General features: G+C 39.4%; 1 protein-coding gene across 1 annotated transcript; it reads left to right on the top strand.

Moving 5' to 3' along the window:
- Nucleotides 1–28,119: 28,119 nt before the first annotated feature.
- Nucleotides 28,120–46,407, top strand: sall3a (spalt-like transcription factor 3a). The gene is made up of 4 exons (XM_041792818.1): nt 28,120–28,438; nt 38,487–41,636; nt 41,956–42,290; nt 44,879–46,407. Exons 1-4 carry the CDS (start codon nt 28,357–28,359, stop codon nt 45,308–45,310), a joined length of 3,999 nt encoding a protein of 1,332 aa, XP_041648752.1. The 5' UTR covers nt 28,120–28,356; the 3' UTR covers nt 45,311–46,407.
- The last annotated feature ends 25,682 nt before the right edge of the window (nt 46,408–72,089 follow it).

The raw sequence follows: 72,089 nt of genomic DNA, 5'->3' as shown, positions 1-72,089 counted from the left end.
CCAATTAAAAATAAAGAATAAAAGTAACAGATTATATTTATTAATGTGTTTTTTTAATGTGGTTTACTTTAAAGTTGCTGGAGAAGACGTCAAGGACTTTTCACAAGGCAAAAGTGATATGCACCTTATGATATTTTTAAAATACATTTAATTTCTCATATTCTCCACACTATGACAGTTAGACACTATAACACCCAGATTTGAACATCCTGTGTGATATAGGGCTCAGTAGCTGATGAGCTCAGCCTCATGTTATGCACCCGTCACCACATTAAAGCCCCTGTAGTACAGGCAGTGTGTGGTCTGCCTCTCAGGGACGGCAGGGGGATGCAGGAAACAAATTAGCTTTCTTGACCTTGGCCCAAGTTTCCTTTCCACCCTTCGACCCCTCCTCCTCCTCCCCCTCCCGGTCCTTCATCTGGCCACTTCAAGGGTCAGCGGGATGACAACACGCCTCTGTTGTCCTCCACAGCGGGGATATATTCAGATGAGAGGCTCATATGGGGATGACGTGCATTGTGGGAAATAATGTTAGTAGGTTATGTTTATATGTGAGGTCAACTGGATGTGGTTAAAATGATAAAAGACCATCATGTTTAAGGAGTTTTTAAGTGAAGAAAGGGGATTGAAACCAAGGTTTATTGTCTCTTTTTTGTTCCTGCAGGTTTGACAAAATGAGACAAATGCTCTCAAGGGTTAACATAAGGTGCTAAATGAAGACAGCCAAATTTCAGCATGAGATTAAACGGTGGAATCACTATAAGAGAAAACACTTCCTGATCACATGAAGCAGCCACACAGGGTTTTCCTCCTTTAGTTGTAAGGTCAAAATTGCTGTTTCACACAGCATAAATAAAAAGTAGGCTTTTCCAACATGTTGAGTTTAAAATCTTAACAGAGATACAGTTTCCCCCGCCATAGAGGCCTCTGCACGAGCCTTAAATGAGAGACCTTTGCCTATAGGAGTGAGAAGAATCCTTTAAATGATAGATATTGGATTTTAACACCAACAGGCAAATCTAATTCCCCCGGTTGTCGCGAAAGCACGTCTATGAGCATCAGTGTTCAGCCTGAGAGCTAAAGTAACCTGGGGTGTCCAGGGGAGGGAGGCAGCAGCACTATATTAATGCTCATGTTCTTCATTGATCTATGAGGACTCCTTAATCTTGTGGGCAGCTTCCTCCTACGTATATTTCATAATGTGATACATCATGCATCGATAACTCTGGTAAGGGCCTATGCTTTCTCATGCTGGCTCACAGCATTTATTGATCCCACAGTGAAGTAAACATGTCTTTAGCACATGAGCTTGTCACTCCTCGCAGATATAACTAAACTGTCAAGCCAAGGCCTTCATTATTATACAGCCTAATGATGACAGGAATCGATATTTAACATGACAAGATATCATCTGCAAAGTTAATACCGCTCTGCGAGGTTTAAAAACGCGCCTCTGTGTGGTTCAAAGGAAAGCAAACACATGCTTGACACACATTTATTGCTCACCACCTAAAACTCTCTGTGCTGCGGATTATTTATTTGCTGTATGATTCAACTGGTGTTCTGGGAACAGACGACAGAAAATACATACAGTAAAATGACTCAGGGGCATGGCTTTGGCAGCGGGCCAAATTGACCATATCCTTATGACTAAACGGTAGCTTAAGTCAGAGCAATTTCCTCTCTGCTTTCTGCAGGCAGCCATGAAAAAATGATTATAGGTGTGAGCTTTGGGTATAAAGTACAGGCTACATGGGGGTTTTGAAAGCTAAAGCTACTGGGAATGAAAATGCTCAGCTGTTTCTTTTACTTTTTACACTTTTGAGCTCATGCTCACTGTTGTTTCATGATAGACTTTAGGATACAGTGAAGACTGAGCAATCTAGATGTTCATTCATAGACTAAAGACACATTCACCAAGCATTCACTGGATGAAATTTGATCTTTTTACTCGTTCTCTGACTACATTTTCTGGTCTTTTTATGTTGGTACCATAGGTTCCATCTTCTGGCTGTTTGGGAGAAACCGGACCGCTGCTCTCATCCAAAGCAGAGGTGCTGGGGCTCAACTGAATTCTCATCCTGTCTTGGCAACACTAAAAGTCTGATCCTGACCAGTCATTTTATACTGTCGCCATGACTTTATCTGCTGTCTTCACAACTTAGGGTGAGTTCAAAGGTCATCTGGGAGTCGGGCCAAGGTGTGTCAATCACAGCTACACTGTGTGTGATGCTAACTGTCTTGTGCTATAAAAAAAAAAAAACACTGAAGAAGTGATTGTTCACCCTATACATCAAGAAGTGGATAATACACGACTGGCTATCCTTCAAAGAGAACGTGAGGTACAAATGTGATGACATATCAAGGAAATTAGCACGCTAAGCTTCAGTGAATGGTGAAAACAGGTGCGCTGGTAGTCGAGTGGTTAAGGCGCGCGCCATATACGCAGGCGACCGGGTTCGAATTTGGCCCGTGGCACTATTTCCTGCATGTCTCTCCCTGTTTCCGACTCTATCCACCGTCCTATCCAATAAAGGCAAAAAGGCAGAAAAAAAAAAAAAAATGGTGAAAACAAGGAAGTTATGGAGCAGTTCACCTATTTTGGCAGCATGATCCCCTGATTTGCTAACTGAAAGGCTGAGACCAACAACAGTTGATTTTTAGTCAACACCAATTGGATTTTCATTTGCATATTGCAACTTTTCATGTTAAGATGTTGCTGTTTCATTATTAATGGAATACCCAAACAAGATACTGAGCAACAAGGCCATCCTTAAGGGGGATAAAGGGGAGAGCTTTCTAAGGCTCTGCTAAATGGGGGGCCCTTGGAGGTGAGGAAAATCATGGTCCATTGTGGAGATAATCTGTGATAACCATGTTTAATTTTTAACCTTAATTATAACCACTCTTATCAAAGAAACAAAAATTCATTGTATTTATTCCTGTTGTAGTACAATATAGCCTTTGTAAAAGGAAAAAAAAAATGTTTTTAAGACAGAATTACCTTTTTGGGGGGTTAAGTTTACAGTGTGAATGGGCACACTGACTAAACCATTTGGAAAGTAATGTCAGACTATATAGTTAAACAATGATGTGCACAAACTTCAGGATGCCAGAGAAAGGCATAGAAAAACTGAAGTAACTTTATTGGAAAAATAAAATATTGCAAAAGAGACAAAAAAGTATGAAAATCGGTGAAAAATGGGTCAAAAGTGGTAAAAAATAGCAGAAAAAGTGGTTTCAAAATGGGGAAAATGGATAGAGGAAGGAAACAAAAGGTCAAAAATTGAAGAAAAGTGGTATAAAAGCAGTATAAATAGTGGCAGCAATGGGTTACAGAGGAAAAAATGGGGAAAATGGGCAAAAAAATGGTAGATAAACTCATGAAAATGGGCTATAAAGTTGCAAAGATCAGTTCCAAGTGGCAAAAATGGGTCAAATGTGAAGAAAATGTGTAAAATGGTGATAAATAAGACTTAGACTTGGACAGACTTGTCATTCAGATTTACACCAATCAGTGCACTTTAGAACGAAATAAGAAGTAAAGAAATAAAAATATGGCAAAATATATTAAATACTGTATAAAAATATGTGGGGCTGCACAGAAGCGCAGGTGTTAGTGCTGTTGCCTCACAGCAAGAAGGTCCCTGGTTCGCCTCCCGGTCAGGGCCTTTCTGTGCAGAGTTTACATGTTCTCCCCATGTATGTGTGGGCTCCCTCCAGGTAATCCTCCCACCACCAAAACATGCTGCTTGGGTTAATTGATCACTCTAAATTGGCCGTAGGTCTGAATGCAAGTGTGCCTGGTTGTCTGTCTCTACATGTCAACCCTGCAATTGACTGGCGACCAGTCCAGGGTGTACCCAATGACAGCTGGGATAGGCTCCAGCCCCCCCATGACCCCCAACAGGACAAGCATTATAGAAAATGGATGGATGGATAAAAATATGTGTGAAGTATATTGAAAGATTTATTTACATATATTGCACACGTTTTATATTGCACAGTCTTGTCTGGGCTCCTAATGAAGCAACCTAATAAGGCAGATTAAGTAGATATGTGAGGGTTATTTTGAATTTAAGAGTCTTATAGCTTGTGGGAAGAAGCTGTTTCTTAGTCTGGCTGTTCTGCTTTGAAGGCTGTGAAACCTGTTTCCAGAGGGCAGCAGCGAGAACAGTCCATGGTGGGGGTAAGGGTTAATGATAATTGAAACATCAGAACCCAATAAAGGTTGACACACTCTTCAGCTTTAAAATACAGTAACTGTTAGCCAGGATGTTCACACTAATGCAACTGATCCAACACACATGCACTGATATCATCAATAAACCACGACTGGGGAGGGCTCATTCTCTGGGTTTTCAAGAGGCCCAGACCAGCCTGCTGAGTAAAGTCAATGTGCAGAAATTACTCAGTTTCTTGCTTTGATGCAGTTTTCAGCATTACAACCTAAAGAAAATGAAACACAAACTAAAACTTTAAGCTCTAAAATGGTCACATGAAACTAGTTGTAAGAAACTAAACTGTCATATGAAAAACTTGCAAAAATACAACTGCCTGAAGTCTGGCTAATATGTGGTTAAAAGGACCAAAACATGCTGCTCACACTTTTATGCAAACCAAGTGTGCAAGTCCTATCAGAGCTGAGCTGATTCATGCAAACTGGTGAGTAAAACATGGACCACCAGTTGCGGATGACATTGACAACAGTGTGTGTAAGCTTGTGTGAGTGTGGATTCCTCTAAAGTGAGATCACATGGCCGGCAGTCTCGGTCCAGACAGTAGGAAGTGAAAGTGCCACTGCAGCCACAACACAGGTCAGATCTCAAACACGGTTTTCCGCTGTACAGTGCAATCGCTCTTCTCGTTTTACTCTCTGAAGTGCGGGAGATATTTGAAGACCAAGGACAGAGGATGAGCTGTTTAGTTTGTATGATGTAACACGAAGAACGGCGGGAGGATTTAGAAACTGTCAGCCTGCACTTTTAGTTTGAATCTTGGCCTTTTGAAGAAGTATGAGAAGTTTCTAAGAATAGTGTTGCACTGTTGAACAAATTGACCCAGCTTGTTAAAGCAGGCATGAAAGTATTGGCACATTTATGCCACAGAAAGTTTCTCCGTGAGTATAAAAGCATTTCTTCTTAGTTTGTCTTAAAGTCTTGAGTATGTTTGTGTTATAAAAATACAAGTGCTCTGTGCTGTGCTCACTGGTGCATTTGAAGCTCTTCTTTTTTTCAGCCGTTTAATGAGCTAAACCTTGGAAGTGGTTTGGAGGAAAAAAAGGAACTCAAATAGGTGTTACTCAGTTTGATTTTATTTTGTCATTGTGTTTGACATCAAGGGGGGAGAGAAGAGCGAACTTGAGGTTTGACAATGATGGTGGCAGATGTGGAAGTGTGAAAAATAAAACGAATGGGGGTTAGCTATTTGTGTGCAATGAAGAAAGACATAAAAAACGGGCTCGCGCTGAGATAGTTGCTCTAAATGAAATACCTGGAGATTGCATGTTGCTTTGCATTTGCAGGGGTATTCAATTTTAATTAGGGTTTTGGAGACATCTTTTATCAGACTGTCACTAATCTCTCCTTCTCTTTAAAGCCCCCCACTCCTCAACCATTCTCACCCTCTCCCTCCTCAAACGCACCCCCTCCTCCTCTTATCCCAACATTAGGAAATGCAAATACACAGCCACAAGAAAAAGGCCAAAAACAGAGGGAAAAAAAAGATTTTATGGAATAGTAGTAAATTTGTCTGATACACACATTATGAAAAAGCAATGAACTGGGGACAAAAAACATCGTCCCATTTCATTTTGGAGGGAAAACCATTACCTCGACTTTTTAATTGCGTTTCTTTGGGGCAAAGGTGATAATTAATTTTGCTCAGGGAAGCACACATAAACCAGTAACAATAACATAAAAAATGTTAAATAGTATTCCTGCCTTCAGTCCCAGAATAACTATTGAAATTCAAACATGGTAACTGATACTGTGGGACGGGGGGAGGAAATAATTCAGGAAACTGACAGATTTTTCACAAAAGAATATCTGAGTCTTTTAGGCTTAAATGACATTATTTGTTACATTTTCAAATTAAATGCTTTACACAAGGGAAAAAATGTAATGTTATACTTCCTGCAAATCCAACTTCAGACTGTCAGACAGGAACTCAGTCATAAATAAGAAAATTTTTGTTAAAAAAAAAAAAAAGTATGCTCATCTTACAAAAATCAGTAAGGAGTACGTGGTAAACGGCTTCAATTCAGCCGAAAAGTAGTAACTTTACTGTTTATTTCATAACAATGTTCACCATGGGCAGGATCGGTCCTCAGCTGATGGGATAGAAATGTTAGAGCTGTTGCTTTATATCAATAAAACCTCCAGACAAAGTCGTACAATTGCATTAGAACAGACTTTGCATGGATCCAGTTAAGAGGTGAAAAGTCTATAATCTAAACTCTACTTAACTTTCAGGTCAGGTGAGCATATGCCGCTTCAGCACTTCTCAGTGTCAACTTGGTCCTGTACTGGACCAGGCCTATGACCCATCTCTTTGGTATCTTCCCAGCTGACTCCTCCTCGATGACGCATGCGGCTGCCCCCAGGCCCAAGTGGGTCCTGAGCACAAAGTATGCAGAGAGATGGATCAGGCCTGGGATGCATGCCAGGTGTCCATGAAAGCTGCCATTCCTGTATCAAGCAGCCGAACCTTCTCACCCCCACTCTCCTGAGCATGTTGACATTATGTTGTGTTCACACCAGGCACAAGAAATATCCTTTGCACAAGTTATTTACGTGTAAAGTCAATGCACAGACACAAGGAGTCCACCTTGGGTGGCGTGAACACCACAAAAGTGCAGCGCAAATTGTGCATATCGTGCAAGTAATTTGTGTGTCTGTGGTGCCATACCCTTCATTTACTTATTCACAAGAGATGAAAAATATCTAAATTCAAGCAAATCACTAGTGCTGCAATGGTCAATCTGCATAGAGATCTACAAGTGACGTATTTCACAGACCCTGGGGTGGTTTATTCAACCGGAAAATGGAGGAGAAACTTTTGGTGTCTGTCTGTGGCTACCCTGAGCTGAGTGACACAACGTGCCTGATCAATCGGAACAAGAATAAAAAGAAGCGCACTTGGAGGAAACTGAGGGAGCAGATTGGATTGCCTGTAAGTCATGAAAACAATTGTCACTTGATTTACACCATCTATTACCAAGTTAGAGAGTAGCAATCCTCTCAATGTAGTCCAGTTCAGCTATGTTTGTTGACAACTGTCTGTAATGCCTGATGTGGGAGAAGGAAGCCCCTCCCATCTTGTGTCTTTTCGGGCACTTGCATATGCACATGTTAAAAAAAAAAATTCTGCATGCAAATCCTTATATTCGTATCATCAGATATGCACAGATAGGCAATCTTTAATGCACAGTTTTGAAAACCATACCCAAAAATTACACCAAAGAGAGGTTGTCACAAAGGAGTCCAGCCGGCATCTTTGGCCATCAGTTGACATCCAGGCCACACAGGGTATAGAAAGACTAGGAGCACCACTACTGAAAGACTCTGACATTCATCAGCATGCTTCAATACCGGGAACGCCACCCTGTCTTGCTCAGCTAACCCATCATTCCAAGTTCAAGACTTCAGTTGCTCTCAGCCTCACTTGAGCAGATCAGTGGTTTACACTGCCAAGGTAGGTGAACTGCTCCTCAACTTCAATGCCCTCACTATTCACAGACACAGATGTGACGGCAGCATCCAAGGCATTCCCAAATGCCTGGATCTTTGTTTTGGTCCAAGAGATGTGCACTCTTCCTTCAAAAACAACATCTGAGATGACAAGGTATCTAAGGACAGTAAAATGTATTTTTAAGCTTGTAGATGAAACCCGACAATGTCTGGTTTAAAAAGCTGTTTTTTACAACAAGACAAAAAATAGTTTAGTCCACAAACATTTACCACAGAATAAATTAAGTAGTCTATATGAACTAATTTGACTTCTATTTTGCCAAATAGGCAACAAAAGTGTATATCTGTCACATTAGAACTAAATAGGAGACAAACTAAGTTTAACTGAGGTTCAAAATAAGCTTGCTAAAGTCTATTCACACAGGACTTGAAGGGCTTGAGATATTTTTAGAGTTGCATTAAAAGTACTGATATGATGATATACCAATCTAGGCAATGAGTCATCATTTATTAGGAGGAAACAGGCAAATCTATGTAAAAGAGAGACAGTAGCACTCTTGTATTTCTGAAATGATCCTTCTTTCATAAGCCGCTGTTTGACAGTCTGATTGGTCATCGTATAAGGCTCTTTTGAGCAAACTGACAAATATTCATCTATTTGGGTTCAGCCCTAAACAACAAGAACAAATTGAAATGCTCAAGTACAAAGAAGTAAACCCCACTCTTAACCCCCACTAAAGCACGTGGACTTTTTCAAAAAGTGTCAACGTAGCTGTAAAAGAAAAGCTATAAAATGCCTCCCCCACCCTTGTTCCTATCTGTGTGTGGTGTGCTGGTTAGTTTGTCTCCCCCTCTTCATTCCCAGCCCTCTTCCATTGTTAGTCACCTTGTTTATTGGCTGGAGCAGCCGTGGCGTACTGGACATCATCTGAAACTACAAACGACAGGATGCAATAAGCTGGAGAATAGCAGCAATCTGAGGAAAGTTCTCCATTCACCAGAGCTCCCTAACTCTCTGTCTTCTTATCCTGGGCAGAAAATAAAAAAATCAATACGAGCTCACAGGGCTTGATAAAAGTGCTGGACAGGGAGAGAAGCAGAGCTGGATATAGTAAATTAAAGTGATCAAAATTTTCCAGTCGACTCAGCCTTCAGCCTACGTAAACTAACAACCCTGTCTCCACAACTGTCCTTCATCCTTCTCCACCCACCGTCTTCATTCCCTCCATCAACCATATCTCAATCTTTCCATTTCACTGTCTTTCCATCCCGTCTTCTCTGGTCTGTGTTTTACAATCATTAAATACCGATACGAACAATTCTATGAAACAATGTTACCATGTTATCTATTTTTAAAGATAAATTGCCTGAGTTAAGTTGGAAAATCTGAAAAAAGGTACCTCTGCTTTAAAGTGGTCTGGGAGCAATCGAGTCAACAACACAACAAACCTCCCAATGCAGTAGTTTAAAAAGCAAAGCTAGCCACAGTGTTAGCCATTTATCCCATTTCACTGAAGACTTCAATGCTTTGTTAACAGACCTTGACGAATGCTGACATTCTCATTTTAACATTAAAATCCAATGGAAATACCACTCCCTGGATTCTGTGACATTTAATCGTGCATTATGAGATTTTTAGGCTTATAACAAGCCTCTTTATGGTGACAAACTTGGAATGGAAAAAAAGGGTCTGAAAGACAAAAACTCTCATCTGTTTTTATAGGCAAACATGGGGAAAAATGGTGGCACACAAGGAGTCTTAGAAAAAAGAAACAATGAAAATTACACTGGCATATGTATCAGCATCGGCTAAACTATGTTGAACCCGAGTATCGGTATTGGCCCTAATATTCACATATTTTTATCCCTCATGGATTGTGTCCTATCAAAGAGTCAATTGTCAGTTGAAATCTTGAAAACAAGAAGTCTAATTATGTGGTTTAATCTCGTATGTTACAAATGAGAATATGAATCCGTGTGCGGATGAAAAGGTATTTGACAAGTGCATTTGAAATAACGTCTGACCATTCTGATTCAACCTCGTAAATCCTTAGTCAGGACACCCCTACCATAGCGATGTTATTTTTCACCACTGTAGTAGGATGTGATGGAGGCTTAGTGAAATGGATCAAACATGTAGTTGATGTTAATTTAAAAACTGAATGTGTTAATTTCATCACTTTACAACAACTACACACTATTAAGCATTAGTAATGCATTAGTGCAACACTTTGCATATCTCAAAAAAACAATGTTTCAGGGAATGGAGAAAAAAAAACATTACTTTTCAAAGAAGTTAAAAATGAACAGTCATAATCAACATCTTTTTGACACTTTTTATTGGTTTAAAAGACTGACAATCACTGAATTTAAAAAGATTACAAACAGGAAAAATGGAGATCAAAGTTTTGGCTAGATGCCAGCTATCTGAAAAAAAAATTGTAATCATCTAAAAGCATTAAGTAATATCTGTGTTATTTGAAATCTGAACTATAGATGTTCAGTCAATTAGTGAAGCATTAATGCAGCCTCAAGAAAGAGGTATGGTCAGGTTAGGTAAAAGCAGGGGACAGAAATGAGAGTTCAACATGCATTGAAATGATATAAAAGTGACTTAAAAGCAAATTAAAATCATAATTTTATAAGGAACAGACAGAAGCCTTTTATATAGGGTTAGGGTTTCTAATGCTTATTTAGTGCTCTACTATTATAGCATTTATAGTTGTGTCTATAAAAGACATTTAAATTCATTACTAATTCTGTGTAGAAAACATCAGAAGCTTTACTCGTTCTCTGCTAAAGCATTAGTAAAACATTCATGGCAGTTTGTAAATGACATCTAAATCAGATAAAAAATGCACTATAGATAAAACGGTTAAGTAGTAATGATGATTGAATCAATATGCTTTATTAATATTAAAAGTAAGTAGTTAGAAATTGCAACTGAATAAAAACCCTAAAATACCAATTAATAAAACAATGAAATATTAAAATATCTGAATAATTTAATGCATGTTAACAAGCTGGATCCTAGTTGTCTGTGATTTACAGTTGTAGGTAGAGTAAAACTGGGTCTATCCATTTTTTTTTTTTTTTAATGAAATGATACCAAATTCTGCTGGGAAAAATAGAATATTTTCACTTAAATATCAAAATTTGTAGCTTTTGCAAAACAAATAAGGCTTTTCTCCAGCTAAAGCTCCAGGGATTCCGTAAAAAGGAGATAATTCTGTTTGTGTGTTTTTAAAGAAAATATTTTATGTTGTCTTATTTTATCACCAATTGAATTTTATTGTTTACATATAAAATATGAGGCATGACATTTGAATGCACACTAAGTAAAATTCTTCCACCAGAGGCTCTCAACCAAAACAATGTAACAACTAGAAAAGCACTCGGAGAGCACAGACCTATTAGCCCTATCTCCCAAAAGTACAGAATCCTTTAAAAAATTCCAGGATCCAGATGGTGATCCAGATCACTCCCAAAATCTAATCAGTTCTTTCTTATGCCATTACTGACATTTCCTGAAAATTTCATCAAAATCTGTCCACAACTTTTTGAGTTATGTTGCTAACAGACTAACTAACAAACGAACAAACCCACCCGATCACATAACCTCCTTGGCGGAGGTAATGATGAGTACAGACCAGCTCTGCACTTGTGCACTTCTGTGTTCATGCTGGAAGCAGTCCAAGGATGTGCATGTGCTCTAACATCACCTCGGCACACATGCACATCCTTGGACCGCTTACAGCCAGAACATGGAAGTGCATTTCTCTCTCATTTTCAGAAATTTGTAAATGAAAACAAAACATCAGTTTTTGGTGTCGTTTTTACTGAACAAAGTCCTCAATTCAAAAGTGGAAGTAGTACTGAGGAGCTCGCGGAGATGAGCAGAGCTGGTTTGAGTTGAACTTGTAACCTATGGCAGCAACATGACAAGACATGTCCCCTTAAAAAATGATAAAAAATAATTTATCTCTTTAAACTTTAAGGACTATTATAGGCCCTGCAAGAGCCACTTTGAAAAAGTATAACTTAGATAAAGTCACTTTTTAAATCATTATAGATATGATTGTGCAGAAATTCTTCGCATTTTGTCTTTAAGATAACTGATAGCCTCTTTCATACATAAGCGTTTCTAATGCTGCATTCCCCAAAATTAAGAAGAATAGACCTGAATTCCTCACTTTAAACACTTGTTGCTTTCTGTCCTATAAAGAAATGTGGATTTTTCACGAGAATCTGCTGCAGAAACCCTCATTTGTTTCTATCAACTTTATCAATAATGCCACAAAATGAAATTGTTCATTCAGTTAGGTAAATTGTGAACGTTAAAATGCTTTTAAATATTGCCAGGAGACCAATTGAAAGATTATCACAGCTAATGCTCAGTACAACATGCCCTCACGTAGACTATAAGGAGCACCTCAGACCACACATACTAATTCAATTACAGTAATGCCTACAGCAGCTAACACAAACCCCATGCCAGCCCCGCACAGGGCCCCTTTGGCACCTTGTCCACCTTACAGTAAGAAGGGATTAATAGGGATTGGCCAATCCAGTCCAGTCTCATGGTGTGTGAGCTTTACCACAGAGCTAAGCTGATATGCCAGGTCAACACTGATAACTGCAATTTGATGGCTGTGCTGTAATGAGAGGGGAAATGTTTGACTCATTCCTCTACCAGTATGTTCTCTTTTCTGAGAGGGGGAGGTTAGCTGAGGACTTCAAGGACTCATTTTACTGCACTTAAAAAATCATTTCTTCTGCATTGGCTTGTATGTTTGGTGACGAGAGCATGGGGTACACGTAGCAATATCAAAAATCCTAAAAAATCTGAATTAACTCTTTGTAAGATCTTTTCACATATGTAGGTCACAAATATGATTCCCTTAAGGTAAGGTGTTTAAAACACCTCGCAAGCACCAACACCAACTGCCACCCAAGTTACCTCAGCCGACCCTCTCGTGTGTTTACGTGTGTGTGTGTGGCTTCCTGTACGAGCCAATTTGACAGTGTGTGTCGGGGATCAGCTCAAAAGACACACTAACCACTCGGGCCAGCACTTGCTTGTGGCCTTATATCCTGTTGACCCCGGTTAGACAGCAGACAGCCTTGGGACACTTAAATCCAGCCGCAACCCTCAACAACACGCACATGTCCTGTTAGCTCACATCACAGCTTGGATTTTGGGAGAGAGCTGGGACCCACCACGGCCTTCAGCCAAAAGTATGCACCAGGCCTTTTATTTGCCAGTCGAACAAAACACGTACGAAAAAGGCACGGGGTGTTTCATTTTAAGAAGCACAGATATTAGAGGAGGGAGAGGGAAGCGTGGCTCCAAGAATGTCACAAAATCCAGCTAAACTGACTGTATTTCGGATATGTAGAAAAGATTATTTTTTTGTTTAAACTGTGAACAGCAAGAAATAAACAATCACTTCCATCTAACATCTCATTTTACATCCGCCAAAAGTAAGACTTATTTAATCCCTAACCATTTATTTCCACTTAAATTTGATCAAAACTACCCAACTGAAATAAAAAATAATTTTTCCTCATCAATTTTTGATACTAGTGTCCTGTAAATAAACAAGAAGTGCCGTTGCATGTTTACTGTACATGTATATTGACTGTAAACTACAGTGTTTTAATCCACATTAATGCTCATCCTCTCAAGAGCCTTTTCTGTATATATATCTTTGTGAGCAAAATAAATTGAAATGAATTAAAATTGAACCAGACATGATTGCTTTACATGTCTAAACTAGTATGGAGGCCAAATTCTGAGTACAAAAATCTAAGACTATTTTGCAAGTCCCTTAAAAATAAACACAAAGCATGACAACCTGCTCAAATTTGCATGAATGCTTTTGTTTATCTAGGCTGCACAAGGACCTCAGATGACAACAGATTACAAGTCAAATGTAGTTCCTAGCAGGATTAGCGCAGAATCCTGTTTATCTATGTGTCTTATTAATCTTGTGTTAGCCATGCAGATCCTGATGGTCAAACTCTGCCTGTCGGTTTCTATATTTATCTATTTTAATCTCTTTATAAAGAAAAAGGATTCCAATTACAAATGCCCAAAGAGTCAATCCAATTGAAAAACAGTTGGCAGTCCAGTGTTTAACACTTAAAACCTTAAGAAAAGCTTACAGAAGAGCCATTGCGTGCATATTAGAGATGCAATGACTTTAATGCATCACTCTAAAAGTATTTGCCTAAGTGTTTCTGTCAGAGTTGCGCAGCAGCCAATTAATTGCAGGTCTTTACTGTACACTGCAGAGCGGTGCAAAGAGTCAGCCAAAAAAACCCTCCGATGGAAAGCGATGAACTTGTAATCCAACACATGATGTGAGGCTGTGATCGTCTGTATGCACGAATCGCAGGAGGTGCTTCTGAGGCTGAGCTCATCCCTGCAAAGCATGATCGATGAGAGCGCTGCCATGTAAACACACATCCATAGCTCCTCTATGCACACAAACACGCACACAAAGCTTGATTCTGAAGGGTCTTTAATCACAACTAAGCAATTGACTGATCAATGACAGATATGAGGAACAACTGTGGAATGCTAACAGAGCTGCATTTGCTTTATCTGTTTCTTTTTTCTTTGGCCCATTTTTATCACGGATTATATTTCTTTCAGAGGTAACAGGGTCCAAGCCCAGCTGAGGTATTAATTAAAATCTAAATACTAAATATTGATTGATACGTTATCAGGGCATAGCAGTTGGTCCGCAGGCTATTGATCCAGCAGGTGATTTATTATCATATTTAAGAAAAATCATTTTGCGTGATTATACGAGGTAATGGATTTTTAGCGAGGGGTGTAATTCTCTCTTTTTTTGTTTGTTATGTGGAAGGTGGAGCAGATTTCTCAATTGCATTCGGAGATCACTGATATCCTTGGTGCTGCACCCCCTCGAGCCCCCACCCCTCCCCTCTGCGTGGCCCACGATGGGGCTAAAGCTTGTGTAAGAGAACGATCCCCGCTCATGTCATTGGGAATAATGGGTATTGGGATTACCTCTTTAATCACAACAAAGATTAACAGATGGTATGAGAACAGTTATTAGCAAACATCTTGCACTCATCAAATCAATAAGATGATTTGTAATCAGGCTGTCGGTGCGAGTGAAAAGGGAGCCGGGGCTGTTCCCGGTGAAAGATCCTGGCAATCAGAGGCTACTGTGTAGCAATTACCTCTCCACAAAATAGGTGCTCTTCCTCCTCTGGCTGGCAGTCCTCCAAAACACACGGCAGACTGATAGCAACATAGGGCATTAACACGGCAAAACACAAAACGCTGCATGGGTAACCTTGTGTTTGATCAGGTGTTAGGTGGCTCCGTGATTTCATTTCACTTTGTGCCTTTTAATTTGGTGGATCTTGCCGTGTACTTGAGGGAAAAAATCTAAATGTTTACACACGTTGTCTCTCACTACAAAACACCGTGTAGCTCATTAGCCGGTTACCATAAATAAGTCAGTGTAGGGACAAAGAGTGGAGAGCATAGAAACTATACAGAGAAGGCTTCACTGTGCAAATATTTCTCCCTGGAGACGGCGACAGAGCGAGGAAGAGAAAGCCTGAAGGACTGTGGGCAGACCGCTGCATTCAGTACTGTAAATCTGTGTGAAGATACAGCCAGCTTTGTTAAACACTGATTAAGAAGTTTGCATCTCTACTGTCATAAGCACTCTCAAAATCCTTGCTTATTCTGCACACTAAAAATCCATTAGAATAGTGTTTAAGAGTTATATAAGGTGCAAATTTTGTCGTGTTATCCGTGCTTACTTGTCAGCTTCAAATATATACAAGAATATATAAAACATGCAATCATTTGTTAATTGCATATTTTTTTTTGCTGTGGAGTAAACATGTAGGCCTTTTGAAGCCTGATCATGCACAAACAATTCACTTTCATTACTGACTCCACAACAGATGTAAGAGTTAGCCTTTTTGGTTTCAGATACCTGACTAAATGACTCCGTATAACTACAACTGAAACCATTAAACCTTGCAGGCCTTTTGCAATCAGCCTCCCCGTGTTTTGCATTGTTGCATCTGTGCAATGGGATCAAACTGATGATAGACAGTGAAGATAGCGTTGGCTGAAAGGAAGCAGTCGTTCTGAGAGCAAATGCCAAAATACGCAATTCTGACCTCAGCGAGATGTTTCATTCAGTTAAGCTTGGCTGCCTTTAAATATCTGAGGAACCTTGTGAATACTCAACACCAGTATCTCAGGGTTTTGTTTCAAGTCTTTTCTCTTGTTTTAGATGGTGTCAAGCACACTCGCATGGTTCTACAGGCATGCACTATGGCACTGCACACAAAGATACACTTAATTCAAAAGGCAGTAAAATTAACACGAAGGACATGAAACCATTACTCTTTATTGTATATTGTCATCAATGGTGCAAACCTCTTAACTCCAAAACTACAACTTTTCAAGACTTTTTTTTCATGCAGTTTTTGAAACACTGCATTGCCAAAATCAGTGTTCAGCCTTTCTGTATAGTCAGCTACCTGTCTGTATCATTAAATTATTAATATTTTATGAGAAGATAGACATGGCAGTTTCAGCATTGTCTAGGTACCCCCATTCTCGGGCACCCATGGCCCAGTGTAGTGAAGGGAGTTGCAGCTCTTTTTAGTGATCCGGATTATTTGACTCAGCTCACAAAGAAGAGCCGGCTCTTTTGGCTGTTCTTTTGTGAACCACTTTGGATTCATTTGACCTGCCAAATTTAGCAATGCCATAACATTTGCTAAATACTCGTGCTCGTATTTTACTTCATTTATGCTTGATGTTTTGAAATGATGAAAATATAATGTAATTGTTTTTTAAAGTATACTGTCTCCCAAAAACACCTTGCAGGAGAGATGAAATCTGCTTACTGGCTGGGCTGTATGACACACCTTATATGAAACATTGATGTTACACCATTGAGTCTTTAATGCATGGTGTAGAGTAGTGTGGAAAAAAAGTCATCCTTGCTAATCAATCACATAATGCATACACACAGGAAATATATAGAAATAATGTTCATGATGATGATATAAAATGGCTCTCACACAGGATCCTGATCTTAACGTTTCTGTTAAAGAGTCAGCTATTTGAACCAGTTCATTCGCAAATGACACATCACAAGCCCCGTGCAGTGGTTCCCAAATGGTGTGCAGTAAGGAAGGTCTAAATTTGATGTGGGATTTTTTTCAACCATACGTTAACATTAAAAGTATGCAACAATAAAGATCCTGCGTGGATCTTTAATTTTTTCTTAACATATTTTTGGGAGGCTTTTTGCATGAATATGAAGATTATGTGCTTTAAGACTTGGGCTAGTTCTCCGGTCTGAAAACCACTGCCCTAGTGATTAGTTCGAGGATCGAGTCTGACATGTCTTTCCTTTTATTTTCCTTGATTTCATGCAGTACACTGTCCTCTCCATAATAAAGGCTGTCCAGAATAAATAAATAAAAAAGATGTACCCCCAGTCAAAAAAAGTTATAAGGCTTAGGCACAAACTTGTTTAAGGGTTGGACAATTTTTAAGCAGACTGTCAGACTAATAAGGTTACCAATAGCACTGATTTATGGGGGGGGGGGCTTACAAGAAATGGAGAAATAACGTGTCTGCCTGACATCAACCACATATCAGTACTACCTTAATATTAAGATACATGGAGATTAGCACAGTTATCTGGTAACAAAGGACTAACTTACTGCTAGTTAACCAGGGAGCAAATGAATAACTACCAGTTAATGATTAAATTTATAGTTTGTAAATTCCATCACCAGGGGGCTCTCAGTCAAAATAGTAACTCAACATGAGGAGCAGAGATCCACCCACCTCTGCTGTTTACCTCTCGTTTTGAATTGAAAACTGTTCAACAAAAACTGCACTTCACACAGTGCATTTACTAAACAGTCACTTGATGTTTAAGCTTTTTCATAATTTTTGCTTGGTAAAGAGAAAAAGCTGTTAAGGGGCCCTCCTGGTTTGCGCTGCCAGCTACTGGTGAAGTATTCTGGGATCGCTTTCAGTGTTAACGAGGATGGGCACTTTTAACAGCTTTTCTCACACATTATGAGAAATTCATCAGTGAAACCAAAAAGTCAGTTTTCTGTTTGGTGGAGCAGCTTTTTTAATGAACAATTTAAAATAAGAAGCAGTGGAGGTGGGTGTGCTGAGCAGCAAGCCTGGTCACTACTGGATCTAGAAAGGCCTGGTAAGGCCTCAACAGTGAGGAGAGTTTCATGTAAAGGGGATGAGCTTCGGTGACCGAACTCAAAACAGGTGAAGAGAGAATAATCATCATCCATCACAAAACATGACTGAGATGCAGCACCAGAAGGAAAAGTTCCAGTAGCAGTCTTTCATGCAACTTTGAACATTTTTGTGGCAAAGATAAACAAGACAAGTGTGTAACGCCGGCTCTGTCATTACACCACCATAACAAGACACATGCCATTACAACAGAATGCAGAAATAACAAATTTCTATAGCTGTGAAAATTGTTGGAAATATTTAAGGTGATGCAAAACTTAGACTAAAACATATATAAATAGGAGTGGTCATGTTTAAATGTTGTAGAGATTTCAAGAGGGTCTGGCTGTAGACAGCAGCTCTCAGACACCCATCTTGCAGACCACTGTGAGACACACCACCACCAGAAGTGACATAATTTGCTGGTACAGTGTATTTCCTCTTTAATTTTTTTTTTTACAGATTTTTTTGTTTAAGATTTATTATTTTTTGAATGCATTTATTAAGGAGGAGGACAGAAGATATGATCAAAAAGGGGAGGGGGGCATGCAGGAAAGGGACTTGAACCTGGACCGCCTGCGTAGGTCGTTTGAGTGCATCTTATTTCCAGTTTTAGAAGTAGTTATTCGAGCAGTGGCTATGTTAGCTTTAGCTATCTACATAGCCAAAGCTAATGTAGCTACACTAGCTACGTAATTAATGTTACTATGGAAGCCAACGTAGCAATGACAGCTTAAACATTACCTGAAGTAAAATAGCTAAAGCAAATGTAGCTATGTAAGCTACGTTGCAATGATAGCTTTAGCTTTGTAAGCTAAAGCTATTTGTTAGCTTCAGGTGCTTGCTGAAACTAACGAAGCAGTGTGACTGTATCATATATGATGAGTTTTTTTCTGTTAGCAGAATATTTAGTCAGCTGTATTATACATTTTATCATTTTGTAAGTATTTCGACTTTTAACTTTTGGTAGCCTAATCAATACCTAACTGGAAGTCTAATCCGATTTTATTTTTAAGTTTTTTTCTTGTATTTTCATCCTGACAGTGGTGGTGTCTGACAGCAGTAGACGTCTAAGAGAGGTGGTCCACTGCTAGATTGCCTCTGGCATTTCGGTTAAAAAAAATGAATCTACATATTGTGCCTTTATGTTCTGAGTAGATTCTCAGTGTGTTGCTCTGTTTTGCAATACAGGGCACAAAGTGAATAACTAATGAACTCGTAATCGTGAAATACAATATTTAATAAATACCCAGTATGATAATCAGCTGATAATAATCAGCTGTGTCGTCAAATTTGATGAGTTCTTCTCTATCTACTGTTTAACATCTGGTTAACAAACAGGTTCTTATTCTGCACAAAATATTGATTACCTGCCTAACAGCAATTATCTATTAAGTGATCAGGAAATTGAATAAGTAGATACTTACAATCTACATGTTAACTAATGGTCATCTAGCAATTTGTTACCTATACCCAAAGTTTGACCCAGTATACTAAAATGTTTAATTTCAAATGCTTTAAACAATGATGCAACAAATACAATCCTTCAGAGCAACCTGCCTTTACACACACACCTCTACACTGTCAGTAGTACAGTGTAGATATGCACTTACCAGGATTAAGCAAGGCAAATGGTGCCAAAACAATGACAGTATGAAGTAACTGATGCTGTTTAAATATTCAAAGGCCTCTATTGAGCAGACAGTGTGGCACACACATCACAGGGCCACAGATCCCTGCAGCACACAGCTCTGACTGCTCTCAGGCACATGTATGCATGTCCACCTTGAGCTCAATCTCCATAGAAATACAGACATAAAAGTTGATTTTATCCATATAATGATAGAAAGAATCAACAGCACTAGAACTGTACAGTTACAATATAAAAGTCCTCGAGAGCACGTTTCATGTTTGCTCGTGAGACACTGCACAAAGAATACACAGATGTCCATGCTTGTAAAGCCATAACAGCAGACAGCGACACACAGGCACCTCTCCCCCCTGCATGCACACATACACCTTCACACAAACATTCACTTGTCGAGTGGCTAATATCTTCCCAAGGTCAAACCTGACAAGGAATTCCAATGAGATTAAGTGTCATCAGAGCGACTTTAGCCCTTTTCTGCTCATCATTGTTCTTGTAAATGGCATTAGGAGCCACAGATGACCAAGGTCTGCAGAGAAGGAAAAGCTCTTTTACTTCCTGTGTGAGCAAAGTAATAAGATATTTAATAAAGGGGGTGCATTTCAAATATTTAAATTTATCATTTTTCATAATCAACTAATCCTTTTTGACTGAAATGTCTTCCTCTAGTTGTTTTTCATTGATACTTATCTTTATTTATCATATACTGTTACTTTTAGATCTACTAACACTTTAACTATTTCATTATTCTTAAGGTTAACTTGAAAATTTAAGATTTCCCAAAAAAATGTACACTGGATGTCAAAAATTATATAAATTCCAAGTTTTACGTGTAATTTCCAACAACTTGTCCTCACATCTCCACATTTCCTCCAAACACGGCGGCGTTTTAGTGCAGCGCATAACCTGAGTGCTGTTTTGTTTCGACTCCTCTGGTGAAGCACCATTCTTGTCAACGTGTCAGCCAGCATTTGGTGCTCTGCCTTTCACACTGAATTTGACACACAGTCCTTCGGTGGCAGCAATGAGCATTTTGTCATCTCCTCTCGAGTGCCAACTCGATGTCCAATTACACCCCGGCTTCTAATTTAATTACAGTAGCAGAAGAAAATGGGTTGATTCAATTCATTTCAATTAGGCCCGATTGGAGCAGTCAGATCACATTTTACTCATCTCAGGTGTACGAAGCTGCCCGCCACATTTTATCTCTGCCGGCTTCATCTGAAGCCTGATAAGCAGGTAGGGATATGATGGCTGGAAATGTTTGGAGGAGTTCACTGATCATGTTCAGATGCTTCCTATTGTGTGATGAATGTGAGAGTAAAACAGCCCTCTGTCAGAGCAGGATCACAGCCAGTTAGCACTTAGTAAGGTCCGGGTTACAATAGTCATTACTAATGCATGATGTCCACAATTATGTATCAAATAGTGCATGCACGTGTGAGTGTTTTACACATCCAGATAACGAGTCTGCAGCACCAATTATTACTATAAGGAGAAAAACTAAATCATGTCACTGCAGCTGCTGTAATGTCAAATTATAGTTATTATCACTCACCATGAGCGACTCATAGATGAGTCTCCAATCAACATAGAATAGAAATACGTCACTATAAATGATAGCCACATGAGTAGAAGATCTGACTGAAAACAAAAAGATGACTTTAACAAAAAGGCAGGGTAACAACCCTGGATTAGAAAAGTATGAATGACTATCACAATAAAACCATTCACTTTGAATCTGATTTCACAGACAACAATAATATCACCAGTTACAGACTGAGCTCATTTAAAGGCCCTGGCCTTATTCTCAGAAACCAACACCAGTCTACTATTTTGCAAAAAAGACAAAATGTCCAAAAAGGAAAAGATATATGACATGAAATATGCAGCGTTTGATGTATGACGACAAGGATATCAGCAGGAAGCACTGCAAGCTACAAGATGTTACAGCCCCATAAAGGAACATTCCGCTTAAACACACCCGCTGGGGAGTCATTTTTCAGCCAAAATATGATGCTTTTTAAAGCCAGTTTTTAACCAACAGCCATTAATCCAACCATACCTGTTAAAAAAAACACACAGCCAGAGCGCATATTACACAGATCAAAATATGAAAAGCACTGCTCAAGCATAATGACTGTAGTTGTTTTGGAAAAGGCCAGGCACGCTGCACAAAACAAGGAAAAATTCTCAGCATGACGGCTCATCTGTTCAAGATCTTCACCACAGAACACCTTCTTAACCAGTTCTTTAACCAGAGTTATCCTGGTGGCCACATTAGTGGCATATTTGAAAAATAATTCATTTCTTCACTTTTCTCCCCTTCAGCCAGAATAGTACTCTTCTTTCTGTCTTATTTTGCCCTATCCCTCACTCTGGTCATTAGCCCCTGTGTTTTCTTAGGGTCAAAAACAGCAATAAAAAAATCTTAAACAACAGCAAAAGCCTTCTAAATCATCTTTTATCATCTTTCAGGGACTCATTAGAAAAAGTGACACATTTTCCTGACTAGACTAGTATTTTGTCGCTGCATTATAAAGTATGAAGTATAAAAAATATGAAGTACAAAGTTGACCTTTCTGCATATTTCTGCTACTATTTCAGGGGACGCCAGTATCTCATGCAAATAAAAAAAAAAAAAAAAAACAGTTACAAACCGGCAGTAGCTCAAAAAAGATAATTACAAACATAATAATAAAAGACCTTCAGCTCTTTAAAGAAAGAATTATAACAGAAGTTGTATGATAAAAACAAGAATTCTTCTGTGATTTAAACAGTCTTGCTGCACTTTGAAGGGTGAAGAAACAAATATTGGTTAAGTCTGTGATAACTATCAGGATGTTTTTTTCTTGCTAAATAAATTTTAGCTTTCAAAATCAGTCGAGATGCTTTCTTTCAGGAGTTCAGCGGGACATTTTAGACCCTTAGGATAAAGAAAGTGAATAGAGTGATAATACAACACCAGGGTTGAGTACGCTGAATCATCTTTTTGCTAAAAAATGACGCTATGTAAACATTTTATTTTGATCGCACCTTTACACTTTAACACTAAACTATGTATTTTATGTACTGTCTTTTCAGATGACCTTGTTTTGTGGGAGTTTTATGTACATCTTGCAGTGTCTTTGTGACTTCAGATGGAAATCAGCATCTTGCTAAATTGGTCAACCATTTTTTTCTTTAACTATGAATTATCAATGCAATAGCACACTGTCCATGGATAACAAAAATAAAACACACACTTGTAGACATCTACACTCCTTGCCAATAGGGGATGATGGGAGAATATTCTTATTAAAACAAGTTGGATCAAAAATGGTTCTGGCTTTGAAAACATCACTGATGAAGTATTATTAGCATTTACATATTTTTTTCATGTGGATAGATGGGTCACTTTGGTTGGTCCGAAGGGCCCATAATGGGGTAGCCCTTCTGGCATGTGGTTAACAAGCAGTTAAGTTTATTATTTATTTAAGATTGATCAGTAATAATGTTATTATTATTTTTTTCTGTTTTGATTAATTCAGAAATGTTACAACAAAATTAGAAATATTAAAAGAGCTAAAACATGAGTGGTGATGTCAAACAACCTTACCAATGACATAATATAACCCACAAAGTAGCTAACTAATATAAATATGTTATAAACTGTGATAAAGCAAAAAAACTACCTTCAATCTTTACTGCAATGTCAGAGGAATTTCAAAATAAAATAGTATTAGATTTACAGTGTGGCTGCTGGAGTTACCCTGGAAGCTACATTGGTGTTATATTTAAAATAAATCTGTTATTTCTAAATTTTTCTCACCCTCAGCCAACAGAGCATTCTTCTCTTTTGTCTTGTCACTGGCCCTCACTTACATCATTTAGCACTCTGGATCATCTTCCTTTTGCCGTGTGTTTCAGCCCTGCCTTTACACTTTTTGACGTCCCCACTCCCTCCACTATCACTGAGAAATGAAGTATCATTGGCATGTTTTAATGTAGAAAGTCATTTTAAATGATGAAGACAGCCACAGCCCTGCATAATAAATGATTTTTATCACATCGTGTGCCTCTGATTTTCAGTTTTGTCTGCCATTTTTACTATGGACTATATTTGCAAATAATCTGGCAAGTCACTCTTTAATTTTCTGTGTTTAAAGATAGCCCACAGTTTGGTGGCTCTTCTGCCCAAATTAGAGGTGGCCAGTCCATCAGTGTCTAACCATTGAGAAACAACTCCAGCAGACTGCATGTTAACCCTATCTTAACCATAATGAATCTTATCATCCAGTCCAAAAGTTTGAGAGTTTGCTCTGCAATATTGTGAAATGTTTTTGAATACAGTTAAAAATGTTACCACAAAATCTGAAATATTATTACAAAAATATGAGTGGCAATGTCAAACCACCGTTCAAGCACCATATGCATGATATAAAACTGCAAAGTAACATCTAAATATTATAAAAATGAGAGAAATTGTGATAAAGACACAATGAAAACTACATTTAATCCTTGTAGAGTCAAGTCAAAATACAACCATGCATAGTATTAGCTTTACTGAGAGCATTATAAGACACAGGAGAGACAGCAATGCCAGTAACAAGTTCATATAAACCCTAAGAGTGTTTCATTCCAGCAGAGATCTTAGAGGGAGGAGGAGAGTTATTACAATCAGCAAATAGCAGAAAAAAAGTTTCATCTGCTCTCTGATTGGTGCAGATAGAAGCTTCAGCAGTATGCCATAGGCTGCCATAGGCTGCTACAGTAGCCCGCGGTGTGTGTGTGGAAATGCGTATTGGCACCAGTTGCAGCGGCGCAAAGACGTCTGATTGGACACTGACGCAGCGGACGCGGTTATTCATACGGCGGTCTCTACTGGTCACATCACATGCATGACAAACTCAACTACATACACAGCACATCATACTCTAAGACAGAAGAGGATGTCAGTGGATAAAGGCTAACACATATCATAACAGCGGCGACAAGGAAGAATAAATCAAAGCTGCGTGCGTAATTTAGCATACCTCTGGGTCTCTTCCTCTCCGTCCGGCCTCCCTGCGCGCTCTCCGCAGTGAGAGACAGAAAAGCTGAGAGCAGACTGCAGAGTGTGAGAGGAGCAGGCAGCAGAGGAGTTCTTACACAAGTCAGCCGGTGCACTTTATGGTGCAGAGAGAGGGCCAGCTTAGAAGCCAAGTAGCCTTTTTCTTACCTTGCGACACACAGATCCAGAGGGGGTGAAACGGGTAAAAATGGTTGTTTGGGTGATTACACGTTTCTCCTCTGCTCTCCCACCCTCCCTCCTTTCCTCCTTCCTCCATCCCTCGCTCCCCCCATCCACCCCCCTCCTTCCCAAACCTTCTCCTCCACCAGCAGCGCTCTCCCCTCTCTTCTCTCGGTGAATAGGGAGAGTGGCCCCGTTGTAATAGCCGCTGTGGGGATCCAGCTATGCAGAAACACAGCCGCTTCTTTAGGGTTAAAAGATCCCTCTGAGGCACATCCGGTGTCAGCTGTATCATAAAACAAACGCGCATTTTTACCTTTTCACTGCAGCCAATTAAGGAGCTCTTCACTCACTGTGATTGACCCCATTTTATAAATATATAATGATTTTAACAGTCCCTAATTGTTTTATGAAACCATGTTTTACCATAAATTAACAATCATATCAGTTATAGGAATATATTTTAGTGTTGTGGAGGAGGAATTTCAGGTTATACGTCACCTAAATCATTTTGCGCAATCCCAAAATTCCCACTAAATTAATTACTTTCCCAGAAGTCCAAGCTGTTCAATCCTGGTCCCACTGGATCATCCTTCCTCCATCCATCCCTTTCTTTCTGTCTGTGTGTCTATACCGGATTAAATGGCACCTCTTCTTAAATGGCACCTTGCTTCGTTTCCCCTCTCCTTTCATCATCAGCAAAATAAAGATTAGGCCTACAGAGGAGATTGTAAAGGCTCGCCTTTAGAGGCGCACGGATCTTCATTCCTCCGCCTTTGTGATGATATTGATGATGATGATGGCCAAGTGGACAGTTTGATTTTTGTGTGGCGAGCTAGTTATAAAGAATCAATATTATATCAAGGGGGTAACTTTGGTGATAAAGGACTTCAGCCACTCTGGCTATTCATCATAAGTCTGTAGCAAGCAGATAGGTCAAAAGAAATTATATTGCTCTAAAGAGTGTGTCTCCTTATCTCTCAGCACCAGGGGAGTGGAGGACACGCCGATCGATACAGTAGCTGCCGTATACTCCTTGCAATTATCAATAGCTGATTTTGTCTTCCTGGGGCTGCATCTATTAATACCAGATAATAACAGCCGTTTGGACATAACTTCCAGGGGGGATGATGGAGGGGGGAAGGAGAAGAAGGGGGAAAAAAGAAAGTTTGCTCGGAGGACGACCTTGTTGTCAACAGATTTGTCTCTCATATGAGGTGGGCACAGGGGAATAGAAGTCAAACAGACGCGAGGGAGATGGAGAGGGAGGGGGAGGCTCTTACTGATCCGCCCCCCACCAACTGAAAAAAAAGAATCCACAGGATGAACAGAAACAGTAAAATAGCTTCCAATTTAGAAAGGAATTTACGCATTGTGTTTGAACATCAAAAATCCTCAATTTGTAGCATTTTTCTGTATATTTGAAAAAATACTGATAGTATTTCAATGCACATTAATCATTTTTTAAAAGACCCATCTGATTGAAAGTTTTGAACCACAAAAGCACCTCGACGTTGTTTGGAAATCGTGCTGTTTAATATTACGCATACGGTTTTTCTCCTGTATTTACTTCCTTCCTTTGGCCTCGCGCATCTTAATCCTTTCAGTGCTCCCCCCATTAATGTGACCCCATGCTTCCGGGGGATTTTAATGCAAATGGAAATTTGCAAAGCAAAGAGCCAGTATGTTAATTCTGGTCTGAAATGAGCTGGAAACGGTGCAAAACGTTTCTTTATCATTTTTTTCCATTTTACGCACGCGTAAAAACAAAGGAAAAGTCGTGCTTACAGAAGAATAGTTCAAGTATGATGCTTTAAAGGCCTAAGAGTGTTAAAGGGAGATATAAAATGTTTTTTTATTTTTACAGTAAGTCACTCATGTCTTGTCTAACACTGTCATCAAACGATAAAGTACGTTTCCAGGGTTTGACATTGTGCGTAAAATGTTCTTAAACTAGACATAAAGTTGAAATAAAGCTGCACGTTTTTGATTGAAAGCCAACAGTTCGAGCACAAATTCTCCCCTCTCATAAAAGAAAAACACTCTGTGAGATTAAAGTGACTGTGTGTCCCGGCAGACGGCTGGGAGATATTGTATGATGGGAGGTCAGATCTGGGTGTTCACATGGAGTCTGATCCATTGAACAGTAACGTGGTGGTACATCCTAGTGGTGGCTGAAAGCAATGGGCTGAACCTCTGCTTGGGGGTTAACTCTCACACACAGCGCAGTCCCCCACACACACAGAGCCATGCCCAACGCCGAGAGACCGACTGCGCTCGTGGGCTGCCAGAAGATAACTACAAAGTTGGCTTCGGTGTAAGCGCGCGAGCCGAGTTGAAGAGAAGACACCGATTGGCTCTTTTTCTTCAGAGACTTAACAGCGAGTGAGCGTTTGGTCAACAGATATCCAGAAAATCCACTTTTGGAGAGCGCATCGAGGCGGACGGCGCAACCGGGAGGTAAAACACGGCGAGGAGGAAGAGGAGGAAGGACGAGAGGGACTTCAGCGCGAGCAGAAACAGGGAAGCGACTTGTCTTGCCCGGGATAAATGACTTTTTGAGCTCAGTGACTTTGTTGTAACTGAGAGGAGGACTTGCTAGCCGTGGCACCGACTCAGAATACGCGCGTCAAAGTTTGGAGAGCGGAGCTGCACCATGAGCAAGAAAACTGGAAACAATTCACCGCTACTCGTCCTGTCCGCTTTCAAGTAAACCACAACCCCAAAAAGTCAACAAAAACTGTCATCCCCGACACTGTGAGCGCCGCTCCATTTGCGTCTCCTTTTGAAGGAAGTGCGTGCTCAGCCTCAAAACAAAGTTACCGAGAGGGAGAGAAAGTGCGAGAAGTGAGCCAAGCTCGCGTGTCACAGTGCTCGAGAAGACGCTTTTCTGAAGTTGTAAGTTAAAAGAGGGATGATAAAGGTCAAAGTGATGAAGATGAGAGATACTTCGAGTAGGAACGCGGCGGAGAGTCCTCAGCACTTGTGAGTCGGTGCGCCCGCTGAAAGGAGGGGAAAAAAGAGCCTGACGTTCCTTGTTGAAGACCCCCCCCTCCCGCCCCGTGAGCCGGGCATAACAAGAGATTTGGTGTGTTGTGTTGTGTTGTGTTGTTGGGGGAGGCTGGATAGTAAAGAGAAAAGAGACGGATAAAGTCTGAGAGCGAAGCGGCTAATTGCTCAGTCCGTCCCTCATTACCATATCCAATGCGCGTCCGCTGGACTCCAGCCAATCCTCCCCACCTTCACACGGTGCCATTAATCGCGAGGCATTATTCACTATCATAATTATTATACCGACATGCGCAATCCAACGCACAGCAACAACAGCAGCGGCAGAAGCAGCGACACCGGCTAATATCACATTTTTTTCCCTCTCCCCGCTCCGCTATCAGACTATTTGCGAACTTTTTTTTTTGGTGCGTTGATTCATTCGCTCTTCGCTGATGTATCTGCTAAACGCAGAGACATCACGGAGCGCAAAAGCAGAAGCATCGCCAGCACTGACGCCAGCAGCATGTCCCGACGCAAGCAAGCCAAGCCGCAACACCTCAAGTCGGACGAGGATCCCGCACTAGCTGGGGTGGTTTCCGAGCACGGTGAGTGGACCTGATCAGCTTCAAGTTCTTCTGAACTTCCTCTGGCACTGTTTTTGTTCAATATTTCACTTTGTTTAGAAGCTTTTTAACGAAGTTTTACTTTGAACCCAAAGTGGTTCGACCCTTTTATTTGGATTATTGTCAATTTTCCAAACATATAAATGCGTTAAATAGAGTCGCAAAAATTCCAAACAAAACCATTATGATGCAGCTATGAAGTCAAAAGTGTGCCCGTATTGGTCAGAGGAGTGTGGGGTCCCCGTAAAAGAAGTTGTGTTTGTTTTATCCGAAGCATCAGTCCAACCTGCAGCTCTGCACGACTGATAAATGACTTTAAAGATGAATGTAACTAATGCATACATTCATTTACAGCAGTTTACACTTAGAGCCTTTCTATGATGTGCTGGAGGCCTTTTTGAGAGGCATGTTTGAAAAGAATTGATTTAATATTTTCCTTTATGTCAAATATCGGAGCTGTTTTCTGAAATAACTCTTGGAAATCTTACACCATTTGTGCGTGTGCGTAAACGTTCAAATAAACGCACATTTGTCCAAAAAAAAAAAAAAAAAAAAGACGAAACAATTTATACATATAAAACATTTTCTGCTGGAATTAGAAAATTAAAAACTCCACAGTATTTAGAATAAATCCCACAGCTTTTATTTTTTAGAGTTAAATAATTAAAAACCTCACCTTTTTATTTCCCTTTTTTATTACGCATTAGTGTCTTTTGTCCCTGAGCGCATGTCTGCCTCTCCGAGGAGCAAAATGCGGATTCTGTTGCAGGTCGAAGCCTTGTTTTGTTATGGAAATGTTTTTTGTTTACCCCCCTCACATAAATTTAGCACACTTGATTTGTTCCCTTTTGCGCACAATGTCGACAACATCGGTTGACAGAGCTCGTCCTCGCCATGTGCAAAGAATAAGGCTCATTCATGTTTTTGTTTTTCGGTCTGAATTCAGCCTTCTGCGCAATAAAAGCACCATTATAGAGTTAGAGTCACATCTAATGTTGAGATTAATGCTGCAGGAATTAAGAAGACAACATGACACCTGCAGGGAATTTATTATTTTATCATCTAATGTAAAAATCCTGCTGTAAACGTGTTTTTTTATATTTTAAATCAACATTTCTTTAATATTAAAGCATAATTAATAAATGTTATTTACAAATAAATATATTAAGAGCAGAAAAAGTCATTTTTATACCTTCAGAATAAGAGACAGTAATTTAATAATTTATAAAACTTGAAAAAATACCTCTAAAATTCGTTTTACTTTTAAAATCATCCTCTTTTTGCTGCATTACTGTGAAGGATGCAATTCTTCCTAGTATCCTTAAAGCCGGCAGCAAATCTCTGCTTTTATTTATATCTTACAAGAAGCTAATGTTGGCCAACACACACACTGTGACACTCACACACACTTTGCAGGGCTTCTTTACAATAGCAGTGTGTGATGTAATCTCAGGGGAGCAGCTCTTTTTGTGAGGGGAAATGTTAGCGTGAGTGGAGAGAATCACACCGATGACTCTTGGCTCTTTTTAAACAGTTGATCATACTCATTTTAATCATTTTAATGTGAACGTGTTTCTTTAAATGTGGAGTAATCTTTCCAAGGCTTCAGTCAGGAAGAAGCATCCATCAGGTTGCTCTCCTGTAGGATCAGGAGATTAGAAAGAAACTTTATCTTTATTTCCTTAATTCTATATGCAGGCATTTATATTTGTGTTGTGGAGCAGAAACAGATTAAAGGTGAATGAAAAGAGAAATGAAGGGAAGAGTTAGAGTAAAATTCATATCTGCTGAAGCTTACATTTCTGCCCTTTTAAAATGAAAATACACCCACATATATAGGGAGACAGTGTTGTAGGTAATCTATAGTATCTACGCCATCGTGCCTGTGACTGGAAGTGGCCGTGGAATGTTCCTGTAGCAGCACCATAGTGCCTCGCTTGTTTTCAGGACAGACGTTGCAGTGAAACAATCCTAATCCTTTGGCAGAACACAGTAAGCCCATACACACTTAAATAAACCTAATAACACCATGTCTCATCCAAAGCTACCTCACTCACTCACTCTCACAGACAGACATGCTCACACGGGCTACAAATGTCACACTGTCAGTGTATCATTGCAGCATGATCGGATTCTCCGCTGCCTGGTGCCGAGCTGCAGCTCGTGACGACACTATCGATCGCTGGCTCTGACAAATCATTGCATATAATGTCGAAGGAATTCAAAAGTTCCAATTGTCAGTCGCTGCTTGATTTAGACTTAAAATCTATACATGTTGTTGGGCTGCTGGTGAAGAGAAAGTCAGGCGGTTGTGTGTTGATCCAGATGTGCTCAAGGACAATCTGTCCAGGGTGCATATCATGAAAATAAGACGCTTCACCTTCTGTGTGATTTTCTCCAAATATTTCATTCATTTGTTTGTGTGGGTTTGTGTCACTCTGCAGCTCAGCGAGGGCGTCTTTCATGTCCCTGAAACATGAAAATCAGGTGCCAACAAGCCCGTGTCTGGCACATCATCTCCGCCTCAGGCCCACCGGACACTTGCCCCCTTGGGGCATTGGGGGTTGTAGATGTGCATGTGTTTGTCAGGATGGGACCAGGAGAAGGGGGGTCTGCTTAGGAGTGCTTGTATAAAGCTGGCTGACTTAACCTTTGTCTCGCTCACACTGGCCAGGTCCTACTGTTAGGTGTCAAGCTCCTCGAACAATTAGAACATGTGTGCCGTTGACCTTGGACGCAGCTTACTCGTGTCCCAGAAAGAGTGAGAAGTGCCGAGCTTTTCATCTCAACAGCGCTTCATCTGCATGTGGAGGTGTGCATGCAGGATGAGTGAGAGGCAGAGGCATGCATACAGCTAAGGAAGATGCATGGTTAAACATGGTTAAGAGAGCACACTTTCCCAACATTACTGGGTGTAAAAATTCCATGTCTACAATGGAGAAGATCCTAGAAAAGATGTTCTGACTTAAAAGTCTGTCTCCACTTTAAATGCCTTACTTTTTGGCTTATAAATCTACATGTTCTCTGTGATAAACTAGTTTAAATCCTCATAAACTGTGCTCATGCTATAATATAATGTTATAGGCTGGACAAATGAGAGTTATAAGGTGCAAACATATCTAATGTATTGAGGAAATCCCTGCTGACAGTGACAACATGCCCCCCTGCAGCGGGGCTTTGTTAGGCTTTTGTTTTAATCCCCTCTCACCATTGGGTGCAGGCCTCTGGACCACCCACACTGTTGTGCCAAAGATGTCTTCAAGAAGGCACTCAAATATGGCTGTGTCTTAATTACTACTCAGCACTGAAAACGCACACCAACAAGTTAGGCTGTGATTGAGAGGAGGGCCGAATTTAAACAGCAGATTTTGGGAGAAAGCTAACAAGACTTAGAACTTCAGAGCTTTAGTTTGATCCTGTTTTTTTCTTTGAATGATTTTGTCTCAATAATTCTGATGTTTTCAGTTTGATTTTTCCACAAAGCAGAGTCACGGAGGAGCAATTTGAAGCAGATTATTGAGCTTGTTGATGATGCTGTGGTGATGTAGTTTTCATTTGAAAATCAGTGTAAACCTAACATGCACGGATCTTGATGTAATATCCTTTTAATACGTGTTTGGCCTGCGGAGGATGAGCGTAGATTAGACCTCAAAGCCTCCTTACACACCTCCAGCTCTTTCCTCACACTCGGACACAGCGATATGCCATCTTGACGGGTGATACAGTCATCTGGACGGAGTGCCGTCACTGAATACTGTATTGCGAATGCTTACACAAACAAATCGTTAATGTTTTGGCTGCTCCACATCTGCAGGCGATGACAAAGGCCTCCCTGTTAGTGCAGATATGACTGTACCACTCTGCAGCAGGGCTGACCAGGCCGGTGACTGGTGACACATACACATTTACACACACACACAACGCTCCAGCCTCTGCAGATCTGAGGATGCATGGGATCATTCCAGGAGATGATTTATTTGTTGCTGGACACAGAGGCTTTAGTGTCCACACGCAGAAAAATGTCATTTCTGAAGGGAGCTGATGTTTAAAGATACATGGTTGATAAAGAAGGGTTAAATAATGCAAAATGTGAATATTTTTAAAGAATAGTCAGTATTTAAAACTAATTTAACACTTGAAAATTATGCATTTGACTTTTCTCTCTTGTACTAGTAAACAAATTACCAAAAAATGTTGCAATAAGCACACAGCATGGCTGTCAAAATTGTTACGTGTCAAAGCTAATTGCATAAAAAGTTACAGACTGAAATTACAAAATAGTCTTGTGAGGTTTGCAATCAAAGAATCAAGGGAAAAATTTTACTCTTATGAGAATTCAGACACTGCTGAAGCCAGCAGGCCTCTTGTTTCTCTTTTTCCACCCTCCCCTCCCAACTGTGGCAGGACCTACAGTGATGCTTCTCTCTGTGAGGGGCTAAAGATGCTTGAGAAGAATGCACAAGGCGGAGCAATTGTAACTAAAAAAAATGCTAGGATAGGGAGTTTTTGGATATGAATTCTCTTTTTGTCTTTGAAAAATGCCCCAGAAATTAGTGCTGCAGGATTTTGCAAAAATGCAGGATTGCGATTGTACTGGAAGATATCTCAATTGTGATATAATACCTGAATGGTACACAAGGTATTCAAAGAAACTGCAGAGTTATGATAGTTTTGAACTGTGTATTTCTCAACTGAAGTTTTTGTAACTTTATTTTAAAAGCAAAAAAGTTTTTCCTGTTCCGAAAAGGAAGGCACTTCTGCAAAGTGCAATAGTGCCACTATGGTAAACCTAAAGGCCTTATTGTAGGCATTTTTATAAACTCTCATGTACTACCTAACAGAAAAATAGTTGCAGCCTTTTATGCAATAATGCAGTTGCACAGCCTGGCATCGCAATTGCAGTAAGATTAATTCAGCAGCACTACCAGAGAAAATGAGAGTAGAATATTTTAGAAATAATACATCATGATGAGCTACCAGTGACCTTACCTTAACTTAAAGTAAACGTATACACTGCCATTGTCTGAGCTCATCAAGTGAATCTGTAAATTGTCAGGAATGAGACAATTTGTAATTGTCGAATCCTCGGCTCAATGCTCGGCTCTGTGGCCCTCACAGGATCGCTGGTGGAAAGCATGAATACCTCATCTGATATAATACGTCAGATTAGCGGTTTCAGTTAGCATGCCAAAGATTGCTGGCCAAGATAACGCACTCACAGATTCAACGTCGACAATCCCCCCATTGACTACGTTCAGCTTAATATTTGCATCTCAGTAAATGAAGACTCTTAAAGGAATGATTGGATTTTTTTTTTCAGGCTTCCTTTCTCATGCTATGGGAAAATCAATATACCCCCTACACTCACATATATACACATGCACGCTCTTTTTCACTGTCTTGCATACACAAAGCAACTGCAAAATGTCGCCTTTACACTGCTGCATAACACAATGGCACCCTGTTGTTTCACAGCGACTGGGAATGCAATTCAGATATTTTGCAACTTTTAACTAAAGCATAAAAAATCTCATCTGTGTGCTTTTAATATTGCGTATGCCTTGCACTAATTAATGTAAACGATCTTATGTACCTTATGTATATCTGCCACATCATTGCATATGTTTATCCTAGTTGATCATGTCTATTCAGCATCCTTGCACCCTTTGCACTCCTTGCATCTCTACAATTAATGCAGATACTAGGAAAGATATCTAACAAGAGCTTTCACATATCTAAATTTATAATTTAGTATTAATTTTTTCAGTTTTATGTTTTTATTTAACTCCTTTATATGGAGAGCAAAGCTAACCAGAGTGGAATTCCTTGTTGCAAAAGCATACTTGGCCAATGAAGCTGATTCTAACTGTAAAATATTCAAACTGTGAGAAACAAGATATCCCTCAATTGCTGATTAATACGATTAAAAAACTGGCAGTTTTGTCAATAAAATTTGCAGACAAAATGTAAATTGCAGGATGCATTACAATTTTCAAATCGGGCAAAGAAGTCAATTTCAATGCAAGAAAAGCAGCAGTTTCTCATCTTTATAGTTACGAAAAATTATGCCTTTGTGTGGTTTATATTCAGAACGCAGCATCACTTATGTACCGCCAGTGTTCTCCAGTGGCGGTAGGGTTCAGTTGTGTGCTGTTTAGGTGTTTATCTCCACTCACACACCCTTCACCAGCGTGTTTTTATCACTCTAAATTTGTGTGTGGGAAAACGTGTCGGTGTATGTGTGTGAGTGTGAGGTCACAAGCATACAAAGGCCCCCACTTGTAATTGTATGAATGAATAAAAGAGATTGACAGTAATACCATTCTAATAACTAATCAGCTCAACACAATGCCTACTCATTTGTGTTGACCTTTCAACCCCCAATTATGGAAATGAGTCCTGCTGTCCGCTGCTGGGCTAAGGAGATTTTTAGCCTGCTGTCACGTGTCACAGACGGTTCCAATCAATCGCTCCTTTTTTCCCTTTTAGATTTTAGATTTTGGAGTCTTTGCTGATCATAGAAATATGATTTTTCTTTCTTTCCATGATTTCTAATGCCGAGCTTATAACTCATTGCTGGTAGAGTAAAAGGGAGATAATATCTGGTTGAAAAGAAATAAAGGGTTTGTTTTAATTTAACATGAGAAGACACAAACTTAAGCCAAGGATGATTTTGATTTCTCAGTCGTTTTCCTCTCTCAACCCTTTTTTAACCATTTTGTTCTTTTGGACCTTGCAGTTTAGGTCAAATTGAACATCATGGTTTCACTGTTTTTAAAGCATGGGCTTTAAAGTGTGACCAGTTCTGTCTTACATCATTTCTGCCAGCTTTATTTCAACTTATTCCTACAAGATGTACAGTTTTTTAAGATTTATTATCATGAAATTGATCAGGTTTTAGTCTAAAAACGTGAATTATTTTGGCCGTCGTTATTGTAAGAGAAACTTTTAATAATGGAAGTATATATTTTTTAGAGTTTTGGACCTCCTTAGGGGGGCACAAGAGATGTCAGGCTCTGTCTTTTCAGAGGCTGTTAAAATAAGATTTCCATATACTAGCTAAATCATAGTTAAACATGAATGAATAGTTCCCACAAAGGTCGTTGGGTAAGAACATTTTTGTTTAGGGTTACTTTGTTTGAATGTGAATGACAATAAAATTACAATTGATGGCGATTTTTGACCCAAAATTATCGGAGGGCTCGGATTTTCTTAGACACAAGTAAGAGTGCCCAAAGGGGGAAAAAAAAAAAAGTTAGGAACCACTGCTTCAAAGGACAGCATGTGTTTTCCTCTTTGGTCCAAACTGACCCTGTCTGTGTAATTTATTTCCTACTTCTGAATCAGTGCTTTTTAGCCAACCTTATCCTATAATTTCTGCAATTTTTACTCCCTACTTTCAATTTACAGTCAATCTTCCTCTTTTTCACGAAACTAAAGCTTGTTTAAGTGTCAAATGTAGCAGAAATGTTAAATTTTAGCTTTAGTTATAAACAAACCACCTCTGTGTCATTACTTACCTGTAAAGTGAAAAACCACACTTGTTTGTAAAGCTCCTATGATGCATCAAAAGTAATAATCATGAAGGGATATTTGTAAAGACTGATAGAGAACAGTCACCATCATAGAGCATGTGTGAACTTTATTTCCTTCTTCTGTATTGGTGTTTTTTTAGCAAACTTGATTCCATCATTAACACAATTTTAACTTTTCTTTTAAAATTTTGTAGTCAATATGAATTTTCATAAAATCAAACCTTTTTAGTATCAAATTAGGCAGAAATTTTACATTTTGGCTTCAGTTATGATCACACCTCTTCAGGGTCATTACTTACCTGTAAAGTGACAACAAACAGATTTATAAAGCTCACATAATGCACTGGAAGTTTTACTCATGAAGGCTTTTTACAAAAAAAATAATGTGAAAGAGAACAATCCAGTATGAAGCATATTTGTGATTTATTTCTTTCTTCTGTATCAGTGCTTTTTAGCCAATTTTACGCCATCATTTACACATTTTTTTTTTTTTGTTTTCTGTACAATTTACAGTTAATATGCCTCATTTTCATGAAACTACACCTTGTTTTAGTTTAAAATTTACCCAAAATATTAAAATTGGCTTGAGTTTTGATCATAACATCTGTGCATCAATTCTGACTCCCACAATGACAACACTTTACATCTTTATGAAGCTTTCATAATGCCTTCTAAATACTCATCATGAAGGGTATTTGCAAAGACTGTGGTAGAGAACAATCACTATTATTTTAAGGTAATTAGAAGGACAAAAACATTTATTATCAATAACATTTGACAACATAAAGGTTAAGATAAAACATGCACCCTGTCCAAAGTCTTTCTCCTGCTTATTAATTCATACATACCTTAGACCTTGATAGCTCACTCCCATGTGAGCAGAAATTACAGGAGGAGTGATGAATTTCTGTACTAATGACTCAGTGTAATTGGCACAAATTCTTCATGTCTGCTTCACTCAGCTTGCTCGGTTTTAACCTCTAAAAGTACACGTAAGAGCTGTATGACTGGCATGATTACACATCTACGAATCATAGTCAGACATAAATGCAGGGTAAATGTGCTCAGGTTCGACTGTGTTGTATTTAAAGAAGGATTGTAGAGGGAAAATTGCTCTTTGTGTGTCCTTATCTACTACAGTCAGAGCTCAGGCTGGTTAGGCATACTGTATAGGCTGAACTTAATCAATTATGCCTTGTTTTATTCGTTTTAATGTCCATCATTAAATAGACATCAAGTCACCTTAGATCATCCTAACTTTGTTTTATAGCTGCATATTTTAAAAAGGCCATCTTTCATGGAATAAATCACCTTTATTTGCAATAAAGGCTATAAAATAGTCCTAACATTTTTTACAGTGTAAATTGTATATTAAATTGTTTAAATTCCAGATAAATAATTGTATTCCCAGATATATCCTGGGCCTTTGAGTGTAAACAGAACAGGAGACTGAAAAAAAGTCCTCTCAGGATGTTGTGGTAGTGAGCAAAAATAACTTCCTACGCATAATGAAAAGGAAATATGTACATAAGGACACGGAAAACCAACAAAAATAAACATGGAAGGGAAGCAGCTTTTACATGGTTTTGATCAGGTGTGAATAAGGTCCATGTTCGGAGCCTGCGCCAGCTTGTTTGACTCTTGATGGTTGCCTATGGAAGAGGAAGTGGCTTCCTACAACTGTGATTAAACATGTGTAACTAATCAGAGTCTTTGCTGCCATGGCACTAGCATGTAATTTGTTGAGTCTTATGTTGAGAGCGTGGGGAAGGGAGAGAGATGGACAGAAATGCAGAGGAAAAGGAGAGAGAGTGATGTTTGGCAATTATGTGGATCATAATGAAATAATTTTAATATTTAAAATGGTACAGTGAATTGTATAAGGGCCCTCGGCTCTCACTTTTGTTAATGCAGTTTTCTTGAAGTCATAACAGTGTTTGGCTCTAGAGTCCCCTGCTTCGACTCAAGGCTAAAGGATTGCCTTTGCAATGCTAAATGAAAAGGCCAGGCATTTGAAATTCAGGTGGAAATGACTGGGCTTGATAGCAGAGGGGAATCCTAATGGGGCCATCAAAGTCCTGATTTGTACCCAACAGATGAGGCAGCTGTAAATTGTATGAAATATTGGAAATCAATAGCTTCTATGGAATTTCATTAAGCGGCAGTATCCACAATTGATAGGCCCTCATAATTTGATGGATTGCACAAAGAAAATTATTAGCTGGCTCTATGGAGAGGGTGTGAATGCACAAACCTGGGTCTTGAGAATTGGTGAACTAGGGCAATTTGTTCAGAGTAAAAAAATAAAAAGAATATTGATTTTGGTTATGTTAAAAGAGAGAAAAAAAATCAAAGGTTAAATCTTTGCAGCACTGCACTGCAAAATATGTGTGGATTCTTTATTGATTATTTATTCATTAATTCTTCTCTTTTTGCTCCCTCCTTTTCTTTCCTCCCCCCCTTCTCCTTCACCACCCCCCTCCCCTCTGTTTTAGCCCGAGGTGATGTGCTGGATGACGCCGACAGTGGGAACGAGAGCCGCAGCGGCAGCGAAGAGACGCATATATGTGAGAAGTGTTGCGCTGAATTCTTCAAGTGGTCCGACTTCTGTGAACATTTAAAAAACTGCACCAAAAACCCCCTAGTGCTCATAGTGAATGACAATGAGGACACTCCTAACCCCTCACAAGAGTACCCTGCAGAGCTCTCCCCTGTCCCCAGCTGCCCCAGTGAGCAGGCTGACAGCGAGGACCCCAGGGAGGGCGGCCACAGCCCTGCTGGTGAGGGGGATGACATCCCAGAGACAGTTACCCTAAATGGGGTCGATGTCCTAGAAAAAGAGGACGAGCAGATGGAGGTAGAGCTTTCTCCTGAAAAAACTATGGATCTTGAAGACAGAGATTTGACATCCCCAGAGCCAGACAGCTCCCTACCTCAGCTCAACGATGTCATCCCCTCTGCTGTTACGAGCTATGCCATGCCAAGCACCAACGTCACTTTGGAGACTCTGCATGGCACCCGAGTTGCAGTCGCCCAGTTTTCACAAAGTGTACGAGCAGCGGTAGGCAGCGGGGTCTCCACCATGGCAATTCCCATGATCCTGGACCAATTGATGGCCCTCCAGCAGCAGCAGATACACCAGCTGCAGCTGATAGAACAAATACGCAGTCAGGTGGCTCTGATGAACAGACAGTCGGCCTCACAGCCTGCTCTCAGCCATCATCACAGCAATGCAGCTGGAAGCCAGGGGCCTACATCCTCATGTGTCCCCCCAGTCGCAAGTCAGCTTCAGCTTCACAACTTCATCGCTCCCCCAGTCCATCAGCTGCCCGTAAGGTTGCCGGCCACTCTCAATGGTCAAGGCCCTTCACCTTTGACCTCTGCAATAGAAGGGCCCCTCTCTCAAACACAACAAAGCAGCAGTCAGCAGTCGACCTCTTCGATCCCTAACACATCCTCAAGTAACTCTGTGTTCCCCCCACCAAGTGGTACTGGACTGTCATCGCTACTTCCCTCGTGCTCATCCTCAACGACGAACAACATTAGCACTAGTAGTAGTGTAACAGGAGGTGGTGGCATTAATAGCAGCTCAACTCTTCCCAGGAACTCCACCACCCCTCCTTCACTCAGCCACAGCAGCCTCCTGAGCTCTGCCTCCAGTCTACCGCTGATACCTCACAGCTCATCCAGCAGCGTTATCTTCCCCAACCCGCTGGCCAGTATAGCAGCCACAGCCAACGCACTCGATCCCCTCTCTGCCCTGATGAAGCACCGCAAGGGAAAGCCCCCGAATGTGTCCGTGTTTGACACAAAGCCCAGCTCTGAGGACCCCTTCTTCAAGCATAAGTGTCGCTTCTGTGCCAAGGTTTTTGGCAGCGACAGTGCCCTGCAGATCCACCTACGGTCCCACACTGGAGAGAGGCCCTATAAATGTAACATATGCGGCAACCGTTTCTCCACAAAGGGAAATCTAAAAGTACACTTCCAGAGGCACAAAGAGAAGTATCCACATATTCAGATGAACCCCTACCCTGTGCCAGAGTACCTGGACAATGTGCCCACAAGCTCAGGCATACCATACGGGATGTCTTTGCCACCAGAAAAACCTGTTACCACATGGCTTGACAGCAAGCCAGTCCTGCCCACAGTTCCAACCTCTGTTGGGCTCCAGCTGCCGCCAACGCTGCCGAGTATGATGGGAGGCTTTGGCGAGTCTCCAGGCCTCACGCCACTCAACAGGTCCCCTCAGAGACCATCCCCACCATCAAGCGAGTGTGCATCCTTGTCACCTAATATCATCACTGACTCTGGCATGACCACTACTTCCCCTTCCCCAAAACCAATCCTAGGAGGTGATGCACCTCCTCTCTTGAAACCCGAGGGTGTTCTCCTGCCTCCAAGCTGTTCAAGTAGGCCAGGAGAGAACACCACCACCACAACTACGGTAACCCAAGTGGTCCTCTCCTCTACTGTCACCTCTACAACAACATCCAATGGTGGCCAGATCGCAGAACCCAACACGAACCCAAATTCTGCTTCCAACCCCGTCTCCCATCCAGTCCTTCCCATGCTCTCAGACCAGTTTAAGGCCAAGTTTCCCTTTGGGGGGCTCTTAGACTCTATGCAAACCTCAGAGACATCAAAGTTGCAGCAGCTTGTTGAGAATATCGACAAGAAGATGACTGACCCAAACCAGTGTGTCATCTGTCATCGAGTCCTGAGCTGCCAGAGTGCTCTCAAAATGCATTACCGTATTCACACTGGCGAGAGGCCCTTCAAATGTAAGATATGTGGCCGGGCATTTACAACTAAGGGAAACCTGAAGACACACTTTGGTGTTCACAGATCCAAACCACCACTTCGGGTTCAGCACTCCTGCCCGATATGTCAAAAGAAGTTCACCAATGCTGTCGTTCTGCAGCAGCACATCCGAATGCACATGGGTGGGCAGATTCCCAACACTCCTGTTCCTGAGAGCCTGCAGGAGATGGACACTGACCTCTCGTTTGACGAGAAGAGCTTAGACGCCATGAGTAATTATGATGATGATCTTCTGGATGAAATGGAACAAGCTATGGAAGATGAAGCTGACATTAAAGAGGGAGAGTTGGACCCATCCAAACCATACTCACCTGGGAGCTCCCCTCCAACTTCCATCATGTCCAGCATTGCAGCAATGGAGAACCAGATGAAAATGATCGACTCCACCGCCAACATGAGTCGCTCATTTGGTCAGAAGCTCACGCAGAATGGCAGCAATTTCGGAGGAGAGACTGATTGCTTTGCCACTGATTCCCTGTCTGCAGGGGGGGATGCTGAAGGTCAGAGCTTGGGGAGCCCCGCTTTGTCTGAGTCCTCTGGCTCTATGCAGCATTTGTCCCCAGCTCACAGCCATTCTGAGAGCCAGCGATCCAAGTCCCCTGCTACACTCAACAATAATAACAGCGGTGCCACGATGGCAGAGGAGGGCCAGGAGAACAATACAGCCAGCCTGGCAACGGTGAAGTCGGAAAAATCAGAGACCCCATCTCCGCTTTCTGCAAGTGAAGGCACCGGGGCCCTTGACCTGACTGCCACTCAACCTGGCAGGCACTTTATCAAGGAGGAGAGCCACTTCAACATGCTGTTCCTGAGTAGAGATCGAGGTATGTGTGCAAAATCAACGGAAATGGAAAAAAGTAATTGGAAAGGGTTCAAATATCTACCAATTTGTTTTGCAATTAAAACTGTATAAACTCTAACTTATTTAAACAATAAAATGTATGCAAATATAGGACAAAACAACATTTATATTGCATTGTCAAAAAGTAATGAATGATCTACATTTGACATAGTCTAATAATTTATCAACTACTCCGTTTAAGTTTTACAACCCTATCACCACATTCCACACAGCTACCAGTTTCTAAGTCTGCAGAATAACTACATCTTTGTGATTTCACTGTTTTCATCCCTCCTCTCCAGGACTGAGCACTCCTAACTTAGCCAGCACTGCATCAAACATGATCAAAATGGAAATGAACGGACATGGCAAGTCATTGCCTCTCGACAACTCACACCTGCCAGTGGGCATCCAGGTTCCTGCTGCAGCACCTCAGACCACTATGAGCCCCAGCATCAACCCCATGTTGGCTCCCCCACCTCCACGACGCACTCCCAAGCAGCACAACTGCCAATCGTGTGGGAAGAATTTTTCCTCAGCCAGTGCACTGCAGATCCATGAGCGCACGCACACTGGGGAGAAACCGTTTGCCTGCTCCATTTGTGGAAGGGCTTTCACCACTAAGGGCAATCTCAAGGTATGTGCAGATTTACAGTATTCTCAAAAAATCTAATCTTTAAAATACTTTAGGCTTCCTGAACAGCCCATATTTTTTTCTCTCTTCTTTCTAGGTTTCATGCTCAAATAAGCAGAAATGTTATGTTGATGCCACACTTATCAAGCCATTAAATGATGAAAACAATGAATGAATAAATAACAAAATAAATGAAATAGATAGATATGAGTAAATAGACAAATTAATTTCACACAATTAAATAAATAGATAATAAATATAATACAGAATACATGAAAAAACAAGATAACTTCAATTTAATTTTAAATAACATCTCCAATTGACTTTAACCAACAAATGACATAACACTGTTATCGGAACTCTGTTGTGATCTCTTCATTCAAATCAGTGTCAATTATGGTAGCTTCTTTAAATTTAGTGACATTTTAGTAATTTGATCCTTCAGTCTTGCTCTAGTTTTCGTTGATTACAAACTTGAATACATTTCAGCCCAGTTTTAGTCAATAGAAATATGATCACGTTTCATTTCTTCAAAACGTTGATACTAAATATTTTATTTTTCCCGTGAGGTGATAAGCTAAATTGGGAAATGTATATACTATAAAACCTTCATATTACTGCTTAACATGCTTATTTTTGGATAGGTTATACATACAGTAGGAAAATATTGATTTTCAACATCTGACAGTCCAGCACAGACATTTTGATCTCATTTGGCCTTCTTGAACAAAACTAAAATTGCTATTCTGTAGAGTTTATATCACCAGTCATCCATTTTTAACTATTTTAGCCTTGTCTTTCTTTTTGAAAAAGGCCATTGACAAACATATTTGGTCATATTTTGGTCAACGTAATAAACTCTGAACAAAAGTTGTCCCAGATGTTTCCAAATATGCTCTAATACAGTGATTCTCAACTGCTTTTTGTCAGGATCCACCACAACCTCCTCAATGACAAACTGTGACCCAAATTTCTTAAATGTTTAATTATTGCTATTATTTTTAATGACAATTCAGCATTTTGGACATAAAAGGAACAAAAAAGTAACAGAATAAAGAAATGAAGTCATGTCCTTCAGAATAAAGGCACATCGTAGACTTTATGTCCCATACTGTGTTTACAGGCGACCCACTGAAAATGGCCTTGCGACCCACTTTTGGGTCTCAACCCACCAGTTGAGAACCAACCCTCTAATACACAGTTTAAGTGGTAAAAGACTGAACACACTTTTTTAAACTGCTGATAAAGACTTTCAGCTGCCCTTTTCCTTCCTTTTGGATTTTTAATAACATCTTTAAATGATTTAAATCAGCAAAAGACATGATGAAGCTGTTACGGCTACACTGTTGTGACCTGTTCGTTTAAAGCTGTGTCCGTTATGACTGCTTTTTTCCATTTTCTCACATTTTAGTCATTTTGAACCATAAGTTTTAGTCTAGATTTAGTTGGTGACAACATGAACACATTTTGTCCAGTGTCAGTAAATATATAGTAATTACATTTTATTTATAACCTGTAGACTAGATATTGCTCTTTCACCTGAGTTGATAAGCTAAATAGTGAAATAAATACAACTGTAAAACACTGAAATTAATGCACTATCAGTCTATGTTTAGACTGATTGTACTTATCATAGATATCATAGATGTTGAACATCTCACAGTCCAGCACAAACCTTTAATTCTCATTTGGTCTTCTTGAAGAATGCTTTACTTTTCTTAAGAGTTTTATAACCAGAGGCCCTTTTTTAGCTATTTAAGTCTCATCTTTCTTATGCAAAAAGGCTGTCAACAAACATATTTAGTCATATTTTTGGTCAAAAAAATTTCAACTGATCTAACGATGTTCCGAATGTTTCCAGATATGTTCTGATATAAAGTTTAGGTGCTAAAAGAACAAGCTTTAATTTTAATTGCTTGCAGAGATGTTGGCTTTTTCCTGTTTGCATTTGCATTTTTTTGGGTACAAAATCTAAAATCTGAAAATAAAAACCTCACACTTAAACCATGCATACTGAGTCCAGTGCATTTTTATTTGCACTCACTGCCAAAATTTTAATGTATAGAACATTTTATTGCTCCATCACAGCAATAGAACATGGAAAATTGTTTTGCACTGCAAAGAAAAAACGAGTTAAGATGTTTCACACAGGTTTCAACTGTCCTGACAGAGAGCTTCATATGTCACCAGTTCATGAATCATAGCGCCTTGCAGAGTTGGAGAGATGGAGCAACTTTTTAAATCCAGTCTGTTACATGGCTGTGAGCACAAACTTTGGCACACTTACAGTTATGTTCCACCATTTATATCCACATATTACACGGGCAAATCACAGTGTTTAAGGGGAGGTTTTAGTGCAAGGGGGAGAGAGTGGAGGCAGGGCAAGCAGGAAGCAGCAGACATTGTTTTGAATCATCAATCATCCACTGAAATAACTTGGACAGATGTGAAAAAAAAAATAGAAAGTTTTGGCGTCAGTGTGCAAACATGACTAACACAACATGAGCTTGGTTTTTTTTTTAACGTGCAAAGATTGGACTCATCCCATGGCACACTCATTATATTTTCTTTTATTGTGTCTCTAATTTTAGGTTCACATGGGAACACACATGTGGAACAACGCTCCAGCTCGGCGGGGTCGGCGGCTGTCTGTGGAGAATCCCATGGCCCTGCTGGGCGGGGATGCCATGAAGTTCAGCGAGATGTTCCAGAAGGACCTGGCGGCTCGCGCCATGAACGTCGACCCGGGTTTCTGGAACCAGTATGCAGCAGCCATCACCAACGGACTGGCGATGAAGAACAATGAAATCTCTGTGATACAGAACGGTGGCATCACGCAGCTCCCTGTCAGCCTTGGCGGTGCAGGAATCACTTCGTTGGGAGCCATGCCGGGAGGAATGGACCGCGTTCACACTGGCAGCAGCCCTCCCATGATGGGCATGGAGAAGGCTGGCATGGATGTTGGGGCCGGCCGCCCCTTCTCCAGATTTATGGAGGAAAACAAAGAGATTGGGATCAATTAAAAGGACTTTTCTATATTATTCCTGAGGTAGGCGTTTGGCAAAGACAGAGTCTGATAAGAAGGAAAGAAACTGCTGATACAGTCTGAACTCATGTATTATGTACAGATTAAATATTTTTGTTTGGTTTTGGAGAAATGGTATTTAGTATTGATTAGAAGTCTTTGCCTTTCACCCACCCCCTCCTCACTTGATATTTCGCCTATACGAAGAATACTTTGTCTCTTGTTTGAGAATATGTCGTCTTGCAAGATTTGCATGGTACTTATTGGTTTTTATCAGTATGTTTGACTGCTTCTATGACTTCTTTTGAAAACCAGGATCCTGCCTCATTAATGATGGGCAAGCATCTGATCTGGACAGGACTGAGACTGAAAAGATATTTGTTTAAAGACGGCTTTTGTCTGTTGAGTATGAACGCTCTTTTCAAAATAAAGGGGCATGGATAGACTGAAGAAAAGACTGAAGAATAGTGTCTCTGTGCTCGCCTGATATTTTGTTTTTTCATGAACTAGAAAACTTGAAAAAAATAATGTTTGAACTATTTTAATCTTTACATTTAGTCTCCCAGCATTGTCTTATAATATTGTCCTGTGTCTTTAGTATTTATGATATTGACAAAAAAGCGGGTATACAAAAATATATTTAATGGCCCAAGCGTTTTATTGATCCATTTCTTTTCTAAACTGCAGGCTTCACTGATGAATATCTCTTTCACTAAAGACAATACGTCACTTGAGTTGATCAACAGAGAAATCTGTGAGTTTTATTTGGATATCTGTTGAGACTATGTGTATCTGGTTACATGGTAAAGAGGCTAGAGATATCCGAAGCTGCTATGACCACAACCCTGCTTTTAACCTTTGTAAAAAGAAAAAAGAAGTGATCCTTTTGAAGAAATATCTATGTATAGAAATACAGACAAATCTAAAACAGGTATGCATATTTTGTATCACATAAAAATAGACATCATGAGTTGAGAGTATTTGTCATGTTTGTGAATGCACTTTTTAAAAACAAGACGTTTTGTCTGTGAGTTACCGTTAACCTTTTGACTGAGCTATCTATCACATGCTGTTTTCATTGTTTTCAGCGTACCACTCCTACAATTTGCTGAGTCGGTTCTCTGTTATTGCATCTGTGCTACTTGTCAGAGTGCAAACTCATCACTCAATCAAAACCTTCTTGAATAAAAATGAGAGAACAGGTGTGTGTTTGATGGATTCCTTGTCTGCATCGTGTCTTATCATCAAATCAATAGCTACATTTATTTATCTATTTATTTATTCTGCTTGTTTGGATCCACATTAGCCTCAGCATAAGTTAGAAGTTATTCTTCCTGGGGTATATTGTGAAAATACAATTTACATTCTGTCTGCTGTTTAATACTACACAGACAGGAAACGGTACATCTACAAAAACTGATAATATTGAAATAATAATAGCAACAATTGACCTTATTGAAGACAAATTCAAAGGCCTGTCTGAATATAGATGAACTGAACCATTTCTCAACTTTTTTTCCTGTTGAGGCCCCATAAAAACTGGAAAATTTTTAAGTCAACTCAGACAAACTGCACTAATAAAAACCTCACTATGACTGCTGAAGGATTAATGCAGTAATAAAACTAATAAGATAACTTTTTAATGCAGTGGTTCTCAACTGGTGGTTTAGGACCCAAAAGTGAGTCGCAGATCTGTTCAGTGGGTCACAAATGTGTGTCTAGAAAAAAAGGTGGCAACAACTCTATTAGGATCTGCAGCTCATAGTAGATATGCACCCATACATTTTATTTTACTCTGTTTTATTGTGATAATTGTTCGATTTAAATGTTTTTTCATTATTTAAACTCATTTATCTTCCTTTTTGCAAAAACAAAGCAGCATTTCCCATGATAACAAGGTAATTTCTCAATATCTCTGGAATTTGGCCAAAAATGACATGTAATCATGGGGACATTAGTAAATGTCCTGTTTCATTTTTCAGTCTAACAGTTTGTTCCATCCAATATCTAGACTGAAACACTATTAATCAAATAAACATGCACTATTGTTTATTTTTCGGGGGGGGGTTGAAACTGGTGGGTCCTGAAGCTAACCAGTTAAGAACTACTGCTCTACAGCACTCTTTTAAAATTATTAATATGCTTTTATTTTTACAGAATGATCATATAGAGCTTAAAGACTCACTCTGATGTGTTTTGATACACCAGCTGAACTAAAAAGAGGCATGCAGGCATATTCATTTGCTGACCCTGACATTGATGTGATTTCAGGAACATATGAGACCAGTTTGATTAACAATGCAGGTATAGCTAATTGTCCGCATATTCATAGTAATTCTTGGTTGAATTTAAAGCATTCTGAATGCAACTCTGATGATGCCAGAAGGCACAATGAAGAAAGTGTAAACTAAAACAACATTTTTATTAAAGGCCTATCAACCATGACACTTTTCAGATTGTTTAACTGTAATTTGTAGTTGCAGATGATGTCCTTGAGTCATTTTTTAAGCTATTTTTCCCGTTTGTTTTGTTGTTGTTGTTTTACATAATTTGGGAGCAAATTCCATTTTGGCATTGCTCTGCATGTCACTAAATGTAGAAAACAACTCGTTTCTTTTTTTTTTTTCTCTTCTTTTTTTTTTAATGAGGATGGGTAGTGGTTTATATCAGCACCTAAAGAAAGTATTTTACAATTATTAAAATTTGTTTTGGTATTTATACAATTCTGAAATTGAATCAATCCTATTTTTTTTTCTTTCAAATCAAGACAGGCTTCATACATTTTGTTAACATTTGATCCCAGTGCCACTGGTGTCTGGTGTCTAAATAATACCTAAACATTTTCACAGTCTTTACTATGACCCAAATTTTTATTAGTTTTCCAAATAGTTCAAAACAAAATAGAGACAGAGGGCCATGCCTGGGGGGGGGGGGTGGGGGTGGGGGGGGGGGGCACCATTCATGCAATAATAGAAAAAATAAATATGACCAAGCAAACAAACAAACAAAAAAATACAATACTGGTATAAGTTAGAAATGAATGGGAAATGCATGCATATTTCAAAATAAACTGCATTTAGATATTGAGTTGTCTCCTGCTATAATGTCACCAGGAAATGGCAGAGTGCTGCATCTACATAACTAAAACATTTTTAGCATCAATAAAAAAATAGTTCATGATTTTTTTTTTTTTTTTTTTAATATTAAGGATCTATATGAGAATTTTTGGGCCTCTTTGAACAACAAAGCAGCTACCTGGCTTTAAAAAAAAACTAAAAATCAATTTTGTGTTAAAGTTATGACAGAAAATTAATATATTTTGAAAACCATGCATCACATTAACACAATAAATCAAACAGAATTTGATTACTACTTTATTATTCAATCAATATTCAGCTACAAGCTCTCAATGCCTTTAATCATCTGGAGAGAATTTCATTTATTTATATATTTATTTGAATATAACTTTCATGTCAGCTTAAGTAGATTGCAAAACGTTTCCCTTATTCTCTCAAAAATAAAATGTCATTTATTATTGTTGAATAATAGTGTGTGAGTGTGTGTGTTCAGCATGAAACACTTCTTAATATAGAGAAAAACTCGGGCTATCAAAAGATTAAAATTGGAGTTTTGATTTATCTCATAATTTCTGGATTTAACCGTCATTAATCTCAACCTTTTTAATCACATTTTAGGATTCTACTATTTTTCATTCAGAACTGTTTTTTGCGTGATTTTGGAGCTTTCTGCTGGTAACTGACTTCCTGTTTAGATACAGACCTGCTTTTATTGGTCAATCAAAGATTTTAACTTGAACTTAGCTGCAGGAAAAGGGACTTATAACGGTTCTTTAAGGAAATAAGAGGACGGTTAATAGGTAAATGCTTGACAAAGCAAGGTTCTGATGACTTCTGACTTGTCCAATGAGCTGTTTGTGAGGTTTTACAGTGAAATGAGACATTAAGGAGCAGATTAATCAATAAATCTTGACAGCACTAGTAAAAAAAATATATATATTTTAGAAAATCCACAGCAGATTTTCCTTACACATCAAAAATCAACTGACCAACAGTAATAAAGACAGCATAACCTTTTTATATGTATATTAACTTTACTGAAATTTGTTTTCCTGCTATTTCATCATCTTTATTTGATAGGACAGTCAGCACAGAAGGGAAATAGAGAGAGAATGGTGAATGAATTGCAGGGAAGGAGTCATGGGTCAGACTTGGACATGAGCCCGGGCTCAACCTAACTGCTAGACCACTGGTGCCTAATAGTCATTTATTTGACCTGAAACCTGTGAAATAATTCTTTTGAAAATGTTAAGATGTCATTAAAAAAATGATGGGTGTGCCTGGGGCCCCAAACTACCAGAGGCCCTGTGAAGCTTTAACAAACTTTATAATTTTAAGGGCTTTACACTCTCAGAATCTCAAGATTCTGACAAAGTTCATCGTTACTGGCTCACAGATACACTTCAACAGAAACTAGTCCTTTAGTGTGAGGAAAACAGGGAAAAGTCAAACTCACAGTGTGTGCTGCCTGCCTTCACTGTCATACTGTGCTGTCAGTATGAATCCTAATAATCCTGGTATCTGATGAAGGAGAAGGTCCAACAAACAAAACTAGCAACTTCATTTAGTCCCAAAAACATGCTAACTCAGAAGACACCACAAAAACACTGGTTGGTCTCTGTTTCTGTTTGTCATGTCTGACAGGGGTGGTGCATTTAAGAAAGATTACCCTGTTTACATCTCAAAAAGTATGAGGAACAAAACAAGTGCACCCACATGATCCAGTAGCCTGTGTTTGCTGAGTAATGTTGGTCACTTTTTGAGAGGTGTTAGTTGGTAAAACATGAACAGAAAGAAATAAAAATGGATTTTTTTTTTTTTTTTTTAGTAAATTGTCCTTTTTCATTGAAACAAATATGCAATCTTAGTTTTCAAATAGCTCATATGTCATTTGGTCACCAGATGTCCATTTAGAGTCTCCAAATAGACATTTTGAAAGTGACCTGGATATTTCTATTAAAAAAAAAAAAAAAAAAAAAAAACAGTGCTGTCATTTTTCTTTAGTATTGAATCAGATTTTAACTTGTGGCAATGGCCATTAAAGCCGTTATGTCCATTAAGTTCTTAAGCTCAAATATCACATTGAACAGAGTTATAATCAATGATTTAGGCCATAAAGCATTAGAAGACTGCAACAAGAAGTAAAAATTATATTTTTTAGGCTATAAGATCAAAAGAAATATGAAAAGTAGCATTTTTATAGTTTCTATAATACAGACCCATATATCCTTAAATTACTGCTGTGTGATGACTGATTAAAACGCATTACAAGTAGCTCTTTCTTTGATAAATACGAATTTCAAAGGGGAAAACCATGGATGTGAAGGGCCCCCTTTACTGTGTTCACCTTGGGCCTCAAAATTGCTAAGTCCGCCACTGGAAGAAGTACTTAATTGGCACAAGAAGAAGAATTCATAGAAAGTAAAGAGTAAATTAAAAGTAGTTTTTTAATGCATTAGATCTCAATCACTATCAATGCTAAGATCCATGATGCATGAAACCAGAAGAACCCTAAACTTCCTGTCACCATATGTAATAGAAGAAGTGTGAGACAGTCTGTGTTTGAGTCCTCCTCATAACTAAGGAGCCTTCCTGCACTGCTGTGACAGCAGAGTCACAGAGACGGTGCTCTGCAGAGGCGTGGGACTCAGTGAAATCATCATATCTGCTTCAGCGTGTTTGTGTGTGAAAGCGATGGTGGCCTCCTCGCAGCCTTCAGCCCCCTCCGCCTCAGAGCACTTGACACATGGTCAACATGTGTGCGAACACGCCGACAATCTCACACTCCCACGCAAACACTCACTTTCTCCGACATTAAAAAAGATTAAAAAAATAAAATATTCTTTGTGATGGAAAAAACCCTGTTAGGAACAGCATTCAGTCACTTCAGGTGCAAGATGAAAGTCAACTTTAATCACTGGGAAGAAAGAATTTCTCCATGTTTATCTTTATCAACAGCACTGGCAGATGTGATTCACTTGACTATAGCCTTGATCTTAAATTCCCCGCTATATAAAGTACCCAGACTTCTATCTCATTTCCATGTCAGTGTGCAGAACATGCAATAAATCACTCTTGGAGGCAAAAATAAAAATGCTAAATCCTCTCTGCAACAACAAATCAATCTTAAAATTTCCTGTGTTCACTTGTCAATTTTAATTAATGCCAGCATGGTTTCTTCCAGGTGTTTCTGAGCAGCTGATGTGCTCAAGCTACAGCTATTAGCCGTGATAATTACTGCAGCAACTCTGCAAGCTAAAGTGCAATGATATATATGTAAAGAAGCATGATTACCACGGCAACAGTGCACAGCCTTGCACTGCTAGCAGGCCAACTGCCACATTAGCCACTGCAGCCGAGGTGATGATTGGCCGGTTAAAGTCCAGCTTACATCAGCTTTCACCACAGAGCCATAAGTGTTTGTTTTTATGTTATTTTTCCTCTACTCTAGAACACACATATTACTTTTCATGTCGATGAGTTAAGTCTGCCCTCGGGAGCTCTGGGGAGCTGTTTCTATAACGTGCGTAAGCCCATTGTTTGACATTGCACTGTCAGCTGATCGCACAGGCTTAGTCAGTGCAATTGTCAAGTAATGGAGAAATTTCATACTGACTGTTTTTCTTTATAAAGGCACTTATTTTGCTCATATTCGAGTGCAAACAAAAATTCATTCCTATCATTCTTAGACTCATGCGCTTGCATTTAGCAAAGGATTTTGCAGACAGCCAGTATGCATGCATGTAAAGACTGTTGTTTGGGCTCTAAATGGTGGTTCTTTGCAGATTTATAAAATAATTCAGTCATAGTCATAGAAAATACTCAGTGAAAGAGGCTGGTGTAACTCAAGTGATTTCAATTATCCCTGCTAAACATGGGGTTAAATGAGGTTATAAATATGACACTGTTGGATTGTTATTTCCATAACAACACCTCAGTATGTTAGCCACATTTATTTTTCCATTAAGCAATACATTACACTGGAATGTCTGACATGTGAAGAGCAATTTCATTTTACTGTTAAAATGTTTATGAGAAACCACGGAGAAGCAGACAAGGAATTATTTGAGGTGTGTCCATTTAAGAGGATTTTAACAAGTATAATCTTAGAGTGAGGCTAATTGTGTAAAAGTTAACACAACATGCCTCTCTGTTTCTCTTGGATGTTTTTTTTTTTTCTTTTCTTGATATGTGGCAGCTCTCTTCTTTGTTCAGCGTGCAGAGCAAATTGCCTGGCCTTTTCTTGTTTTATCTGCACTTCACTCGTGTTTGTGTGCTACCTGTTTGAAGTGAATATGTGTGACATTTGGGCATGGCACAGTGTGAACAGACAGGCCATCATTGGGACGGGGCTGTCGGCTGTTTGTTTAATGCCCTGCCTACTGTGAAAGTCTCCCTGAAACAGGCGCAGTAAATATCCCCATTGATCCAGAGGCAGGGGGCCCTACGATGATGTAGTGGCGAAGAGCCACAAGAGTAAATCTAACCGACAGTAATCCAATCCCATTCTCAAGGCTCTGGGATCTGAGATAGGTGCTTTAAATCCAAAAGTGTGCCTTTTTGCACAATTTCTCTGCCTTTGTTTGTGCTGCTTCTCTTGTTTTTTTTACTTCCATGTCTCAGCTCTCAAGTCAATCTATAGCTTGCTGGGCTGCTTGACTAGCTGTCTCTTATATTTGTTTACAATCAAAGTGATGCAGAATACTCATCAAACTCTCGCCAGTGCTCTCTCTTTGTCTTTTCTATGCATGTGCATCCACCTGAGGTGAAAAATGCCAAAGTAAAGAGAGTGTAAAAGGTGTGTGTGTGCATGTGATAACACTCCTCAGGTAATCAGTGTTGTATACGGATGGTAGACGGATACACTGGAAACTCTGAAACCCCATTAGGCTGGAATTTCCCTTTGATGGCCAAAAGCTGGCCTACCCAGTGCTTGAATGGTTGCTTGGCTGCCCCAGCAAGTGTAAGTTTTCATGCAGGCTCTCAAGATGACAAAGTTATGCACTCCAGATCCCCCTGGAATAGGATTGTGAGGCTTAAAAATTCAGATTCCTTCCTGTATGGATTGTTGAGAGTTGCTGAGGCATGGTGCACTTCAGCCTTGGTGGCATTTTGAAACTTTAACAGTTTGGTATCCCTGACTATATAACATGTCTCTGGTGCACCCTAAAAATCTCTATTACACTTTACTGCTTGCTCCCAGCTGTAGTCAGTGGTTACTATGACTAACATCTAAAACAAGGTTTTATTCCATAGTTGTTAAATTTTTTTAGCTCAATCTGTGGCTTTAAGCTTCAAATTATGAAAGTCCAGGTTCCACACTGGTCTCATCATATCTACAAAAAATACTCTTTCAAAATACAGCATTCCAGTCGGGGGAATAAATGATCCAATTACAAATCCAATTTTGACTACTGCTCATTGTGCTTTATTGAAAAGCCCCAAAAGGTGATGCAATTTTGTTTGAGTCACCGTTCTTATGAGCTTGATTCTTATTGGCTGGCAGTTCAGTTAGCACAGTAAGTCTTTCAACCACAGACACCAGAGTATTAACAATAAGTAATCAATGATTAGAAGCCCTACCAACCAAATATCTTTAATGAAACAGTTGATAATGATTGGTTGCCAATCACTCTGGGCATCTCAAGCCTTGACTGATCCAGGACTCTGTGGACCAGTGGGCTCAGATCTTCAAAGATATTATTGGTAACTGAATCAGATTGATCGACTGATGACTATTTCAAGACAGACCAAGGCAGACCACACTATCACTGACCGTTCATCTGCCATACAGCTCAGAATGGAAATAGACGAATTGGCTTAAACTTCCAGTTAGGGTTAAGGTAACGGTTAGCATACCAAAAGTATAAAAAAATAAAACCTGATCTGCAAAACCTGATTACAAAACATTTGACAAAGCCAAGTTAAAAAGTCTGCTTACAGAAAAAAAACTCATCATCTATGAAAACATTCTAATGCAGCAAATGAAGCGTATGACATTTTATTGGCAGTGTAAGCTATGTAGATAGCAGAACTATATAGGCAACATAGCTTTGTTGCTAATGTAGCTAAAGCTAAGCTCACAAAGAAGCTATATAAGCTATGTTATCTTCATGGCTAAATTAGCTTTAGCTACATTTGCTAAAGCCCATGTTGCTGAAGTTAACTGAGCTACAGATAACTCAGCTACAGACCTAATGTCACTACGTTGCTAATTTAGCCAATTCTAAGCTCACAAAGCATCTATGTAAGCTACATAGAAATATAACCCATGTAGATATGTTAGCTTAATCTATGTTTGCTAAAGCCTGTGTTGCTAAAGCTAACATGGCTTCATTGACTTATGTAGTAAGCTCCCAAAGCAGCTGCATAAACTATGTACCTATGTTGTCTTCACAGCTAAACTAGCTTTAGCTAAGTTTAGTAAAGCCCAGCTTGCTTAAGTTAACTCAGCTACGGATAAGTGAGCTAAAGACCTAATGTAGCTATGTTGCTAATGTAGTGTACCTAAATCTAAGCTCACAAAGCAGCTATGTAAGCTACATGGATACATTATCCATGTAGCTATGTTTGCTTAAGCAATGTTTGCTAAAGCTTGAGTTGCTAAACCTAACATAGCATCAGTGGCTTATGTAGTAATGTTCATTTTGAGGTAGCGTAGTATGTTAGATTTAGCAAAGCAAAAGAAGCTAGGGCTATCCAACATTCACTTTACAAAACGTGTCATACATAATATAATCCTTGATTAGACCTCTGACCTTTAGCTCTATTTTATTTATTAAATGTTGCTTAGTCTGTAATTTATGAAGCATGTTTATATAATGAATGTAACTGCCAGACGTTTATGAATAAAGTTGCTTTTTTTAATCTAAAACTGGACTTACATTGTACTAACAAATTACGGCACTTCCTTTCTGAGATATACGGTGTCTCAGATGAACGCTCTGTGAGAGCGGCCGTCAGAGATGTACGGTCTGCAGCCAGACCCCTTCTGACTTTTTACAGCCCTTAAATTGATGAGATTTTATGTCCAAAAATGTATTAGCTCAGTCACATTTCAGCAAGCAACTTTGTAACGTTAAAAAAAGATAATGCATGGGTTTCAATAAGTTCTAATGCAGATTTGCCAGAATCAATTCTAGTGTTGTGTAGCCACATAAAAAAAAAATCTAAGCTGTGATACAAATTTAATTCTTTAGCTAGTGTATCCAATTTGATGGTTAATGGACTTTAGCTTGTGTAACATTTCTAGTCATCTGACAGAGTGCACTGATGTTACTACAATATGCAAACTTTGTAACCATAGTACTTTACAGAGTATAAAATTAGCATAATGTTGATTCTGTTTTATCCATTTCAACTCCAGTATCCTTAGTAAACATCATGTGTTGCTTTAGACTTTCATGACCCTCCACAAACAGCCCAACTAGACCTTTGGTACCTAATACTCTGTTACCTGAAGTCAGGGCAGCATCCAAACAAGAAGCTTAAAAAGAGTGCGTAGAAATGATGTAAGAGGGTTACCTTCAGCATCACGTTTTGGAGTGTTTTTCCACTGACTAAACTGCTGTTTTTGACAACCTAGAAGTGAGAACAGCTGACATTAAATACACCCACCACTAAGCACTACAAGAATGAAAAGGATTCAGAGATTTAGGTGTAAATATCACAGCTTATTTGAGGGAAAATATTACAATGGTGATGATTTTGAAAATGCTGTAATAGTTCTGACGATTATGAAAATGTCATCTGAAAATCAGAAGTTAATGTACACCTTAATGAGTGAAACTTCAGCTATGTGATCATTGAAAACCTCCGTGACTTCTCCTAAATCTTGAAGTTGATACACCTCTATGCAAACAAAGAGACACTGTATACCTCTGTCTGAAAGTCTCACACCGGCTGATCAGAGGCTGGTTGAAGGACACCCCTCTGACTGCGTTGCTGAGGTCTAGTCAAGGTGGTGGCGGGTTTATCTTTTCAAGATGGGTGCTTAAAAAAGCGGGAACAAGTAGCTGGGGGAAAGGTGGGGGTGTTTTGGAAAATCAATGAATGTGTGGGATATAGTGGTGGTCCACCTGAAAGCGAACACGTCATCAATTAAACAAACTTGGTGAACAGGGCCAATTCATCAGAGAGCGGCGTGGATCAGCTATTGGGTTCAGCTTCGACGTGACAAATGCCGGACCTCCTCTGTGTGCCCAAGGTTGCCGATCGATAGAGATCATCATTGTGATGTGGCCTTTTATCTCACAACCTGCTCCCTCAAGCCTTATATTATTCTATTCCCAACACAGAGATCTCGCAGGAGAAGGAGGGGTGAGAAGGGCACCAGTCTGATTGTATCTTTTATTCTCAGGACGTATGGGCAACATTTGTTCAAAGTATTTTCATGACTTCTGATGATCACCTCAGTCCTGAAAGAGGAAATTTGAGGGGTCTTTTGTTGTTTTGGTGCAGTTTAATTCATCCTGGGACCATTCCCAGGTCCAGGCAGATGAATATCGCTTTGGTTAACATGTTGCTTGCTGAAGGATCGACTCTTCTCAACACAAGCCTGCTCCCCCTCAGCGGCACTTATTCAAATGTGTCAAATCCGGCTGAGAGGAAAGCCTCCTGGGTTGCTATTGATCCGCACCATTATGGAATTCCATGCCAATAAACTGTCATGACTTACTGTAACAGTCCAATGATTAGGCTCCACTTCAGTCACATGACCATGGAGAGCTTCCTCATTATCAGAGGCCATTATGAGAAAATGGAGTTTTGCAATTGAGTTATGCAATGATAAATATTGACTTATTTAGGCTTTAATCGGCTGCTTTAACTGTGTTATTGGTGTATGGGCCTATAGAGTTGCCAGTAATTGCAGTGTTGTTATGTGCTTCATGATCCACTTCTTGTCTTTTTTTCCCCAACCCTTTTCCTTTTATGAAACTCTGTTGGAAAACAGATCAAGCTTGTTTTATTTCTTGAAAAGGAAATATTCTTTGCCATACGTTTGTCTTGGATAGATCTGATTAGAATGCCATTTTAAATACCTGTAGTTTTAGTCACAAAATGTCAGTTATATTGCCTTCTTTAATTTTCAAAATGAAACCTGATTTGTGGTGAGTGTTTTTGGCAGACTTGACAACTTTAAACATTAAATGTCGAAATTTAAGTAAGGCACTGACTGATATTGTGTCAAATGTAGCACAAAAAGAACAGAAATTTGTGTTTGGTAGATTATTTCTTTAGTGTAATGGCCATGAATCTTATACCACTAAAAACCCTGTTTATCTCCCTTTCAATGGTGCCACATTTGTAAGGAACATGCGTTTGTGGGATGAGCAGCAGAGCTGAGTATGTGGATTGTGCCCCAGGAAAAATTTTTCAAATCTTCTCTGCCAATACCAAACAGCTTATCCTGCTGTTGACTTTTGTTTGGTGTTGTTTGGTGGATTGGATAAATGAAGTCTGAAGAAATAAGACATAGTGACATTCTAATGTTGGTCAACAGCTTGGTCACACACTGCTGTGGGATGGCATTCCATTCTTCAACCAGTATTTGTCAAAAGTCAGCGAGTGTGGTTGTGTTGGTCACTCTAGCATGAGCAGCACGCCAAAGCTGATCACACAAGTGTTCAATGAAGCTGAGGTCAGGACTGCTTGCAGGCCATTCCATCCTCTCCCCCTGTGGGGGAATGTTGCCATCTTGGAGGATAAAGTTTGGTCCAAGACTATAAGATATGGGATTGCCACTGGTTGCAGAATCTCATCTGGATATCTCTCTGCGTTGAGATAGCCTCCAATGATGACAAGCCTTGTTTCTCCAGTGAGGGAGATGCCGCCCCACACCATCACACTGCCTCCACCAAAAGATGTTACTCTACTAGAACAGCAACTAGAATGACGTTCCCTGCATCTTCACCACACTTTGACCCACTGATCCAACTGCCATGGGCAGGATCTGAACTCATCACTGAACATAATGCTCCTCCACATGTTAAGGTTCCAGTACTGACACCAGCACAAACGGGCCTGACGTTGACTCGTCTCCTGGCCCCTATAGACTGGCTGCATGCAGTCTGTTCTGGATTGTCGGGACAGAGAACCATCGGCAATATGGTCCTGCATACCTTGACTGCAAATCTGTAGAACAGCTACAATTTCAGAAAACTACTTCAGCTAAACCAACTACTGCTGAGACGTAGGCAGCAAGTGACCCAAACCAAAGAAGGGCTCATTTTGAGAGGTCATGAAATGCTTTTAAATCTTGCCTTACATAATCTGCATCACAGAACTGACACCTTGTTTAGACAATGCATTAACAGGGATTTATGGTTAGGATTTAGGTTTCAGGTACCAAGTGGTAATTCTAAATTCTTTGTGTGGATGCACCTTAATGTGTACTGCAAATGATAGGCTACCTGATAGGTCAGACAGAGGTGGCTGGAATGCCTTTATCTGGTTTGAGTTGGTTGTGTAGACAGAACTCGCACTAGCATGCATTTAAAACTACTCTGTAAGCTGACATTGTCTGCTGTATTCTGACATCAATGGTGTCCATCCAGCCTCGCTCGGAGTGATAGAAATTCTAGCTATTTTTAGAGATTCAGATTATGTCTCAGCTCAGAAACAAGAGCCAGTCTTTTAGCTTCTAAATGTCTCTTCATTTTTGCCTTTTTTTGTCTTAAAAATAACAATGAAAAAAGAAATAAAGGAAACTGTCTCTTATGGGAGCTGGTTCCCATGGCTCACAAAAGGAGTCAGCTCTTTGAACCGGCTCATCCATGAACAACACATCATGACTTCCTTGTTACTTTTCATCTTGAAATGAGTTTTCACATCAGTCTGAGCACTACCCCACAAGATGTGTCTTCTTAGTAGTATATCACCATTTCCTCTAAGTGCATGTTTATGACATAATGAAGGAGGAAAGCAGTTAAAGATGCACTGCTATCTTATTAGCTTACTGCCAGAGGCTTCACAGCACACAGCATGCAAGGACACCAAGCCATGGACATGATGTATGGGCTGTTGTTTGCATAAGAGGCAGGAAAGTGAGTTCTGATATGAGGTCATCACTGAAGATGTATTGTTAATGCGTAATATCGACACACATAGTAAAGTGCAGTCATTTGGTATCCAAATGCTCAAAATGCATTGCTAATGCAAAATGTAAACAGGGTCCATACTAGTTTATCAGCTTCATGGTTATGATAAACAGGGTTCTGGATATGTTAGCAAAAAAGCTGCCAGCTCTTTCTAGTTTTGTCTATTAGCTCCTTTCAGCTTCAGTCTAAATATCCTAATTCTATGGATCTATTTATACAGTCTTTCTCTGTCAAATCTGTTCAGCTCCTTGTGAGTGCAGAAACTTTACACCTGCTCTGTATTGTAAAATATGCATGCAGACACTATCAGTTACATGCTTCGAGCCTGCTCCAGCTGGGAGAAATTGAGGATATTACAACTCACTCTGTGTTTCAGCAGCCAGCCTCAGTTTCCCACCACTGATTTGAAGCAGTCTCTGCTATCTGCTCTTCATTAGATGGGATTTCAGCTCCGCTGGTGGCTGCAGGAATGAATAGACAAAACTTGCAAACCGACTCCTGTAGTAGCACTGGACCGATATGGCAGAGGTGACTTGACTTACTCTGTTCCCTCTGAAAATAAATGCTAACATGTGTACCATAACATACAGCAGGGGTTTTTTTTAAACAAGTGATTCTAATACGAAAGTTTCACAAGTTGAAGATCAATGATTTTCATCCCTGTCTCCAAAAAAGGGTTATTGTTGCACAATTGAGTGTTTTCCATAAAGGCAAAGTGTTTAACAATGGTAAACAATTTTAAAATCTAAAATTAAAGTGTAAAATGTGTCAGATCCACTCAACAAAAGGTTACGTACTCATATCTACTCTGCTACAGTAACTATACCTTTTGAAATGTAAATGCTATTGACTCTTTTCAACTCTTTAAGTGTCAGACAACTGTACAGGTGACTGACAGATGCACATCACTGTAATTGCATTGGGCCTGAAAACACACTAAAGATTACAAAGTGCATAAGATATAGTCAACCCAGCCTCAGCAGGTCTCAGCTTCTTGACTCACTCTGTTTTGATTCAGCCAGATTGGGAACAGTACTTGCTGATGTATGGAATTTGAAGAGTTCAGAGTTGTCACTGTCAGTGATTGACATGATGAGAGGATCAATTTAAAAGCCTTCCTGCCAAGCAATAATCCATCCAAACTGATCACGCTTAAAATTGCCTGGGGGTATTGATTACATGTGCAGGCCCAGAAAACACCGTAAGCACTGTGCAATAACAATCAAGTTGGCTAAGGAGGCGGAGGGTTTTCACTTTCCTCTTTGGCATTGCTCATTCTCTTCATTTCATAGACACTGTAGATTGAGAGCTTCTCATTTGAACAACAGGGGTTGGTTTATTACTCTGTTAACTCTATGAGAGGCTGACCTAAACAGCTCATTTGCATGTACTTATATTTAAGTGCAAGTTAACAATTCAGCAGTAGTTGTAAATTTTTGAGTCTTTTTCTACAGTGTTCAAAAAATTCAACAAGCAATACAGGTAGGCAGGCAAAAACACAGCTTGATCACACACACTGTTCTTTTAAGTGCAATTTTCATGTAGGAATTTCTCAAAAATGCCAAAAAAAGTTACCCTTTGCTGGTTTTCTGATTGGTCACTGAACCACCAATCACAAGGTTCCTGTTATAGCATTAGTAGGTGGGCTACCTTGAATTAGACACACTTTTGCATGGGTCATATTTGTCAGTGCATCACACAATTTTATACTTCAGCATGTTAAAAAAGGTGTGCTTGGGATGCCTGCAAGAGTGGCTAAAGAAATCCACATCCACTTTTAATTAGACTCTGTGGGCTGCACTTGCAATTCACCAGATCAACAATCACAAAGAGTATCTACATATGCTTGAGAGTAAGAAAGACAATTTTAAGACTGAAATTTTATGATGTTCTGGTGATATTGAGTATCAGTAATGTTACTCCATAGCAAACTAAGAACCATCTGTAGGGCATTTTAATTAATTTTGAACAGCAATGAGCACAGTGGCAACTGATTTTGTCTGAACAAGCAACAGTTTTTTCAGAGGTTGGGACTTTACTAAAGATTCATTGGAAAATTGTGTATAATAAAGAGATATATTCCCATTTCATGTTGACTAGTGACTAAAACTTATGAACTAACTGACTGCATGCAGGAAAATAATATATTCCAACATGCTGAAACAGTGATTTCATTAAACACCTTTGCATTATTTGACAAAGCTTTAAAGATGAAAAGATTTGAGCAACAAAATTTGAAAAAAGAAGTTAAAAATGCAAAATTCTTAAAGGATGGCATTCAGAGCTGTCTTCCAAAGTCATAGAGGAGACTTTAACCATTTTAAGATGAGATTCTACTGCAGCACAGAAAAGAAAGTCAGACAGGGCAGCGTTTATTACTTTATCCTGATCTGCAGAACGTTACATATGCTTCCCATGATTTTGAATATTTTGAATATTTTATCTAGTCCTGTGCTTTAATTGCTTTATTAATCTATCTGCCATCCAAGACCTGCATGCTGGCTCATTTTTTATTCTTTAAGTGCAATTTCCTTGAATTTTTGAGTCTTTTTTCATTTTAGTTAGAAACAAAGCTCTGATCATGTTTTTTTGCATTGCTTTGCAGTGTAGCAGAAGCATAAGAGAAAAAAAAAACATGTTAGCTAATTGCACAAGCTTCACATGGACACACAACTGGAAAATGAGTCGAACTGGTCGGTCCCACTGGCTCTAATAACTGCAATCATATTAAATTTAATATCTTGAAATCCAAATATCACACCTAGATAATGTGGATGGAGATTGTTTACTCTCCAAAATAGACTAAGTTTTCTTCACCTGCTTTGTAGTCCAGCAGCAAAAATGTGTAGCAAAGCAGAAGTGCCATCATCTGCCTTTAGATATTAATGTAAGCTAGAGGGATAGCTTGCATCCTATAGTGCCAAAAATGAAGCATAGCATATGCACAGAGCTGTAAAGTTTGTCCATATTTTTCCCATCCAGCATACAACCAGTTAGCTGCTTGCTAGATTGTTAGCAGGGTCAACAGAAAGAAGGCCAACATTATAGCTATAAGAGAGTACATCACTACCAACTGTAGCAGAAGGTAACAATAAATCAGTTTGCCCAATGTATTCTGGAGTAAATTGCCCAATCAAGCTCTAATTGTGCTCAACTTTACTATGCATGTAAACATACTGACTCTCTTTTACATTGTGACTTCTGGCTCAGCAGTAGTAGTTACAATGTGTAGCAGAAAGTCCTATCTACAGGTGTTAGTGTTAAAAGGGGCTTTAATACCAATGTTCTGACCAATTAATGAACAATAGAATCAGTGGCTTATTAATAAAAACAATCAGTGTATTTTAGGAATCTGGACTAGTCAGGAAATATACTGGGATGTAATTTACCCAGTTCCTTCTCATGTGGGACAAAGTAGAGAACCTAGAATCATATAGCCAACCAGGTTCTGACTATTGTCACTTCAGTCTAAATAAGTATGTAACAAGTGATATAGATATTGTGCACCTGGTTGCCACCTTAGCAGCCTGCAATACAGTATGTAGGACAAAGCCGTCCATGATCACAGTAGACCATTGCATTACACCTTATCATTTCCTCTGGAGCTGAAACTCAAACTGAGACTCATCAATAATGCACCTATGATCTCCCATTCAGAACATCTCAATGGCAGATCAAGCTACTGTCGTATCTCTTCTCTCCTCTCTCCGCCTCCACTTCTCCCACGTTGTTTCTTTAAAGAAATGTCCATACATGTAAACGCACTTCACTGACCACAATCTCCACACTAATGACTGCAAATGTCCGGGACCCTCATTTGGGAGTTTAGATGTCTGCATAGATTTTCCCATTAGTCCAGTGCCTGAGATTCATTCTGTCTTTTTTATTAAAACCCACACAAATGGATGTGTCCATAATGAGTTTCTCCTTTTTTTTCTTCCATTGGCCACAGCGATATAATGTCAGCCGTTGTCTCAGGACAAAATGATATCCCTGACTATATTGGGTGAGAGATGCTCCTCTATTAAGCTCTCTTACTCTCTAACTGAATTATTAAATACACTGAATCTGGTTAAGCAGTGTACATTTTCTTAAAGGTCAGAAAGTTCATTAACTATGGACTGCCATTGATTGCATCCTTATGCAGTCCTCTGCTTGGTGTAGGTTTTCAAACCTGGTTATATTATATATACAAGGGCTACCTGAGGACCTCCATTATATAGCTCTGAAAGTTGCTACATACACTAGTCTACAATGTGAGAAAATGTGGTTTCAGCTTTTAAACTTTGATGTCTGGCTCTTTCCAAAGATGTCTTTAAGGTAAAACTGTTAAAGGTCTTTCTTTTCCTGTCCAGGTTTGTGAATCAACTGGCCATTCACAGGCTGAAGTACATTTCAGTGTAAAGGCCTCCTGTTTCCCTCCTTTGAACAGAAAAATCCATAATGACTATGACAGCTGCAGTATCTGTTTCACAACAGTCCGCTCATGTCAATCAGCATGAGGCCGATAAAGATCTGTATTTTGATTGAATGTGTGCAAAACTACTCATACTTTACACAAGCCACTTTGATGTTAAACCATTTGAAATCATATCAGATGCTGCAGGACGAAAGAGCCCCCAATCAGCAGAGATGATTTCATAAAGGGGGCTCTTGGGTTTCAGCGTCATAAATAACTCATGGTAATCCCATATTTCTCTGACTTCTCTCATTTAAGCTTGGGATGGAAAGAGGGCAGTTGTGACAAACATTGTTAGTGCGGCTGCCAAGCCCTGACCTGGCTTTATGTGTCTTGGCTGCTCTGGTTTCTTTGGGCAAGGACCTATGAGGTGATGTCGCATCCATATCCTTACCTTTTTTAACCCATGACATACTCAGCATAGAGGGGAGAAATAACTGTAGCTTTAAGGAAGTGTTTCAGTGCAGTTACTGGATTGCTTTGTCATTGTAAAAAAAGCAAATTGAAAACAGTGTATAAAATGACATTCCAAAAAAAGTTGGGACATTTTGTAAAATATGAAAAAAGCAGAGTTCAGTGATCTGCAAATCCTTTTCAACTGAATACAGCTCAGATAAGATATCTAATCTTGACACTGATAAAACTTTGTTATTTTGATCATACACACACATAATGAAATTCATCCCAGTAATAAGTTCCAGAAAAGTTGCAACAGGGCTAAGAAAAGACTGGGAAACTTATGGAGTGCCATAAAGGAGGTTAGTAATAGGTGATGGTACCACAATTGTGTATAAAAGAAGCACTAAAGAAAGGTGGAGTCATTTGCAATCAAGACCAGTGTGAGGTTTTCTACTTCGTGAAAGACTGTGCTGGTAAATAATGCAACAGACTGAAAAATGTAGTTCTTCAATGTGCAATTGCAAGGATTTACAGATTTCACAATCTAGTCTCTGTAATATTGCCAAAAGATTCAGAGAAACTGCAGAAATCTCTGCATTCAAGATTGAAAACCATAAAGAGAGAGGCCTTTCTGCAGACCACATCTCTTAGACACCCAACTTGCAGACAACAACTGTGAGATGCACAAACATTGTCAGGAAGTGACATAATTTGCACAACATATTTCCAATTTTAGAAAGAGTTTGCTGTGGCAGGGTTATCTCAGAAACATTCCAAAACACAGCTGTGGTTGGAAGACTTCAGTGATGGTGCAATGTCTCAGTCGGCCTCCCAAAGTGCAGCTCAAAAATATGAGGACAAAGTTGCAAAAACGCTTTTTACACTAAAACAAAAGAAGACAAAATACATGGAAAAACAAGAGCCCCCAATGATAAAATTTTAACTTCACTAAGCCATAGCAGCCTTCTTATAATGCAGAAGCCCCTCCTACTGGATATTATGGATGACATAATTTCCCAAAACACTACACTTTCTTTTAAATAAACACATCTTAACAACCTTATAACTTTTTAGAATCAATATTTTATGGATTGTAATCTTCAATTTAATTTACTTCACAAGACAAATAACTGAGATTAACCTGAAAACATACAAACACAAGATTAAAGTATGTAGAATGTGGAGATTATGTGCTCTGTTTACTCATTAACACATGGAAATGGGACATGACAACATGTTTTTAAAATGTGTAAATGTCAGTGAAGGCTAGAGCTCCCAAGTGGAGGAGAGGAGGAGGAGAAGAAGGGATGATGATGAGTTTAACTGGGCACAGAGATGCAGTCAGAGGGAAAAGTTTGGTGTATGCATTGCAAACGGTGACTCGACTTATCAACTGCGTAACTAAGGCTCACATAGCCACAGCTAACTCAGCCACCCTTGCTATGTAGTTAAAGTTACTAAAAATGCCAATGTAGCAATGTTAGCTTTAACTTAACATAGCTACATTAGCAATATTAGCTTTAGAAATGTAGATAAAGCTAACATAGCTACATTAACTTTAGCAAAATTAGCATAAGCTACTGAGCTATAGTAGGTATGTTAGCTTTAGCTTCTGCTATGCTAGCTGCGTTAGTTACTTTCCTGTAAGCAGTCTGCCTTATCAAATGTTTTGTAATGATGTTTTGCAGGTCATGTTTTTAACTTGTAACTGTTGCTGTCCTAACACTTACCTTAACCCTAACCTAACTGGAGGTTTAACCTTATTTTATCTTGAAAGTTTTTTGCCTGTTTTCCCATCCTGACAGTGGTGGTGTGTTACAGCAGTGGTATGCAGAGCAGGCGTCTGGGAGAGGCAGTCTGCAGTCAGACTGTTTCGACATTGAAGGCCCCTGACCGGCAATCCCTCAGGTGGCACTGTGTTAAAACCAGCATAATTCTGTGATGATGTTATGGCATTGGCCGGGGAACACTTTGGAAAACCATTATCTATTTAGACAATACATTGCTATTGATATTAAGTTAAGACTAACACGCAAAGTAAAGCTGTGTATCAACAACATCCAGAAGTGCTGCTGACCCCTCTTGAGCAGAGCTCATCTGAAATAGACTGACCTAAAGAGGGTAAGGCTGAATCCCAATTCTCCCCTTAACCCTCAATCTTTTTTTTTTTTTTTTAATAGATTTGTTTTTGGGCCTTTTGTGCTCTTATTAGATAGAGGAGGACAGTGGATAGACTCGAAAACAGAGATGAGAGTAGGGGAGAGACATAGGGCAAGGGCCTCAGGCAAGATTCAAACCCAGGCTGCCCATGTACATGGTGCGCACCTTAACCACTTGACTACCGGCGCGCCCTCAATCTTACCCTCAAGCTCAACCCTCAGTCTTAACTCGCTTACTTCAACTTAACAACTACATTACCACCAAGAAAATTACATGTTGTAGGGTTGTCTGCCACGGCACGGTTACCGGCTTATGAACGTAAAAATAAAAGTAAATGTTACACTACAAAAAGGCAAATAACCCATAAAATAACATTAAACTAAGATATTGGAGTGGTTTTCGTAATTTTCAGATCTCTATTAACAAAGAAATACTTACATTTGTAGCTCAATTTCTTCCCCATATTCGCCGCCATCTTTCTTTGAGTGATAACCCTCAATACCAAGGGAGCTCCAGGAACATCTCAAAATTGAGGGAGATACAGCCCTCAAACTCGCCCCTCAACTCAACTCCCGGGAGAATTGGGACAGCCCCTGCACTTAGCGGGAACGTGCATTTTGAGACTGAAGGTTAGGATTGAGGGTTAAGGGGAGAATTGGGATTCAGCCTAAAGGTCCATTTATCCTCCCTTTATGTACGAAAATGTATACGTCCTTTTCAAACGATGTTACCATCACTGCTGACATACTTCCATGCTTCCTTTATGTTGACAAGGATGTTAACCAATACAACCACGGGGGGGGTGCGTAGCCTAGAGTCAAAAGTTTATGACAACAACAAACTCAAAAACAAACATGGTGACTGTGGAGGAGTTATTGATAATGTACCTCTTGCATAAAAGACAAAAACGGAGGCAGTGTTTCTAACCAACTCGCACAACTTTTCCTCAAAAAGTTCCGCCATTGTTATTTCTTCTTCATGTCTCGTTAGAGCTACGTATCGGGTAGTGACGGCAACACTACCCCCACAGTTTCTGGTGGTACTGCTCCGTTTGGCCCCTATCCATAAGCTTTATGGAAAAGAAGGCTCCGTCCGTATCCGGGTCCGTATTTAACATTGAGCATAAATGGGCCTTTAGTGTTCTGGGATCTGACAAGTCCACAATGCATATTGTTTTTGAAATAACAGCCATCGAGACCTTCAGGCTGAAGAGGAAAAGGACCATCCAAATTGTTATCAATGCAGTATCAATGATGGTATATGGGTGTATTAGTGCCCATGGCATGGGTAACTTGCACATCTGTGAAGGCACCATTGACAATAAGAAGTACATTCAGAGCTACATATGGTTCCATCTGGATTACGTCTTTTAAACTACTTATTTTATCAAGACAAGCCAAGCCACATTCTGCACAAGTAACACCAGCATTGGCTTCACAGTGACACCGTGCAGATATTAGACAAGGCTGCATGGAGTCGAGATCTGTCACCGAAAGTGTCTGGCACATTGTATTGTAGCATTTCATGATTATGTCTATAATTCACAATGGCTTTCTGTGAATTAGGTTAGTGTGGCTAGTTTCTACATCAATTTTGTTTTATGTTTGGACACTTTGTGCCCCAGAAGAGTGTTGTAGCTATGGGAGGTTAAAAGAAAATGTTTCACTGTGCAATGTCCTTTTTGTTGTTAACATTAAGTGATAAAAAGACTTGAGAAAAGTAGGAATTGTACTGTACATTGTGAAGCGATGGCAACTCCGCACTGTTGAGCAACTTTAGATGTACATCAAGCAAGAAAGAATTCCTTTTTAAATTCTTTAACAATGACTGTGAATAGGTCATGCATCAGTGATAAACATAGTCCTGTCCCAACTTTTCTGGAGCTTGTTGCAATAATCAAATTCCAAATGTTTTTGTATTGATAACGCACAATGACATCCGTTGTTTGAATATTAAGTATATTGTTTTCGTGCTGTATTCTGCTTTGCAAAGGTTAATAAGGACTTTTTATTCACTATTTACACAAAGTCCCAACTTTTTTCAACTGGGCTTTGTATTTCATATGCTGTTTTTGAATGATACTGTCTTGGGGTGCTTTTTTTTAATTCTTCTCTGATAATGAAAAATAATAATGTATGAGGGTGTGTACATGCTTGCACACACGTGGCGCTCTGTAAAGATTTCTGAAATGTCTGGATTCATAAGTCATGAGTCCCCCTGCTGAGCCTTCTTCCTACACGTGCAATTTTCCGAAGCCAGCCACTCACCAAGCAATAATTATGCTGAAGTTTTCAATTACACTCCTTCCATTTCATTAACAAAAAATGTTTGGCTATTGTATAATTAGATATATGAGCTTACCACCTACATTTAACATGGCCACTACACAGCAGCTTGATGGAAAACAGAGAAGGGTTTTAGCATGTGTGCATTTACGGCGGTTTAGTAGACTACTATAAAGAAAAATCAGCTAGACGTTGTGCAGCAGGCCTCCCCCCTCCTTTTTTTCCATCATCTGCTCAGGTCCTCTAATCTACAGACGTATACAGACCTATAATTGAGTATTATGAGATGTTTGATGAAGTATGGGAGGTTTTGTTAACATGCAAACTACACATGTACTCCCTCTGCATGTTGGTGCCTATAAATTTATACAAGATCCGACATTTGAACCATGTGTGCTGCTGATTATTAGTTACCTTAGCCTTTGGCATGAAATTCAATATGAAAAAAAATCCTATACCATTAAGGCAGAGTGTATATCTTACATTTAACCTGTTTGAATAAATGCTTTACAATAGGAAACTTAAACTCTGCCTCCCCTCTCTCCCTGCTGCAAAGTATAACCTGTTGATGATATTATATAAAAAATTAAACCGTCCATCATCGCGGCTATCTTGCCATCTTAAGTGGCTGTACCCTGTTACCACACAGGCTTGAGTTTCAGGGCAATGCAATCCAATACAAGCCACAGAAAGTCTCCTCAGTGCTGTCATTTTGTCTGTTCTCTTTCACATCCCCTGCAACAGGTTTCCACTGGAGGCCAAGATTGTGCTCAGTGAAGAGGTATGTGTTGCTGCTTTGCCTACATTAGCTGGAAACCACAGAGATTAGAGTGACTGAAAGTGACTTGAATTTAATGTCCAGAGTTGCACTTCTAATGGCTTAGTGGAAGATGAGTGATTAACTCCAGAAATGCCAGAATATCAAACCTACCAGAAAGACTTAGAGGTCACTTTGACTGCTAGATTACAAACTCATTTACCTTTAATGATAGATACCCAATGCAAACAGCAATACATTCACTGTATGGGATATTTTTAGACAAAATAACACAAAAGTTTACATTTGAACAAGTTCATATTGATATTTTTTCAATATCATTTGTCATTACATACAGCAAACTGTAATCATCCATCTAAAAATCCTGTGTTTGCAATAAATTACAATAAAATAATTCATCTAACACTCTCAGAACAAGAAAATAACAACTGGTAATATCTGATTTGGTGATAAAACATTAATTTTATACCCTTTTTATTAGCAAATTATAAAATCCAAATACATAAAAAATTTGATGTATTTTAGAAGTGGAACTGTGATCACTGGAAAGTTTGTGTGTGACAGTTACAATAAATACTGCAGTGCTGATGCCACCTACTGTTAACAATTTGACCGGCATTTTCACTCTAACAGCACGGTCATTTGATCTTTTTTTCTGCGAGTAAGATATTTATGCTATTAGTTGATGAAGGAAAAAATCTGTTTCAGTTCATCACAGCTGCATCCAGGAGAAATATTACAAGCAAAGCTTAAGCAACACAGCAAATGAAATTATTAAATGCCTTTTAGTTTTAGTTGATGAGAACTCATTTTAGTCTCATGTTAGTCCGTAAAAAGTCCTCAAATTTTAGTCTTTAATTTTAGTCCAAGCATTTATTCTCTTGCCTGAATCTAGTACTTAATCATGGCAGTGTGGTCTATGCTCCTTGCCAAACCTGGGGTCCCTGCTTTCTACAGCTGAGAAGCAGAAGAGATACAGATGCATTATATTTTGACAGATTTACTCACAATGGAGATGGATGTTGAATATCTGATGAAAAATTAAATACATTTCAGTCTAGTTTTAGTTGTCTCGATGAAAACTAAACTCAGTTTTAATCCGTTTTAGTCAACAAAGATCCATTTCTGGCTGGTCTCAGTATAGTCTTTCTCATGGAAAAAAAGGTTGTAAACCAACATTTTATTCAGTTTTAGTCAACAAAATTAACACTGCATCCAAGTGTATTTTCACTGTTATTACTATTTTTTGTGTTTTGATAATCATCTTTTATTTTTCATCATGTTTTTGCTGTTATGGTTTTAAATTAAACCAGTTTGCTGTTTGTTGTAAGTCCTCATTTTCCATGCTTGCTTGGACCAAAATTTATTTTTTTTATTTTCAATGATAAGGTAAATTTGGTTTACAACACCATGATGAAATAATGTTGAAAGTTTGATGAAAGCTGAAACGGCGTCTTCTGTCTGATATGTCTCTCTCCGTAACGGGTGGTAAGAGGTGATGTCTCACCTCCAATTTCCAGATACTCTGCCTGTGTCACAATCCGGGTGCACAGCACTTTGCTCCGAAGAAGGTGAGCAACCTTGCTCACTAGAGATGTGTAAGGAGTGCTGCAAAGCTACTTCCTGAGTAGCTCAAGACCCAAGACCTACAAGTTCACATGGGAATATGTAAAGTGTTATTATTTTACCTTTCTGGCATTGATCTGCCATTCATTTCAACATGATTCCATGATTTTTTGCTTCTGCCATGAGCGATATAAGGTTAAAAGGATTGTTCTCTGTCATATTCTGTGGTTTTCCAGCTTTAAAGTTAACTCTTTCTTGTCTGTTAGATCTGTGACCTACTGACTTCCCAATGGCCTGTTGCTTTAGCTACAGGATGGGATGTAAAGCTACAGTGATGATGTACAGTAGGGAGTTAGTACATTGTGTTGTTTTTAAGTTGACTGGATACTTCACATGTTTTTCGGGCAATATATAGATCAGTCTGCTTTGCATTGATCGACAGTGATTAGCAGCGACTTGCAGTGAAAATAAACCAGCCGCAAGTCTCCACTGAAGTGGAGCGACGCCTCTAGGATGCGATGGAGATGGACTGGAGTGAAGAGAGTGGAATTGCAAAGACTGACAAGAAAGGGAGCGATTTGCTCTGCAGTGTGCCTCGAGAGTTGATCACAGCGTAGGAGGAGTATGTGGAAAGTTTAGGTTAGTATGGTCCCCCTTAAAGTGCCATTTAAACAAGCCCTTGATCAGCACTGCATAGTGGCACATTTATCCTGTCTAATAACATCCTGAAACCTCCTGAGTCTGGTTTGATTAAACTGCTAAACATCTAGAATTGGTACAATAGGGAGCATGCTCTGTGAGAAACAATGAGTGCTGGCAAGTTACCAAGATGCAGCTGTCACCCCAGAAAAAAACTATCAATTTAGGTGCAGCAAAACTCATGCAGTCAGAATGATTGCCTGCTGTCTCTCTGTGGTAGAAGTGATCATATTTTCTTTGCCTGTTATGCATATT

The sequence above is a fragment of the Cheilinus undulatus genome, linkage group 8 (genome assembly GCF_018320785.1).
Source record: "Cheilinus undulatus linkage group 8, ASM1832078v1, whole genome shotgun sequence".
NCBI classification, from domain to species: Eukaryota; Metazoa; Chordata; class Actinopteri; order Labriformes; family Labridae; genus Cheilinus; species Cheilinus undulatus.
This window is presented reverse-complemented; position numbering and strand designations above follow the sequence as displayed.

Bases quoted from the DNA above. Each gene is read 5' to 3' on its own strand.
- sall3a (XM_041792818.1), top strand. From the start codon at position 28,357: ATGTCCCGACGCAAGCAAGCCAAGCCGCAACACCTCAAGTCGGACGAG. The intron at 28,439-38,486 runs GTGAGTGGACCT...CCTCTGTTTTAG, and splicing joins TGGGGTGGTTTCCGAGCACG to CCCGAGGTGATGTGCTGGAT. The intron at 42,291-44,878 runs GTATGTGCAGAT...CTCTAATTTTAG, and splicing joins CCACTAAGGGCAATCTCAAG to GTTCACATGGGAACACACAT.